The sequence below is a fragment of the Pyrgilauda ruficollis genome, unplaced genomic scaffold (genome assembly GCF_017590135.1).
Source record: "Pyrgilauda ruficollis isolate IOZ18807 unplaced genomic scaffold, ASM1759013v1 scaffold78, whole genome shotgun sequence".
Classification (NCBI taxonomy): domain Eukaryota; kingdom Metazoa; phylum Chordata; class Aves; order Passeriformes; family Passeridae; genus Pyrgilauda; species Pyrgilauda ruficollis.
Window position 1 is genome coordinate 117,735 of NW_024529710.1, and position 65,951 is coordinate 183,685.

At 36.4% G+C, this 65,951-nt stretch overlaps 1 protein-coding gene across 2 annotated transcripts; it reads left to right on the plus strand.

The window, feature by feature from the left end:
- Nucleotides 1-11,848: 11,848 nt before the first annotated feature.
- SLC27A6 (solute carrier family 27 member 6) lies at nt 11,849-49,407 on the plus strand. 2 transcript variants are annotated; one of them, XM_041486729.1, is made up of 10 exons: nt 11,849-12,835; nt 20,647-20,853; nt 22,987-23,145; nt 24,171-24,295; nt 34,533-34,727; nt 41,282-41,372; nt 43,196-43,394; nt 43,977-44,074; nt 46,103-46,233; nt 48,307-49,407. In XM_041486729.1, the coding sequence occupies exons 1-10, from the start codon at nt 12,322-12,324 to the stop codon at nt 48,481-48,483; spliced, it is 1,896 nt and encodes a 631-aa protein (XP_041342663.1). In that variant the 5' UTR covers nt 11,849-12,321; the 3' UTR covers nt 48,484-49,407. The 2 variants fall into 2 exon arrangements, with proteins under 2 accessions (XP_041342663.1, XP_041342664.1); XM_041486730.1 differs by having other exon boundaries at nt 48,902-49,407.
- The last annotated feature ends 16,544 nt before the right edge of the window (nt 49,408-65,951 follow it).

The following is a 65,951-nucleotide window of genomic DNA, read 5'->3' on the forward strand; positions in this document are numbered from 1 at the left end:
TTCTAGCCACTGTATTGCTTGTTATGGAGTAACTTGAGAACATTTTACTGTACTTCAAAGAAAGCAGTCATCCAGCCATGGACAGCATTCACAGGAAACCACATTTCACATGGCAGAGGGGTTGGTTGCCTATGTTGTTCTCACAAGCCGTATGTGTTGGTGAAATAAATATCAGGTATATAATTTATTTACTGTTGAATTTCTTTTAAAGTGAAGACATACCACATGACTTCTTTTGGCCTCTCCCCACCCTATGCTTTGTATTTTTGTTCAAAAACAGGAGGAATTTTATCTCAGGACTAAAAATAATCTCCTCTGTATGCATCAATAAGGTTTAGGTGACCTGCCAAAACTCAAGATATGTAAGGTTATTGTGGTAAGAATATAAAGAGATTGCAGAGTTGGGCATTTTCCCCTACACTTTCATTTGCTTCACAGTTCAAAGCCTCCAGTCACCTCCCAGTGTTGATCTTTCTTTCATGTTTTTTCTTTCTCCTTCAGTACTTTCAGTAATGGTATCTGACTTTGGCATCTTGTCTGGTTTTTTTGCATTGTTTCTTTCCTGTATCAGCAAATATCCAGCTCAAAACAGTATCAGTAACATCTCTTCATTTGTTATTTCAAATTTGATGACCTTGCTTTTGTTTTGGAACAAGACATGCATTCAATTTTGAATTGAAACTAAATTTATTTTCATAAAGGAATTCTGTCATGGGTTGTACAAAAGCCTAAAACAAATTACAATAGTTGAAACTTAGTGTTTAAACTGGAGTGAAATCATCATTACAGAAATTAGTGCCAGATATTATAATAAGAATTTTTAGTACTGAAAAGCTTTTAAATATATAATTTAGTACCCCTTGTCACAGATGGGTGTGAAACAACAGTAACCTATCAAGCAAGAAGACTCTTAAAGAAATTGAGGGACTGAATATTTCATATGCAGACCACAATATTTCTAGAAATAGGAAAAATAATCCTACAAAAGGCAAAAAAATCCTTTGCACATTATCAATTTCAACAATGAATAGGGAGGACACTAATTTCTCTGTTCAAAGCCTGGACACCTTTTAGGTGCAAGGACTTTAATCTGCTAATAATGCTGAGTCTTTTTTTGAGATCTGAAGAAGGAGGGTTATACTTACATGCTTTCATCACGCCAGGAGCACAAAAAAAAACCACCTCTGGAAAGAAGTTCAGAAGTAATTTTGTTAATATCTGAATATATGAACTACAGGCAGTATTTACATAAGTGTCTATACATACCACAAGTGATTCAGTCTATCAGCTTAATACTGCCTTGTGTTCGGCTTATGCACCAGAAGGACAGAAAGAGATAGCCACAATCTGAATGCAAGCAAACTATTTGGCAAAGACACGCTTTGCCATTTTTTCTCAAGAAACTTCTAAAATTTATACTTCTAAGATTTAGAGCTTGTCCTTGCCACTGGTCACTTTTACCTACCTCTATGACCCCTCAGTGCTGGTCAGGTTCTGTGGTCTGTCCTGCTCAGCAGTTTAATATATTTCCTACCCTCAGTCTTTCTGCCCAAGCTGGTGTCATGCACAGAACAGTCCTGCAGCCTCCAGAGAATCCTCTGGAGTATTTGGGCTGATGTGCAGCACCACAAATTAATTATTCTACTTTTCCCTGTACATGATTTAACTTGCACATGAACCATCACTGCCTATGAATAAACCTGTTCTTTTTTGAGTTGAAAAGCAAGTTAAATATTCAAAATGTTCTCTGGGAGATAGAAACTCAAAGAGAGAATATTACATAAGAGAGGGAAGGCGTTAAAAGGAAAACCAGCCCTCCCACGTATTCCTCTAGAATATACTGAAGAAGTTTCTTAATATCCAGCCACAAATATCTGTAGTATTGACAGCTAAGCAGCACAGGCACCTGAAAACCTTGCATATCCAGAAACCTGAGGTGTTTTTAACCTATGGAGATATTAGGCAGTGCAGAAGCTCCAAGCCTCAAGGAGATAAACAAACTGCCAAAAAACAGGCTAATGTTAAAAAAGCCTGTTTCAGGCTGTTTTTGTTCAGGGACAACTGGAGGGTTGCATGACATTCTAATCCCCATTCTATCTGCTGCTTTCAAAACATTCTAATGGTTTTATGTGGCACTGCTAATTTTATCTGGCATTGCCATTGTTCCCTCAGGCCTAAAAACAATTGTTATTCTGTTTTCTTTGCTTGGACTAGATTAGCTATAAAATTTTCATGCATGTCAAAAAAGTTTGACTTCTTCCAAAGCTTTCTACGAGTAGGGTTTTAATTAAAAGAACAGTTACAGAAATCAAATGAGAATTTTATTGCTCTTGGCATATTTTACAGAATGTGCTATCTTAAGTCAAAAGAAACACAAATACAGGTGGTTTTAAAAGCTATAAAGCAAAATTGTATCTTAGAAGTAGCAAAATATATTTATATTGAGAAGAAAAAAACCTTTCTTTCCTTTGCATCTTGTTTAAAAAAAATTATATGCTGTTTTGAAGAGTACCAATAAGGCACATTTTACCATGTGCATCGTGATAATTAAACTTTGACAGTCAAAGGAAGCTGCTGGGGAAATATTCACGTCCTTCACATGGCAGAGAGGAGTAGGGGTGAGCAAATTCCAGTCCAAGTATTCTGACCTGTTGGTACTTAAATATACTGACATTGTACAGATTTAAAAGTTTTAAGATGAGGGATGTTCCTTTAATTGCAGATGGGCCAATCCCAAACAGACATAAAGAAACAATTTTCAAAGTAAAGTGTTTGATATTTCTTTGCTTTACTAAAGCCTCTATTCAAGAATCATATTTATACTATCCTTACACGTCCTACAGATACATAAAAATTTTGAAACTCCTTAAAGAGAAAGGTTAATGTGAGTTTTAAACTGATCCATGTTTCTTAACAGAAAGACTTAACACTTCAAGGATTAAAAAAATGGGGATGTCTTAAATACTGAAATGTGTTTAATGCTGCATAATGCTTGCTTTAGTGTTTAACATCTGTTTTGCTGTTTTTCCTTGAGTTTCATTTTTGCTTGGAGTATTTACTTGAATTTTATCAAATTCAGTGTAATTCACCAAAGAATTCTTTCAAAAGCCTTAAAAGAATATATTTAAATTAAGCCATGTTGGCATTCTGTATTGTAAATAACTACATTTACAGTTATTTTTAAACTAGATCACCCTAGAATGTGGAGTAATGAGTAAAGAAAAGTGTTTATAAAGTCATTCATAGCCTTCTAAATACCAGAAATCTGATAGCAACATGTCTCCTATTACTTTTTTACTACACAGGTATATTGTCAGATTCATTTATCCTCCATGTAGGAATTAAAAAATTTCCACAAAACACTTTCTGAAAGCAACATTGTCATCAAGTTTAGAAAGTCTTCCAAAATAACTTTTTTTTTTTCCTTTTTTTTTCTTGACCATTATAAAAATAACAATTGCCATATGATGTTTTGGGCCCATTTCATAACAGATACTGATTTTGTCTTCAATATTGTCTGCATCTTGGAGCTCACACATTTCTGTATGTGGTGACAGTTGTAGCTCTTGAAATAAAAGTGCTGAAGAGATGTAGATTATGTTCTAAAACAATCTCCAGTATAGGCTGCTTCTTTCTTTAAGGCACATAGTTTCCTACAGGCCTGACTTTAAATTATAAACAGAATTGCAAGGATTAGCAGTACAAAGCTTCCCACACTGACAAAAACTACTATTGTTTACTTGTACAAAACAGATTATATAAAACTCTTGCTCTGTGTAGAAGCTTATTTTCTATATAATTTTTACTTCCGTTTAGTGGGACAGCTGCATTGCCACATAGATATGAACAATACATATGCATTTCATTCAGATTACAGTAAAGGGAATCCTGCTCAAAAAACTTCAGTGCTTGTACCTCTGGACGTAAAGAAAAAGAAAGCCAAAACTGTAGCATGGATCTACTTAACTGAATAAGACAATCAGGAGAACAAGGAAATAATAATGAGAAAACCACCAATATCAATACCTATAAGACCAAGAGTCTCACCACATTGAGCCAAAAAATTTAAATATACAGTATTGACAAGAACACAATAAAAATTAACAGAGTTAGATAATCTTAACACAAGTACCACTTCCATTACAAACCCCCTAATTTTTTTATAGTTTGACTTGAAGCCTGAGATATTTTTCAGAAAGAAGAACAGTGGTATGGCAAAGAGGTTAAGGGCTTTCAGAGACAGAAATACTTACACAGCCTTTCAGTGGGGTTCATGAGAAACATGGTAGGGATGATGATAAGTGCCTTATTCTGCTTCTGAGTTTTAGAGACAGTAAATTAACATTTGGAGTCTGCCTGTTGGGAGGAGGAAAGGAAAATAATTTTATTTAGCAATAAGTCTGCATTATCTTCTGCCAGACCTGTCAAATGGCTCTTCTACACCCTCAGCAGTATTTAGCAATTTCAACTGACAATACCTTAAAAATATGCTCAGTGTAGAAAAACTGTTTAAAAGTAACTGAACTGTTCATTGTGGAACCCTTAAAAGAGAAGCATATTGAATGGCTGGTCCTTTACCAATATTATATTTAAACATACCTCACACATAATTTTTCTGGTTTTGAAACCTCAAGGAGATGATTCTGGATTATTTACTAAAAATTACCTTGGAAATCTTCTTCAAAATACTTCACCAACCACTAGTTTATGAATATGGTATTTGCAAAGCACACAAATGAAATAATTTTGTTATTAAATAAACACAAACAAAGATGGAGTAAAAAATTGTGAGTACACTCAAAACTCCTTTAGAAAAGGATTTTTAGCAACTTCCAGACACAATCTTTTTCACATTGCAAGGCAAGAGCCCAAAATTAATAATAAGGCACTAAAACCCTTCAGGAAAACTGATGCAAAGAAATACTTTACTTTGAATTATATAGGCATAGTAAAGACTTCTGAACTTTAATTTCAGGCAAAAAAAATAATCAGTATGAAAGCTGGAATAACTGTCAGGTCCTATGGTATCACTACAGCATGCTGCTTCTTTCCTTACTGCCACTGCCCTTCCTTGAGTTCTCACAATGCAAAGAGCCTATACCCAACTCTTGGAAAGCAATGTAATGGTGAGGGACAGGGCACAGGAAAGGGAACAGGACGTGCAGCACATTGCTGGCCTCTCTGGCCTTCCTACTTTGCCTTTCCCCTTGTTTAATCTGTGTTGGAAGATGTCTGAAAAAGAAAAAAAAAAAAAGGAAAAAAAAAGAAAAAAGAAAAAAGAAAAAAGAAAAAAGAAAAAAGAAAAAAGAAAAAAGAAAAAAGAAAAAAGAAAAAAGAAAAAGGTTACCACCCCCCTCCAGCTCTTGCTGTTTTATCATGTGAGAAGTCTTCACTGAGCTACTTACAGGAAAGAATGCATGACAGAAGAGACTTATTGCCACACTGAGCCTGTGCTGTCTAGGCAGAATGCTGTAGTCACTGCCATCACAGAAGTGAAACCCTTCTGCAGTCTGTGTTTTTTCTTGCTCCAGCTAGGCAATTGTCTGCTTTGATTATTACACAAGCTAGTCAGGCAAAAACTTTCCTGCCTTGGCATAATGTTGCAATTGCAAAAGCAACTTGTAAGGTGATTTCCCCGACCTGTTAGTTTTCAGTTATCATGGTTTGCAGACAGATGGAAATGTAGGAAAACATATCAACAACAAATTATTCCAGTGAGACAATTTTGGCTGGTCATTTTTATACATCATTCCACAATCAGCTGACCTTGAGAAATCTTGCAGAATTTGTTTTGCTTTCAGTGGAAAGTAGAGCTCACTACCTTTGTTAACACAGTGGTACCTGAGCAAAAAGTATTCTAGAGGAGAGAAGACAAAATGGGATTATCTTGACATTTACTGGTATCTCACTGACCACTAACACTCATGGAGCAAGTGGTCTGTTAACACCATTGAGACAAGACTACGAGGGTGCAAATGGCCAACAGGCCAATTGTTATTATGTGGTTAAGGGACCGGTGTACAACACGGGCTACTAACGTAGATTTCAGCCAGTCATTTATAAAAAATGGCCCCTGCACACAGACATATCCTTAAAAATTTCTTTTTCAACATGATTTCTTTTTCTTGGCATGAAATCATTTTGCAACAAGATCATTCATATAGATGTAAGAAGTTATTCAACTCCATCCAGATGAAGTTTTTGGCAAGAAAGTCCCTTCCAGAAATAAAAGCATAGCTATTTACTCATTTAATGCTGACTTTAAAAGTGCCTATACTTGCCTTGTGGTTACCGTGTTCTTTTTTCTTTTGTTACCAGACTAGTATTTGAAGATACCTACATACTTACCTCCTCATTTTTAAGATAACCACTTAATAACACAGACACACCCCAGGCAGTTAGAAACTAAGAAAATGGCCAATTTGTCTGAAATGTTCATGGCTTAAATCTTGCAAACACCAAAAAATTACACATACAAAAGATATTTTCTTTGCCCGTAGTAGAGACTGTATCACATAAATAAAAAGTAAATTGAATGATAGTAAAGTATGTGATTGAGTCACCTTATTTGTTCCTCATTAGCTTTCTTCCTACGTTTGTTCCCCATTAGCCTCATGACGTTTATCAGTCAAGGTGATTGAATATGACAGATTCCATCTGCAGTTCATATGACAAGTTACTTGAATGAACATAAAAGGGTTTTTTTTCAGAAACACTTCTCAGAAAACTGCTGAAGATATGAGGCTCCACCAGCTTCTTAGAACCTGCAAGAATCAAGTAACAAGCAGTGACATAAATTTGCCCTAATGGCTGTGAGCAGCAATCACTTGGGGTGTTCTCCCCTCCACCCAAATGCTCCAAAGGGTCCAAGTTCAGGGCTGGCAGCCACACCTGCCTGAACTGAGCTGTCCTGCCCTATGGATGGACACTGTCATATTCTTGTCTCTAGTGCTACCTCTGGCCTCATCCCCTGCCCTGGCCCTGATCCATTACCATGTCTGGGACTGCTGGCAGCTCCTGTATGGAAGTACCCCAGACCCCGGTGTGTTCAGGTGCGGCCAGACTGCCCCCTGGTCAGGGAGGATGCTTTCTGTCTTAGAGGTATCCTCAGCACCTGTTTTGCTCCTCAGGCTCTTGAGTAGCTCTGCTGTTGCTGCTTGGTGACTCTGACTATGTATAATGGAGCCACAGGAATAGGAAAAGGGGGTTGTCTCTCCATCATCTCTCAAAGTAATCTGCCTTGTGAAGGAGGAAAGGGGAATACCAGGAAAAAAAGGGAAGCATAAAAGCATGTCAAACATTGCTTCCAGCAAGCAAAATTCATATGTGCCAGAAAGAGTTATTAGCTGTGTTATTAGCACAACAGTGCACCAACTCAATCCAGCAAACAGTACAAGATCATTTTGATTTAAAATAACATTGAACAGCATCTACGTAGAAGATGCTTGAGGAATGAGTCTCTTGCACCACAAAATGACTGTGGTTTCAGCATTCAGTTATGCTGAAACACGTGCAGAGAAGTACAAGTACCTGTAACTCTTAAGTGCTTTAAATTCTTTTCTCCCTCTTCTGTTGTAAGCTGCTCCTTGGGCTTTCAAGAGAGTAATTTTCCCTCTTCATTTCCACACCACAGAAAAGGAACATGTGAAAAGAAAGCTAAGAAAATGAGTGGAAGTTTTTGCTACTGAATTTAAAGAAGTCAGTATTTTAGCATATAGCCCAGTTATACCAGATGGCAAAGTATTTCTGAAAATGTTGTTCCATATAGAAGACCTAAGTTCTTAAAACACAGAGACAGTATCAGAAATGGTAGTACAAGTACAGGGAAGTGCTTCTGGCAAGAAGAGGTCACAGGAATGAACTATTATACCAGCTAACATTGATAATATTATGGTCACGGTCATCAGATAAAATTTCAAATGCAATCAAAGCACAAAACAATGAAAGCACAAATAGGGGGCAGATGTTCTCTGGCATACTGTTTAACTGTGTTGCAAACAGAAGGCAGAGGCAAGTTGAAAACTATCTTATGTGCGCCTGAAGGCACAGAAAGCAGACACCCTGTTCTAATCCTTTGAAAGATGAGTACAGCAGCCCTTTCACCTAGAAATTCAGCATGATAATGAAAACACTGAATACTTCCAACTGGTAGTTACTGAAAACACCCTGATCTGAAAGGTGCTTATTTTAAAAAAAATATTTTAAATTAAAATTTGTCTCCCTAGCACATACCTACAAAGCAGAAGCAAACAATGGATATGGTAGGCATCTAGCTCATATGTGATTTCTTAGAGACAGTTACATATTTTTGAAATTTTACTCATGATTTGCATGCCTCATCTGCTCTATGCTGTTTTGACAAGGCCAACATGCCAGAAAATTTCCCTGACAATCACTGGAAGATTTCTTCTAGACTCTTATGCCATCCTATTCCATGACAGCTAAGATTAGTATAAAAGAATGCTTTTGTCCTTTGACATACAAGAAAAAGGAATTGGGATACTATGCTCTGCAGTGGTAGTCTAGAAAAAAATTTAAGAATAATAAAAAAATTAAGGTGCAGAACTTTCAAAAAATGTTCAAATCACCCATACCGTGAGTCAAGTTAAACTAGTGGTCAACAAAGTATCTATTTAAAGAATGTGCAAATGATAGCACTTCCTACTGAGGAGAAGTCTGTTTCCTTCTCTGTTTCATTTCATGTCCTGTCTGGAGTTTCCCCATGTTTTCAAATCTTGTTTACCTTATACCTGAGACAACACCAGAATATCCTTTATAAAGGATTTATACTCAGATTCTACTTTTCATCTGGCTCTTATTTAATCTTTCTGTATGAACGGTGACCTGTTCTTTAGAGCCATGTAAAGTATGCATCCCTTTGACACAGTGCTGTATTTTATACCCGATGGGAAGGAGCTGTGGAATGAGTAAAATCAAAACCACTGGTTTGAGACTATCAGACCACAATGTGAAATCCTTCTATATAATTATTTCGTATCAAGTGTATAGGCTCGTAGTTAGCTCAATTCACATCACTTCTGGATGGCAGTGGGGCTGAACCACAACTCTATCTTTTCAGGACCAAAAGACTCACTATTGTGAATTGTTAACTCATTCCATCAGCAGTCCATGAGGTTGTTCTAGGAGTGAGAAAATTTGAATATTTTGGTATGCTTCTTTGGAAGCTTGTGGCTAAATTTTACTGGGGTGCTAGTGTGTATGGCTCCTAGTAAAAACACATTTTCATGAATTCAGGCAAAACTACAAATTTACTTGTAGAACCTATTAAAAGCTAAATAAAATTAAAAATAAAATATGGGCGGTTTAAAATTATCTATTAAATTAGTAGTAAAGCTTTCTGTTAATAAAATTTCATCTACCAGAGGTGATATTTCTCTACATCTTTGAATGGTACAGAAGCATTTCTGTAATCTGTATTTTCTTGTAATATTAAGATTTTGGTACAGGGAAATATTTTATCTAACCATATTAAAAAAATACTTCCACATATGAATTCCACCAGTAGAAAATTAAACTCCTTTCTATTTCACTATTGGGTCATAACATACTTTCAGGCATCAAAATATTTCCTGTTGAAGCAAAATTGAGCAGAATAATTACAGCATGCTAAATAATTCAGGGCTCAGTGGTTTGTCTTTGGTACGAGTTTACGCATCCCACATAATGTCAAAAGTAAATTAGATTCCAGCTCATGACATTTAACAAGAACCTGATAAACAGATAATTTCTCATTATATTTTTTGGGTTTTATTTATTTTAAAACAAATATCACTACATTTAAAATATGAGAACTTTGTAGGGTTTTTTTTGAGTTAACCTTTGGAATAGTTTTAATTAAGGTTTCTTCACATTGTGGATGTACCACTTGCAAGTACGTGCTATGTTAGTAATTTTATTCTTATAATAAGATACATTTTTTCCCAGACAACTATTTTTTCCAATAACTTATTCAATGCATGTGGCAACTCATGTTCATATGTTACATTCAACAACCCATGCATGCAGATAATTGCATCTTCAGTGCTGATATGAAGTAGTTAACAAGAAAAAAAAAAATAATTTGAGTCATTAAAATTCTATGCTCTTTACTTAAAAACAAAACAAAACAAAACAAATGTGCATATATTTCCATTGGATTAAGAATCAAAACTATTGAAGGTGAATTTAACTAATTCCTAACCCACCTGGTGCTGGACCAGCTACCATTTCACATAGCATAGAATAGAAACTGCAGATCCTCGTGTCTTAATCTATAGTTGAGGGTCTTAAGATGTAAGGTTAGGCATGTGGCTTGACTAAATAACATGGTTTGGGGACATTGTAAGAAATTAATCCAATATCCCAAAGGAATTCTGGCACAGACAGGGTTTGAATCCAATTCCAGCACGGCTTCACCTGAGTTATGTGACCCTTCCATTGTCTATTGATACTTCTGGCATGTCTTACCCATTTTTATAACACACCAGAAAATTACTGGAAAATAACATGCGTTAGAGAATTTTCCTGTTTCCCTTCAGGAGGACATAAGAAGTTAGTTATTGCTCATGTTTGTAAGAAACTTGGATACGGAGTAAAGAGAATCGATATAATTTCTATGTAAAATTAACAGGAAAAGGGACAATTCAGAGACCACAAACCTACAATTTGGCTTTGAAACTGCGTATTTCAGAATACCAGTCTTTATGTTAAGATCTTGCTCATCATTTCAGTTCTTGGGGATTAGCAGCACTGATAACATCTAAGATACAAAATTCTTCCTCTCTGTTCACGTGACATGTGGTGACATACTAATCATTAGTCACTTTAGTAAATACAATGTTGCCTGGCTGATTTTTAGCTCACAGCACAGTATATTTAAAACAGCCCATTCTGTATGTATTTTACTTTTGTGCTCTGTCAATTACCTATTACTTTTCCTCTCACTCTCATCCGTACGCCAAGAGCTTTTCATGGACCTGAACTGCCGTGCCTCCTGCTTTCTTTCTGCCTTCTTCAAAGCAATCTTTGCAAACAAGAGTATCTGTCAACCTCTATCTGCCTTCAAATCAACACATAAGTATGCACCTTCCTTATGAGTCAAAGACTTTCCCTTTATTCATTATTTATGCACGTTTCTGTAGCAGTTAACAACAGCCAAACTCCAGTCAGTCAAATAACTACTGTGAGTTTTTGTATGTCAAGCACAGGTTAATGCAGCATTTAATCTGCCGATTAGTTGCTTTGAAGAAATTTAAAATACTGGCCCTTTAAGTTATCTCCACCTAAGAAAAGTAAGCTAGAACTCTGTATTCTCACAGAATGTCTTTCTGGAAGAAGTGATTCTAAAATCAGCTGAAAACCTAAGTATTTCTTTCTTCCTGTAAATTTACACCTAGCCAGGACAGAACATACACATCCACTGCACTTTCCAAGTAAGGAACACTATATTATCGATAAAAACCTGTCAGCCTACTGACAGTATCGCCTTTAGAGAGGCATGAAATCTACTCATAATCTAGTTTGCACTATTTAATGTGCTTGAATTTGTTTTCAATGCGTGTCCAGTCGGCGTTCGTACATTCTTAATCTAATCAGACCTCGATCTTAGTGGTAAAACAGAAAAAACCAGAGAGAGCTGGGAATACAGCTCAAGTCTTCAGGTGCCGGCTCTCCTCCGCTCCTTCGGGGCCGAGCCTGAGGGCGGGTTCCCGGCTCCGCGGGGCGGGGCGGGAGCGGCGGCGGGAGCCACCTGCCCCCAGCGCCTCCCTCCGCCCTCGCCGGGACCGCGCCCGGAGCTCGCTCAGCCGCCGCCTCGGCCCGGGGCGAGGCTTCCTGCGCTCGCCGCCGCCTTCCCCGGGAGCCAACCCCGGGCTGCGGCCGCCCGGCGGGGCTGAGCGGGAGATCGCGCCTTATGCAACCGGCTCAGGGAGCGGCCGCCGCCGCCTCGCCGGCAGCGACAGCAGCAGCAGCAGCAGCAGCCGCAGCCGCAGCCCGGTGCTGTGCGTGAGTCCCGGGGCCGAGGGGGAAGAAGGTGTCCGGGCTCAGCCGTGCGCGGGCAGCGCAGGCACTCCCGCCCCGCTCCCGCCGGGCCGTCCCGCAGGTGCGGCGAGGCCGAGGCGGGCGGGGGCTGCGGCCGTGCCGTGCCGTGCCGTGCCGTGCCGTGCCGTGCCGTCGGAGCTCCCTGTCTCCCTCGCTCCTGAGCGGTGTTGGCCCGGGCGTCCCCGCTGTGGAGGAGGTGAGGGCGGGAAGAGCCTCAGCCCGTGCCGGCCTTCGCCTCAGCGCCCTGCCCGGCCGTGTGCCCGGCGGCCCGGCTGCGGGGAGATGCGTGGCTGGGACGACATTTACCCGCTCCCAGTGCCGCCCTCCTGGGTACCGGGGGCTGCTGTCGGGATTCTTTCCTTGCACTTCATCCAGAAACTCCTCTTTCCCTATTTCTGGGCCGACTTGAGATACCTGCTCAAAGTGTTGACCTATGGGCTGAGAATGGAGGTGTACCGGCTGCAAGGGAGGGTTGTCACCGTCCTGGACAAGTTTGTGAAGCTGGCGGAGAAGCAGCCCCACAAACCATTCCTCATCTACGAAGGGACCGTTCACACCTACAGAGATGTGGACCGCAGGAGTAACAGGATAGCACAGGTGTTCCTGCAGCACGAGGCTCTGAAGAAGGGAGACACCGTGGCCTTGCTGATGGGGAACGAGCCAGACTTCATCCACGTGTGGTTTGGACTGGCCAAGCTGGGCTGTGTGGTGGCGTTCCTCAACTTCAATGTCCGCTTCAGGTCTCTCCTGCACTGTGTCAGTAGCTGTGAACCCAAGATACTGGTTGTGGGAGCAGGTAGGGTATACTCCTCATTCCTACATCCAAAGCTTATAATGTCACATCTCCCACATACCTGGCCCTCCCGATTGTTTGTTGGAAACCTGATTTAGAGATGTTCACGGAATGAAAGAAACACAGAGCTGGAGTGGGCCTCAAGATGTTATAAAACTTCAGCCTCTCAGGCAGAATCAGTTATATCCCTGTTTTGTAAACATCCGTTTAACCTTTTCTTGAAAAATGTGTATTGCAATAGAGTTTTCAGGATCTAGGTACAGCCTGTTCCAAGTGTTTAATTGTGTCAGTAAAAGTGTCTCTGAAAGCATTAAAATTACCTGTTAAGAATAATTTTCCATTACTTCTCAAGTAGTCAAATTTAATCTTACTTAAGTCACGTACTGTATTCTTTTGTACTATCTGCCCATCCTTCTACTGATCAAGCACACTGCAAAACTGGAAGGTGTAAACTTGGACTGTACAGCCTCTGCTGTTCAACTGTTTGCAGAGGTATGACAGTTTTCCAAGAATAGAGTTTCAGGTGTAGAGTACATAGGAGATTGATTCATAATAGCAAACTTGGTGTTGGATTGTAGGAGAAACTGCTGTGTCTGAATAGGTATGGTAGTGTGTGTGTTGCAACTTTATGGAGTATTACATTTTTATTAAGTGCTTCAAAAGAATTTAAAATCTTGTTGCAGGCATCCTGGGCATTGTATGTTCAAATTGAGTTTAATTAGATAGATATGTAAACTGAAGACAGATCCAAAACATTAACTTGCCAAAACTCATTTATGATGAAGTGAAAGTGAACCTGCAAGGCTCAAAGACTGCACACAAGCTTGACACTTGATTGGAAGAAAATATTTCTAAATATTGCATATTAATGTTGTCCCATCTCTTTAAAAGTATTGTTTCAAGTTTCCTTTGCCTCTTTCCTGTTGCACATCTTCTTGTTTTACTGCTGTTACACAAGTTGTGGGGTTTTACACTTATGACACCTAAATTACAGAATTTTCTTCCATCTGTTCTCTGCTGCTATGAAGTTGTGTTTTCAAAAATGCATTTAAGATTTTTCCCTTATATATTTTTAAATTATAAATCTTCTCATTCTGATTCTATATGGTTTCCTAGTTTAAGATGTTTGGTAATGAAAACAAGCCAATGAAACAAAAGCCAATTTAAGTATAATTCAAATACGTGATAACTAGGCTTCTGAACTGGCAGCTTTTCATTTTGCGTTCTTTCTTAATTTTAAAAAAAAATCTTGTTTAGCTTCTGCTTATCAATATGTACTTTTGAGTGTACGGATTGAGGAAGGGAATTAATGTTCAGGAACGTTCTGCTCATTGACTATGGAAAGGGAGAAAGTTTGGATCAAAGCTTGTATCTGAGAGAAGTTTTTATTTAAGTTAGAGGTAACTAATGGTTGAAAAAAGCATTTGCAGAGCAGCGCTAGGAACTGTGTCTCAATTTGCTACCAGCAGCTGATAATGAGAGCAACTATGTTGAACTAGGTTCTTCTGGGAGTCTGTCTCTGCTCACAGGGGAAGAGCTGTGTGCAGACAGCTGATACAGCAGAAATACCAACAAATTAGTCTCTCAGCTGGTATTTTATATTTTGGACTTCTTACTTTATTAATGGCTTTTAGTCTCTGCTCTAAGTCTGCCAGTCCCATGAGTCTTCTCAGTATTTTTCATCAGGACTTAGAGGCTCTTTTTTATTTTCACCTGTGAAAGAAGTTAAAGTTGCCGGGTTGTCAGCTATTGACCACATCACACACGAGCCTCTCCAGAGGAGTCCAGATTTGGCAACTGAAAGTTTACACACAGACCAGTGACTGTGAGGCCTAACTCATACCACTCCTGAAAGAAACACACTGAACCTAATTATTATATTTTATTATATTATATTATAATTATATTATATTATAATTTCCCCCTAATGTTTATAAAAATTGTAGAGCAATGTTTAACACTGGGGTTACACAGTCAGTCACATAATTCTTAGAGGTCTATTATCATTTCATTTCCAGTGTTATTGAGTATCAAGGGATTCTTCCTCATCAATAGACATGAATTGTTAATTTTCCTCTTGTGGCACCATTTTCACGAATTGTGGATAGTTTGAACATGGTATGGTTTTTTTTCAAAGTATTTACACTAAAATTAATCCACTTGTGGTCTAATATTTGTCATTGCCATAGACAGGCATTGTGTCTGGCAATTAAGACTGTTTTTTCAAAATCAGAGAATAGTATGTAAATAGCAGTATTTCTGGATAGAGAAATTCTTTAAAAAGTATGTAGGTTTTTCACCCTCCACAAAGAAATGCAGTTCTCTTCTATTCTATTTCTTGCAGTAGTTACAAACTATATCTTCAGTGTTTTGGATGACCTTGGGTCTTAATCATAGATTGCAGCACGGGAGAAATTATCCCCTTAACAATTTGACTGCCTGTGTTCAGCAGGACCAAATTTGCTCTTGAAATTCTTGTCTGTAATAGCACATTATAACAGGAACCTGTTATATTGTTCTATTGTTATATTTCACTGTATATCTAGTTAATATTAAGATTTCATTTATGCTGAAGGGAACCTTCATCTGCTGCCTGAAACAATTCTCACTGCTCAGAATGCTGATGTAGCCTCCTTTTGTGTGAGATGATTGCATCTTGAAGCTTTTCTGTACCTCATTTTCAAAAACGCTTTTATTTTTTACAACTGTGATGCCTCCATACAATTAGGCTTGATATTATTTATGGTTGCATTGTCTTCCATACCTTGTTCTGTTTTTCATGGAAAACGCCTGTTGTAAGATCATTCTCATATGCCTTTTTTTACTCCTGACTTTTGTTGTGTGCCTGCGTATTGGCAGGCATTGTGGTTTGGTAAGCCCATCCAATTAGTATTATCTTGTCTTTGCTTCAGCACTTGGAATCAGACTTTCTCCTGATCTGACAGTTCTCTCATACTTGGATTGTTTTTTCTAACTTTACTTTGGAGTGTTTCAGTAGTATTTAAGTTTTGTGAGTTTGATATTGTTTTAATGTATTCTATGAACTCAGCAACTGAATGTTTTATTCTTAAGCCCCAGATATGTTACAAAAACTTCAAGGTTTCTTCCTCTTGTTGGTTTCTTATATAAAATGGCTATCTCTAAAAGTGTGGGGTTTTATTCTATGACACCGATGTTCTTTTAATTAATTCAGTGCAATCAAGTAAGTTTTTTTGTCTTCTTATCCAGGCTCTGGCTAAAAGGCAATTATAGATTCTATTATTTGCCAATATTTAGTCTTTCTGTTCCTTTCCAGTAATTCCATTTGCCTTTGTGTCAGAGAGAGCTTTTTTTACTTTAACTACTCTCATTTGTCTGATGTGTTCCCAGAGTATTTAGCTCTTGCTTTAATTTGTTGCTTAACCTTTTCACAGTTCCATTCCCAGAAACATTTTCTCCCACCACTCCCATTTTAGGGAATGTTTCTTGAAAGAGGTTCAAAAGCTAGAGTTTCAAACTGCATTTTTAATAAAACAGTTGTTAACTAACTTTTAAGTCAACGAGGAACTTGTAAAAGAGAAAGAAAGAAACTGCATACTCTTCTCTTTCAAAAGCTGTTCATTCTTACTACGTTACCAGACTATGCCACCCTTAGTTGTTTAAAAGCTGCTGGTTAAACAGAGGAGGTAAGGCACTGCTTAAAATGAAGACACCTTTTAAGGCACTATGTCCTTTTTGGTGAGTGTTTCTATTGAAGACTTGCTTGAAGAAGGGATTACATTGAATCTGTTCTATCCTTGTATCTATAGCAGCATCTGTATCAGCAATACTACTAAACAACACATACAGTTTAGTGACCCACCAGAAATGTACAAATTGAATTTATTTGCCAGGGCATCTCTAGTCTGTTCCTGTTGGGAACAGCTCACCCCAGAGTAGGACATCCCAGACTGCCGTCATGACTTCCGATGCAAGGATTCAGCTGTTAAGGGATTGCTTTCTAAAGTCCATGAGATTGATTTACATCAGTCCTGATAACAAAGGCTCTTAAGGGAGTGTACATGCTGCATGGACACGTGTGGGCAGCCTGCTCTATGTGGCCGTGCTTGAGCAGGGAGATCGGACCAAGGTGACCTCCAGAGGCCCCTTCTATTCACAGCCATCTTGTGATTTTGCAGTTCTGTTACAGAGGTATGTCTCCCAGCTGTATTGCATTTTTCTGGCAGAAGTTTTTACTCTTGAGGCACTAACAGTGCTTTTTGCTGCTGCTGAGTGTATTCTGAGCTAGACAGAAGCATGTCTATATCCTGGAGAAAGAGAGTAAGCAAAGTAATTTTTGTATTTGTAAATTAAAGTCATTTGATGTTACATACAAGCAGAAGTCTCATCTGTCATGTTAGTCACTGAATGAAAAAAAAGAATGGATTCTATTGAAACAACCTTTTCTTCTCCTTTTGGAATAAAAAGCTATCTAGACCTAAACATTTAGTACAAGAGGACCGTAAAAATCCTGTGGAAGACACCTGTTCTGTTAGACACCATATCTCTGATTATTTGCTCTTACTCTAGTCTATGTTTTGTCCCAGATGGTCTTTGAGGGGAAAAAAGAGCTGACTGTGATTTGCAAGGTGGTTTTATATTTTGTTACCTTTACTGCCTTCAGTGGCACTTCAAGATACCAGCACTGATCCTGAGCCCCAGTTGACTTTTCTGCTGTTACTGCTTTGTGAGAAGCCATGCTGAGTCACTTGGGGGATCAAGTACAAGTAACAATTAGTTTCTGAGGCCAGACAGTGTGGGGAAGAGTCTGGACTTGATATAACTTCCTGAGCATATCAGCTAGGGTACACATCAAAGTTATGTAAGGACCATTTCATGGAGTTTTCTTTCTGAGTAACTTTCTGTTCAGTACAAACTGATCTCATAATCTAATGTATTCCTTTCATCAGCGTGGGACTGTGTCCTTGCCAACAGCCTGCATGATCTCTCTGCTAGAAAATAACATAAAAACCTTTGTGCAACTAGAAGCCTGGGACAGTAGTTCAGAACATATTTTCCTTGCTTTCTCAAAATATGTAACTGAGTTACGTATTCATGTGAATACAAAGTAACAGTTTCACAAACTTTTACTGAATAATGCTTTAAAAGTAAGAGGAGAAAAAAAGCAAACAAAAGCAGAAAAAACATCCATCCTGATCAATTCCAGATATTTGTTCCTGGTAGGAGCCAAATAATTAGCAAATGGCAAACATTTGTATACAAGCAATGTAAACAGCACAGATGGAACTTGCTAAATTTTGTGTGAGGAGACATTTCTTCCAAAACAAGTAACCCAAAATCTAAATATACTTCCATAGTGTAAAGAGTAAATAAGTATTATTTGAGTAAAACTCCAAGTTAAAATAGCAGAATTGCTTTACTGTATTTGCTTTTGTATATGAAGTGCACATACAAGGTACCTCTAGAAATATACAAATTGTAGCTCTTATTATTTGGAAATATGTTAGTACAACTGAGAGTCATCTCCAAACACCCCATGTGTGTTCCAGAAGTAACTTTCAGTTTCTGGCACTTTGAATACAGCTGTTTTAACTTACCTTTTTTTTTATTCAGGAAATAATTTATTGTTTCTGCTGCTCTGTGCTATCTACTGAGAAGCTTCTTTCACTATAACTTTTAATTACAAGCTGTTCATGTATTGTTCCAACTACTAGATTCCTGAGAAAATCCAGAAGAAAAATTATGCTGTGTAATAATTTAGTTGTTCAATAGTAGTAAAAAGCTCCGAGCCATTGGAGTATGTTAAGAGTGAGTGTTTGGAGAAAAAAATTAAGAGTGTATATGTTTAATATGATGATTTATCTTAATTATTTTGGGTAGATGTGTTTCAGTCTACTGAAAGGGAACTGTGTCCTCATGTCATTCTCGAATCTTAAATTCAAGAATGACATGAGGATAAATCATCATATTAAATTGCGTCTTCCTTTGATGCACAAAAAGGGGAAAAAATAAAAAGAAGAGGCAAATCCTCTTCTTTTGACAGACTTGCATTGTAGATAAAGCCAGTGCATTAATAAAGAATGATAGAGAACGCTATCTTCTCTTACTTTTGAAAACAGAAATAAAACTCCATCTACTTGCAACACCTCTGTTTCTTTTACTAGGTTCTCAGTCTAACTTGCACCTACACAAGCTATTTTTAGTATATTTTGAGAGACATATATGCGTAAAAGGAAGACAAAAATCAGTGTAAGAAGGTAATATGTACATAGTTATTCCATCACACTTGGTTTATTAATACGTGTTAGAAATAGTACAGTTGTATTTTTCTATTCATTGCTCCAAAAAATTCCATAATTCCGTAGTACCACAGATAGACAGAATTAATATGCCAATGAACCTTGGCATTCATGGCATAAGGTTTCCTGCAGTTCTACTACTGTTCCTGACATTATTGTTTGTTCAGATTTTTTCACTCTGATGCTGTCTATAGTGGGACTCTACTCCAGTGATTCAAACAGGATGCTATGCATCTTTCAGATTTTTAAAATTATTTGGGTGATTTCTTCCTGAAATCATTCTGCAGTACTAGGAAGTTAAAAAACAAAATTTTTAATGTTACACTACATCAGATCTATTTGCTAAATATACATAAAATATATAAAACTTGTACTCTGTAGGCTTTAGGTTTGTAAAACATGTTTAGTTGATGATAGTAGGCTGTATATCTGTAATAGCAATTGTATGTTATTGATTAAAATAACTACATCAGACTGTCATTATTAAAGCAGCTTTCTAAAAGATTAAAAATCTTCAGTTGTTTTGGCATAAAGTTTGTGCATATGGTATCCATATTTAATATTTGTGAAGTGAGTTTGGAGTTGATGTCAGGGTTTCAAATGCTGGCTCTGGCAATGCCTCATTGTGAGGCTCTGGGTGAGTCATTGTCAACTTCGTGTATTCAAGTTTATTCAACTTTGTTTATTCAAAGTTTATTCAACTTTATTTATTATAAGAACTGAGATAATAAAATAAATTTATACCCACGGGTATATTTGTAAGATTAATTACTTAGACTGAGATGTATCAAAGCCCTAAGGTGTAAACGAGTTCTATTGGAAACAGTATTGTTCCTGTTCTTGGTATGTTTCCTGGATTAGTACTTTAATGACTGTGCAGTCTTCTGAGAAAGTGACATTGTAAAAATGCTTCAAAATATAAATACCAAATAGATTATTTAAGGATTGGCTTCTCTACATATTTTCTTTTTTATTTACTGTGGGAATTTCTCTCATAGTTTCTTTCCTGATAAGCCAACAGACTAAAACTTAGTTAAACTGCTGTTTATTTTTAAATTAGTCACTTCTGTGCTTTTGAAAAAAAATTGATTCTCAATAGGAGACTGCTGTTGAGGGCATCCGAGGAAACCTGTACTGTAATTATCAGTTATATATATATCTGCCTCCATGGATTTCTCTAAGATTTATTTGAGGCCGAAACTTAACCACATTTCATTCTTGTCTTAACAATGACTAAGGGTTACCTAAAATCATGTGGACAACAGGAGCCTAGTAATCAAGGCTCACAAGTTTGCTTTGAGAGCTAGTTGACCATTCGACTATGGGATGGGACCAGCGGTATTTTTAGCACATTATATCTTGTTTTCAGTGGATTTTCTTTCTAGTTCATTGTTATTTTATTGAATCTGTATCCATGGAGGTGACTTGCATTTCTCTTTCTACTATAAAACATAAAAGTTTAAGGAAAAAAATACTTTATTCTCTAGTTTTGTGAAGGCATAATGGAATTAACATTATTTCATGTTAATTTTTCAGATTTGCTTGGGACATTGGAAGAAATTCTTCCTAAACTTCAAAAAGATGTTAGTGTTTGGATAATGGCCAAGGACTCCACGCTTCCAAATGTGCATACCCTTTTAGACAAAATAGAAGCTGCATCTGAAGACCCTGTTCCAGTTAATCGATGCTCTGCCAACAACCTCAAGTCAGCTGTTTTATATATATTTACTTCGGGAACAACAGGTACAGATCTTCTAAAGAGTCCATGTTTTCCTTCAGCTTTCATCTAGAAACTTGAGTTTTCTGAAACTGTAGTATCTCAATAGCAAAATGTCATGGTTCTCATCTAGAAGCATTACTATAGAAAACCGCCCATATTTCTTGTGTTTCTACTTGGTAGTTTATGGGTTTCCCTTCTTTATTTTTCCCCACCACATTGTACAAATACTATGAGAGGCTTTACCTCTTATTACTTCACATCTAAGGTGTTTATAAAATATTGCTTTTTTGGTTGGCTTACAATCATAATAGATAGTATTTTTGTGACCACGTAACACTGCCTAGCTAAAGTTATTAAGATTTTTATCTAGAACTTTAAAAAAGAATCTTGAAACACACAAATAGACATTTGTTTTTCTTTCATTAAGTCATGTTTTATGCAGGTCACTGTAGAGACAGAAAATAGGATTAAGTTACTAGCCTTTTAGTTTAGAAACAGATGTCTGAATTGTGCTCCAGCAGCTAAGAAGCTAAGACTTAAAAAAACCTGATCACCGACGTGAAAGGCAGCATTGTTTTTAAGCTGAGTGGATTGACATTCTCATTCAATTGAACACAACATTTTTAGCCACTTAAGATTGAAAATGCATATGTGGTTTGAGGCTTTGTTCCTTCACACAAATAATAATTTATTTGCTTCAGGTTCTCAGGAAAAATTAGGAAATAAGAACATCAGTATCCAATAAAAAAGTTAGGAAGTTATAAATATTGTCAAGAGATGAGGTTTTATGTGTAATACTACTAATAGAAATATGCTTAAGCTTGCTTGTTAAGAGTTGGGAGTTAAATTAGCTAAAAACAATTACAGAATTATCCAGGTGGGATGATTTTGTTCTTACAATTAGAGTATCTGTGTGAAGTGTCAAGTTTCAGTTATGTGGAATTTAAAGTATTTTTGAAACTTTGTATGAAATACATGAGGTTTATGTATGAAGTTTCTGAAGTTTTTGTATTAAATACATTGAGTTTCTGTTATGTACTATGTAACTAAAGTCATAATGTTTGTTTAGTCTGAAGAGTATGGAATAACTAATTTTGAGTTAACGAACATTTTCACATTCTTTGACTGATAATCTTAGTTAAAAGAAATGAGTATTTTGCACAGTCTGTAGTAATCTTTCTGTAAAGGCAGAAGTAAAAACTCAAGAAAACTTCTTGCTATAAACAATTTATGGCAACCTAGGCATATTCCCTTTTCATTTAAGTGTAGAAAAGTGGAATAGCCTGGAGGGTAGCTCAACTCTCCACAGATTATACTTCCAGCTCTAGCTAAGTCTTAAAATGAGCAATAGCATTGCAAAAATTGGTGAGAAAACTTTATGAATCGTTACATTTTTTGAAATATTGAACTGTTCTCACTGTTCATCATCAGCCTGACTCAGACTGAAATTTGTGAGTGTGTTTGAGAACACATATATTATACAAGATCATATCCCCTACTCAGATTAATAGGTACCAGAGTAGTAGCACAAGAAGCTCTTGCCTGTGAGTCTGCATGTTGCTGAAGAGAAATGCTGTGCTGAACTTGAAGAAACTCATCCAGATGAACCTAACTGATGTGGTCTTCTCACAGATTTTTTCTTTTTTGTTAATTTATCATAGACTTCGTAGAGTTCTAAAACAAATAGAAGGATGTATGATTCTTAGATAAGCACCTGCTGTGTGACCTACTCTGTGTAGATCCCATACCTTTCTTGTTTACCTTACAATCGCTATGACCCTTGCCTGAGCAAGATCTGGTGTGATGCATCTTTATATTAAAAGAAGTCCATATCTACAGTAAATTTTTTGTTCCTTCTTGCTTTATATAATTTGCTAGCAGCAAACCAATGAGTTTTTTTCAGGTTTACACTTATTTGAATGGATGTGACATCAAACTAAATAGCAAAGAGATGAGGTTACAAACTGGCTAATCTTTATCCGTACAGAAACGTGCAATATTGTATTAAATAGCCAATTGTCTATTTATGGCCATCTGAAAAGATGGTTGACAATTTGGTTACAGAAGTAAGAATTGACTCTTTTATGATTTTAGAGACTTCATACACAGATTCCCTTTAAGAAATGCTGTAATGCATTATTTTGATTTTATTGCAGGTCTTCCAAAGGCAGCAGTCATTAGTCATTTACAGATTCTTAAAGGAGCTGCTGGACTGTGGGCTTTTGGTGCTACTTCAGAAGACATCATTTATATTACTTTGCCTCTTTATCACAGTGCAGCTTCTCTTCTAGGCATTGGTGGATGCATTCAGCTGGGTAAGGATTGTTTGCTTTTGTTGTTAATAGAGAATCAATTATTATAAAAATGTCAAAAACACACTTAGGTTCACTGCCCCTAGGCAAGCTAATGCTTTGCTCAAATTCACTACATAGTCTTTTTTGGAATAGCTGGGTATTTTGGGCAGAGGGGATGCTTTGTACTAACAAGGGATCTCTACAAGCTCTTTTTGTGGAGAAGAATTAGTTATCATAATTTGCGTCACAAATTTTATGACTTCTTTATATTTAGGTCAAAATACATATGTAGTATTTTGGCAGTGTGTATGGTGCATTAGTGCATGTACCACTAAGCAATGTACAGTAGAATGGAATTAAAATGTATTTGGTGAACTTAAAATATTGACAAATACATTGACTACTACAGACTGTACAAGATTTTTCATGTATTTTGAAATCCCATATAACTTTTTATCCATTTGATTTGTGTACTGTTTTGACACTGGCAATAAATCAGATGTATTACTGAGACAATGTAGGTGTCCTCAATGACCCTTTTATAAAAGATTTATTTGGAACTCCATGGCAAACACTTTGTTTCCTTATGCATCAAGTTCAAGTCAGAGCAAGGGAAAGATCATTGTGTTATGGGTTAATTCTGTCTGAATCTGCATTAATGAATACTTTCTTGAGAAATAAGGCTTCAGTGATACCCACATGATTTACTAATCAGCCTGAATCTTCTGGGTATTTTCAGTTAAACGCTTGAACACAAGAGTTCAGGTTAAACTCTTAAAATATGTTACCAACAAACAGTGTTGTAAGAAGAGAAGCTGACTTCTTGTTTTTAAGCTCTGATCGATTGCATTGCTCTCAGCCAGGAGGCTGATTTCCTCTGCCTTCTTTGTCTACCAGGTTTGAAAACATGTCTTCAAATAAAACAGCTTAAATACTGCATAGCTCTCTGAGCGAGGCTGTCTTAGTTCCTCACATGATCTGTTTTATAGCTAAGCTGCCACACAGAGCAATTGCCTAATTTAATTTTCCCTACTGTTTCCATAAAGGTGCAACCTGTGTATTAAAAAAGAAGTTCTCAGCTAGTCAGTTTTGGAATGACTGCAGAAGGTACAATGTGACTGTCATCCAGTACATTGGAGAACTTTGCCGTTACCTTTGCAATCAGCCAGTGGTAAGTGGAATCAAAGTGGTGCCTATTTGTCTGTCAGTACATTTATTTTTCTTCATTTGGGCATGCTAAAAGGGAAATTAAACTGTACTGGGCATGTCCTTCTGCCCTTCCTCTTATGTGAGGTTCTGCAAATATTTAGTGATATGTATATGCTTAATAAAATTAACAGCTTGAATCATGAAGATGTACTAAAAGTATGATAAAGAATGATTTTGAGACTAAAAACTGATTCAGTATCATTTGGTGAAAAAGTACTATTTCACGGAATTTTGCAAGGTGAGTTCAGAAAACTAGGAGTACTTTTCAATGCCTTTTCTGAATTTTCAGAACTTTTTTCTTGGCATCTGTGTGTATCAGAGGTCTCGTGTTTTGTATACTATGTTTTAGTACTGTTTTGTTTTCTGAAATGTGCATATTCTGAGACTATTTAATTAATATTTTTAACTTGGAAGGGGCTTGGTCTAGGTTAGCAGCTTTTTGTTCAAAGTGAAACCTTTGCTTTTTTTTTCTGGTGATAGAACTATTCTAGACAGCAAATATTTAGGAGAACAGAAAGAATTTTGTGAAAATATACAGAAGTTGGATGCAGTGCAACTGTTATCTCTTTGAAAGTCTCCCTTTGCCACTATCATAATTTCATTTTGTTATTTAAAAAAAATAATCAATGTTTTATTTCCTTTTCAGCGAATTTTATTAAAATGACTCATCTTTTAGGAAAAGGTACCAGTAACTCAAAGTATTTAATTTGAAATTTATTAACATCATGCTTAAGCAGTATTCTAAAATAAGAGAATGCAAATCAGTCTTGTTTTCCAACAGAATAATAATTTGCATTAATATCGGAGTTGCTGACCAAAGAATGGAAAAGGTCATTGGATTGCTTTTCCCTGAGGAAAATTTTCAAAAGTATGGTTAACCAATGTAGTTGTGGGTCATGGATCCAACTGCTCTATCCATGTGTGCCCCAGTAAAGTAGAAGTTCTTGAATTAAAGGGAGCATACATGATGGCTTGGTGAAGACCACTGGTGCTGATGAGAAACCAGAATAGTGATACTTTCTCTGATTGTTTTTTTTTGGTCTTTTTTGAGGGGGAGTAATGTTTTGGGATTTTGTTTGGTTTTAATTTTTATTTGTTTGGGGGATTTTAACTTTCTAGTAAAATAAAAAATAGTTGATAACAAAAAATCAAGTTATAAATCATAAGAAAAGTCAAGACATTGGGGAGGCATACTTTTTATAAATTGTGATTTTTTAATTCTTCATTGTAGGGTAACTTGATTTCCACAAAGTCATTCCCTTCTCTCCAAAACTTCATAACTTCTGCTATGTTTGCAGTCTGAGATATTAATTATTAACTTTTTCTATTCTCCTACTGTACAGGGAGAGCATGGCTTCTTTTCCTACTCCTTTTTTATCTTGAAGCACAAATTATAGATTAATGTACCTAATTTCTGAAACAAACTAATTTATTTTTAAATCTTTACCAAGCCACCAGGAAGTAAAAGCAATTTCAAATTGTGCAAATAAAGTAATTTATACCATCCTTAACTATTTATATACTACATACAGTGGTTATACAATCAATAACTATTCATTAACTGTATAACTATTCTATTTGTTAATTTATGTGCATACTTTCTAGGAGCTGGCATATCTAAACTCTTTCTTCTGTGAGGCTACAGATGTTTGTTTTGTTTTGTTTTGTTTTTGCCTGCTTGCTAAGCCTCAAGAAAAATTCAAATTATAAAACAAATCAGTTTGACAGCTAGGTACTTGAAGAAAAATATTAAGTATCTGTCATGTTAAAACTGGAAGAGAAACATGTTCATACAAATAAGTGGAAGGTTTTAAAATACCTTATGCAATTTGCTCTTAGTTTTCAAGTAAGTAAAATAATTACCTGGGTTGGATTTCCTATTTAAGTTTCATTAATGTAGAAGTACTATGTATGCTAGCAGCATGAGAAAGATATGGTGCATTTTAAAGTTCTGTCAGGATATTATGTGGCCACTGTTCGTGAGATTAGAGTGCTACAAAGCCCTCCTAATCAACCCAGATTAATCCATAGCAATTACCTTATTTTCTTAATTTGTTTCTTCAACACTAAACTTCAGATAAATGGTATATTGTTTGCAGTTGGAGTCCATGCTGTGGCCTCGTATTTCATAAATTCCGATTTGAACTTTGGGCAAGTCTCTGTGGTAGCATATAGGCTCTTGGCTGAGCTTTCCCTACTGGTTTTGTCTTGTTTGGTCATTCTGCCTCCCACTCACATCTGCAAAAGCTCTTGAAGGCTCTTGCAGCAAATTTTTCTGAGGTTATTCTGTATCCAGTTTGGTTTAGTAATCTGTTGTCTGGAAAGAACATTTGTTAGGAAAGGAAGTTGTGTTTCTTCCTTAGGTACAAGTACAAAAAGATCCGGCTTTATGTGACATTCATAGATTTTGCTGGGTTTCCATGTGAGTAATCCTCACGCCTGCCCTCTTCCAAACACTTCTGCAGCATTTTGATTGTAGTGAAAATAGAATGACCTGCATTGATGACTAATAGCCATCAGTAGCAACAAAATGGATCTGTCTGTAAGATACTAGCATGACTAGTCCAGTGAAGAAGAATATACAGAAAATTGATAAATTGGTCTTGATGCCTGACATTGCTCAAAGTCTCTATTAACAATGATCTGAAAAACTATAAGAGTATGGCATAGCAGAGCTCCCTGTATTGCCTCTTAGCAAAATCCTTGGAAATACTTCTCTACTAATCTGTGGAAATATTTTCCTTAGACACTTGCAACTAATTTAAATTTTAGCATCTGAACTGTAAACGAAACCTTCCAAAGGCAGTTGCAGATTTATTTCAAACTTGACGTAATCATCTACTTAATAATGCATTGCATCCTAAAGCTTTTGGAAAGATGGGAATGGTAATGTGTCTTCTCTTTCCTGCTTTTCTGTAAAGAAGACTTGCATCCTGAAATGTGTTACAAACAGAGGGTAGGAATCAGTGTCCTTAACCATTATGTCATGTTTTCTACTTTTGTAAGCTGTGATGCAGTATGACAGTTTTTGTATGATTTATGATACCTTGCATGAAATAGGTAAGCTCTCTATTAAAACCAGTGTTCACTTCTGCTTCTATTCAAAGTCTGTGTCACAAATAATTGTATCATTGCTTACAATTTCCTATTTAATATGTGTCCTGTTTTATGTCCACTAGGTATTGAGACAGTGTTATCCTCTGGCACAAGTAATATTTCTTATTTCCTTGGAGTTACCTAAGTGTATAAGACCATGCTTATCAGCTTTGAGACTTTGTTTTGTTAAGCTGAGGCAAAACAGTCTCTCTACTAGATACTGTTTGGCCAAGGTTTCTTTGGATGGGATTAAGCTCTCTGAAATTACTTCAGAGAATATGCTTAGGGATTTATTGTGTTAAAACTCTTCTCTGTTAGAACAATAGTAGTTTAGAAGGTGAAAACAAAGAATTCAGTGCTACTGGGATAAGGAAAGAGAATGAATATTTATTTTCCTGCTGTCGACTAAAGTGTTGTGGGAGATGACGTAAGGATGGGGTTTATGTAGTTGGATAGCACTGTCTCTCACCGAGAAGCAGTTTTCCTTAAAGGAAGGGAATTTAATGGTCACATAAACAAGGAGAAATTAGTCACTAGGCACTTTTCTATAATGCAGGTTTTACTTGTAATCACCTTTTATTTCCCATTAAAGTTTAGCTCAATTTATGCTCGGTACTTGAAATTGTTCTTTCTGATATCCTTAAAATGTGGAGTGGAAATCTGTTAAGCCCCTTGCAGGCTTTTGGCATAAATATTTTATTGAATACCCTAAACCAGTAATGTGACACAGTTACAAACAACCACATCTGTACCTTCCATGGGAAGGCTTCTAAGAATCTCTACATGTCATTAAAATTTAATTTACAGGGGTGAATTTTGCAATTTGTATATTCTTGTAGTGATCTATCCTTTAAAAAAATCTGAAACCATTTTTGCGTGTCATAAGACATTATTCTTAATCCAAATACTGCTTACTGCAGTATCAGCAGTTCCTAAAATAAAATTGAGCATTGTTTTTACATACTGTTAGAGAAAATATAACTTTTAGGCTAAGAATGTGTCCAGCACGTCTTAAATTAAAGCTTAGAAAAGGTCATGAGATTTGGAAGCTTGTATTTTTTTCTCTCTAGACTGTATCATTTGACCTTATAAAGAAAAGACTGTATGTCACAACAAACATTTTGTTTTCAACTGCCATAACTACAACAACAGTATTATTTTTGAAAAGTGGCTTTAAAACACATTATAAACCCACCTATTTTTCTTACTGCCTTCTGATACTTACAGATACTGGCATACTCTCTTGGTACCAACAGATGATCCTGTGTCTGTCTTCTCATTCTCCTCACTAGTAATGGTAAAAGGTTTTCAGATGTTCTTTGTGGAAAATGTCTTCTGTGATGTCCTAGGAAGCATTAGTTTTTCATATACAAACAGCACGGAAGGCTAGTTACAGCATCAACTACTGATTCTAGCACGGTGGATCATTACCGAAGAGGTCATACAACTTGGCCAATTTCTCTCCTTCCAGCTCTCAGTTTTTCCTAGACTTGTCTTTTGGGTTAAACAAGTGGAGTCATGCAGAAAATGTGCTTTTATTAAAGCCTGGAAATCACAATCATGCTTTCACAAAGGGAAGCTTCACATTGCTCACAGAATACTGTATGTAACGTGCACCACAAGAAATAATCTGCATGTGCTTTAATTCTCTGAACTGACCTTTGAAAAGTTTTGTGTGATTTATGTTGACTAGTGCACTCCTGGGACAATCAGCAAAAATACAATTACCTCCTTCGTATTACTGGGTGGAATACAGACAAAAGTGATTTTTTTTTTCTGTTGGTAGATATTTGCTGAGGAGATGTGAGTACAACTAAACAAATTTCCTATTTGAAGAGCTAATTGAAGAAAGCTTCTTTTAGAATATAATTTTAATAGATTATCAGGAGATTGATTATTAAATATGGGGTGAGAATGAGCTATATTAAATAGCAAGCAACCAGTTTCTGTACTAGAAAGATGTATCCTTATCGTACTTTTCCTGTCCTTTCTCATGGTGCATCTCTTCACACTCTTCCTGTTCTCTTTTATTTGTAGTTTTAAATTTGGGTATGTGTTTTGCTAAAAAAATCTAGTTGCAGTTTATAATTAGGCATTACTAAAAAATGAACATGGATGTGCATCTTGAAAAATATATCTGTAATAGTAGGGTATCTCCCATCTTACAGTCTAATAAACTACCCGATGGCCCTTTTTCAGGGCTAATGTATCAATAGAGGAACGAGTGAACGTGTCGTTACATACACACCTTGTAAATACTTGAATGCAAATCCTGTGTCATCTCTCTTATAATATTTTATATTTAACAGATGTGTGCATTCTCAGGCCCTGAGATTGCTTTCAGTTTAATCAAGGCCATGATACAGAGAAAAATTCATGCCTCGTTTCCTTGCATTATCTTTGCTTCTCTCCATTTGGATATTCCTTATGCAGAAATAATTAAAAATAATAAAAGCAGGGCAATGAACAATTTCTGTGTTTGTTTAAAGTGGCTACTTTAAATGCAGCACATTTTTATGTAGCTGCAATCATTAATCCTTCCTGCACCAGTTAGTATACTGCTGATAGCACTCTAAGAGGCATTTAATCACGTAGATGTTTGTTGAGAGCACTTAAGGAGAAAAGACTGCTGGATGAAAAATCCCAGGTATGTGGTGTTTAATGCAGTGAGGCAGATCTTGACTTGTCAGTTACTTAATATATGTAAGAAACAAGCACGCGAGATGGATATATATTTTGTCAAACTGATTTATGATGTGTGCAGATGTTTGGTACACAGTTCAAAGATCTTGGCAGAATGAATGGAAAAAAATTCCAGGTGTATGGTAAGAACTGTTCTTGCTTATTAATGCATTGATGTCAATGAAAAAGTTGTAAAAGTGCTTCATCTTCACTGTTAGAAATAAGTGGATGAACACTGAACCCCCATTTTATTTAAGAATCACTCTGAATTAAGAACATAAAATCAAAGTGCAGGAAAATAAATAGACATTTTTGGAAGCTTTGGAAAGACGTTACTACATTCTGTTGGTCTAAAATCTCTCATCCTCACTATCTGTGGAGAGCTATTAGTAAATTCAGAAACACAAATCATAGTTGAATTGTCAGAGGACATGCAATTTGAACTTATTTGTGGTAGGTGACCCCAGGGTAAGGCACTGAGTCCTTTGTAAATGAGATTTTGTGAGGAAATACAGCTTTTAGCGTAGGAGGTGTTAATTTGGTACAGTGCTTTTGCAGTGGGCTGAGAATACGCATGCACACAATTGCTGCATGCCAACTGTTGCAGGGCAGCTGGCTGACATGCCACTGCTTGATCAGGTGTCAAGAACGGCACAGGGATAACAGAGCTTTTCTGCTGAAAGAGAGATGTATTAGGTGACTCCTTGGAATTCCTTCTACTCCTTTAACTTTTTTTATTGTACCAAAGGTAAGCTAGTTAATGAAATTCCATCTGAAAATGGCAGAAGTTCAAAGCCTATTTGGTCTAGTCAGTTTAAAGCATGAATTTCAGCATACTTATTTTATTTCTTTTTTCATTACGACACCCTTCAGTGTTCATCACTCAAGCGTGTTTTTGTAATTTGGCTGAATTATCATCTCTTTTCCTTCCCTTCTCTTACTTACAGCATTTGATTTACTCCATAACTATTGAGCCACTGTGCCCATGGATACCAACATTCCTGTCCTAAGAGTTGGACTTCGGCACTTATCTGTACAATAACATATGTGATGATGTTTGATGTTAAAAACAGATGACAGATGTTAGAATGGCTAACTCTGTTTTCTTTACTGTGGGTCACTTTACATTGAAAGTTAGTTGCATATAAAGCTAACATGAACTAATGTCATATGTTAGTTATAAAAAAGATAAAAATAGATATTTCTGTATTACTTTACTCATATGTAAAACTAATGTAAGTAAAACTCACTGCTTGAAGTTTCCCTAATTTTAGCAATTTTCTTCATAGTTATTAAAACTGCTGGGAGATGAAATTACATATAATTTTCATTATTACAGTTGAAAGACTGCTAAATTGATGACAGTTTTAATGTCTTCAAAAGAAAACCGTGCAGTACTCTTCAGGGAATCTTGTACTGACAGACAGGTACAACTATGGTGGGGCCGACTAAATCACAAATACGGCAGCTGCAGGAATGCAATCTAACAGTGGATCTACCTTAGTTGTGAAGAAGTGAATTACTCCTCTACCTTTTAGTAATCTGCTTTCTGTGATCAGTTCTTGGTAACATCATACACCTTCTTTGTATTTTTGCAAAAAGCCTGAGTGCTGTGACAGCATCCCTTCCTAAAGTGAAATTGTTTTACATTGTATTGTTGATGTTGATGATAGGTGTTAACATTGCAAGAAAAGTGGGATGATGTAATCCTCTCAGGACTACTCTGCATCTTTTTCACTAAAGAAACAACTTTGTGTTGTATTAATATAAACCAGCCAAAGTAATGTGAAGAACTGAAATTACTGCACTTTTAAATGATACGGTATTTATTCTTTTGGGAAGAACACCCAAACACTATAATCCATGTAGGTCATTGTCTTCTAGTTCATCCTGGAAGATGAACTAGGCTAGGAAAAAACCCTATCTTTTCAGCAAACAGCTATCAATGCTTTTATTTTTCTTAAAGTAAAAATAGTAGAAGCAAAGTCTTTTTATTAGCTTGGTCTCTAGAGGTTTTGAATGTTCCTAGCCTGATGAAAGATTCAATTACTGTGTATATATATATATATGCACATGTTCGTCTTTTCTGCTCATGGTGGAACAAAGAATTTCCTTGAAAGTATCTCTTGAGCTATTTTTTGTATCTCAGCAGAGGCAGTAGATTTGAATAATTCACTGGCATCAGCAAGAGATAACTGCAGTTTCTGCAGTGTCCATGGCTATGGACACATTTCAGTTTCACATTTCATTTCAGTTTAGCATTGAAATTGCAAGGAAAATAACTCGCTTTGAATTTTATAAAATGTGAACAATTTTGTGGAAGAAGAAAAAAAACATTAAAATGTTTCCCGATTAAGTTCAAAGTAACACGGAAACATTTTCGTGTAAAAAAAAAAAAAGAGAATGCTATTGTTCTTCATTGACAATATATATATGTAGTGAATTTTAATTTATAATATAACAGATGTTATTATTTCAAGTATGTAAAAACCTACACTGTTGCATTGTGATATTGTGTCTGAAGTTGAAAAAACAAACCACTGTAAAAATTACATCTGGGGCAATTTTTAGATACTTTGTTCCAGGCTATGTCCATGTCAGATTTGTAGTGTTGTGTAATACAACACTTGTTAATAATGATTTAGCATGAATTCAATAAAGTATGTGTTTATGTGTTTAGAAATTACTTTCACACCTAAAGATAGAAGGGGAAAAGCAGGAATTGGGTTCTTGTAGAAACAGAGTTGTTAGAGACCAGGGGAGGCTGGTGAGTGATGTAGTTTTGAGGTAGAATAGCGGGATAATGCCTCAGATTGTAATCTGCCGACACCTATCTGCATCTAGTGAAACAGGCACTTTCCTTGCTGAATCATTTCAGCAAGAGAACTTACTTTGCAGAAGGAAGACTCTAAAGATGAATGAATACATTTTTATCTTTCTGTGAGTTACTGGTTTTGAAGAGGGAAGAAAAAAACATAGCGGTCTTTGTGATTTAGAGGAGTTTAAAATTCCATTGTGTTTCCAATTTTTTGTTACAGTAGGAACAATTCACATCCTCATGAAAAGTCTAATTTGTCCAAGACATAAGCCTCAGAGGAGCACTGCTGTCTATGTACTCAGTTGATGTTTTACTGGTTTTGATATTCAAATTGTTCAAAAGATTCCTGTTTCACTCAGCTGACCAGATCTCTTCACAAAAATAATTTGCTGTGATTTTACGTAAGACTAAACATGTTCAGATAGATTTTTACTATAAAGCCATAAATAATTCATACTGGTTTGATTGGGGGGGGGGGGGGGGGGGTTTGGTGGGGGGGGGGGGAGGGGCATAAATAATAGAAAAGTAGAAAATAGGAACTCTTTCTATAGTATATGTGTGTGACTGTATACATATATGAATCTATGAAAAGAATGTGAACACATGCAGATGTGTGCATTTGTATATAGAGAGGTGTTTGCATACGTGTATAGGAGTGTAGGTAGATGAAGGTGTATAGAGACTGTTGCAGTGGCAGCGTGCTATGCAGTTCTGAAAGTATGTGGTAGCAAACTGTACCTATGTTTATTTTGAGCTCTCACTTCTAGAGCACTCTGTATTGCAACTTGAAATGATTGAAAAGGGAGTCATAGTTTAAACTAGGTGAAATTAAAAGAAAATAAACCCAAACAAATCCAAACAGTACAGATGTTTTGCCTTCTGGTACTTCAGCTTAAATATAATTGTGTTCTAAAGGTGGTCCATGCAATCTCAATGTTTGGGAATGTACAGATAAAATCAGAACCTCTTACTGAATTGGATACATACTACTGTGTTCATTATGGTAAGCATGGGACCTTACAACAGTAAAGACTCAAGATCACTAAGAAATAATGTATTCCAGTAACATTGAATAAAACCTTGCGAGTCTTAATATTGAAAAAAGTACAGAAGATGACTCATATGCAATGTGTGGGAAGGAACATATTTTACAAGTGTGTGAAATCTGATTGTTTCCTCATAATCAGTCTGAAGACAGAAGAAAGTAACTATTCATCTCTTCTGACTTTAATCCCATGATAGAAATAATTCCCATCTTTCTCTGTTCTTCCCAATTTTTTAATTCCTCTGGGGAGAAATAGAGTGAGACAAATACAACTTTTAAGATATGGACCTGTTTATATAAATCATTGTAGTAATTTTTTTCAGGAAATAATTTGTTTGTTCAACGAGATATTAGGTTTTAGATTGCAGCTTGCTGCTTTGCAGCTGTCCACCAGCTATGCCAGCTTTCTTTAACTTCTTGAGTGTTATTTTTTCTTTTTTTTTTTTTTTTTTTTTACTGGATGTATTCTGAAGAAGGTATGTTTTTCCTGCAATGTATGCACCAATCAAATGCAGTCATCAGTATACTATATTTTAATTTTTCCCCTTTTTTTCACAGAAGGAAGGTGAAAAAAATCACAAAGTCCGACTAGCAGTTGGAAATGGAGTAAGAAATGATGTTTGGAGGGAATTTTTGGACAGATTTGGTGCTGTTAAGATCTGTGAGTTCTATGGTGCTACTGAAGGAAACATTTGTTTCATGAACCACACAGGAAAAATGGGATCTGTTGGGCGCACTAATTTCTTCTATAAGGTGACTATTTATTTACATTCTACTTAGTAGTAGTGCTGAAAAATTGTGTTTCTTAATTGTAGTACAATCGTAAGTCCAAGACAAATTTTCTGACATGGTTATTGCAAGTTAGTTGACCCTCTGTAAAATATTGGCACCCAACCCAGCAGTTCACTCAGCAGAAAAACTGAGATTTTTTATAGAGTTCACAAGAATCAAAAAGGCTTTGGCTCTCTTCTGAAAGTTTTGAGTAGTCTGACAGTTGCCAAGTATAGTTTCAGGTCTCTACTACATTAGATGACATAAGAAAAAGTTGGATTTATTTTAATGCCTAAGAACTCCTTATTGCTGAAATAAGACTAAAAATTTCCTATTCTGATTTACTGTTCTACAAATTATGGTTAGAGATGTGTTTATATAGTATGTTGATATTACATACTGCTATGTAAATATTTGGCATAAATGGGAATTAATAATAATTAATATAGTGTAATAATTACATACAGTAGCATGTAAACAGATACAGACTTAATAGATATTCTATACCTCGGTGCAAATAAACATAATTAACTCAAACTACATCTAGCCTGTATCAATATTCAGAAATGTTAAAGATAACACAATACATATATAATCACTGTTGAGGTATTGTAACAGAGAATACTTGGCCAGATTATTAATTTTAAAATGCTATACCCCTTTATCTACAGTCTAGTGTAGGTGTTTGCTGTGTTCTAGGCTACTGAAACTAGAAAAAAACCCTGTTCTGTTATTTCATCAGCTTTGAAAATGGCAGTCATATATTTTGGGGAGGAGGATTACATGTTATTTATATCACACATTATGACTTTCCTCTGTCCTTCTGAGTAAATGAAGAATTTATTTCTGCTTGAAATTCACAGATGTACTTTTTCTTTTTGATCCTGTAAGGACAATCTTTTAAATGATTTGAAAGTCTCAAAGTAACTAACATGTGTCCCAAGCTTTAGCTAATCATATGAAAGATGTCTAGCCTTTTTGCAAAGAGCATGCGTATTTATCATTATGTTGCTGTTAATGCCAGTTTTTATTCTTCTTGAAATAAACAATATCTCATGCACTGCCTAGAATTTTAAATTGAGTGATACCTATCTATATACAAGTCCTGTTGACTTAAAGGACATTTGTGCTCCTTAGGAGAACTGATAGCAAAATGTCCCGACAAAACTTTTTAACGAGTAATGTAAAACCATTGTTTGGAAACACAACAGAGGTATCTTCTGATGCCATGTAAATAGGTTTCTAGGCAGCATATGTGTTTCAGGGTCCTCAACTTCAATACTCCATCACCCACAGTACAGTCACTACACAGACTGCTTTATACCCTGGGGCCAGAGGTTCTTCACTTCTTGTGCAGGAACTCAGACTGCAGTGAGGATTCTGGAACCACTCAGAAAACACTACAAGAGCTAGTGTTGCTCAGAAACCACAGAGAGCTCAGAATTTAAGCAGATGATTCCACTGATTCTCTGTCCTGCATGTGTGATGCTCCATCCAGTGACCATCCAATGCTGCTGGATATCTCCAGAAGGGTCCGGAACTGGTGCAGGAAATCAGAGATCTGGAATTTAGGGAGTAGTAGGTGAACCAGGAACCTTACAGCTGATGTTAAATTTTGTTTCAGATTTTTCTAAGCCTGATGCCTTATAATCTTACTAGATTTTTCTAAGCCTGATGCCTTATAATCTTACAAGATTTTGCATGTGTTCCAAACTTGAGTAAACTTGTTTTCAGTATTGCAGAACTTTTGATAGATTTTTGTTATAAGTCATTAACCTTTAGGAAATATCTCGTGAAGTGTACAGCAGATAAAGGTTAAACTTGAAACTACCTGCACATTTATTTGTCCGTATTTTTAATCAGCTAGTGTGGGGATTTTGCATGCGACACTAAATATATATTTTATTGCCATAGTTAAGTTCATTTTTATTTATTCCAGGCATTTGCTCTGGGGGGTGTTTTTAATACATTTTTCAGCTTGCAGGTAACTAAACAATGCCTTCTGAAGTGTGGCTGTTGTTTGTTTTACTTCAGTCTAAATGACATCCACTAGACAACTAGTGATATGTAAAGGAGAGCAGCATAATTTCTGATTTGTTGACTTGTGAAAGACCTGAGGCTGGAAAGAAAATCTGTCTCCTGCTGTAAAGCAGACAATGGCACAGACAAGGCCCAGCCACCCAATCCCTAACATTTGTTGTTTCTTCAAATAAATGCTACAACATCTTATGGAACATTCTCTTGACACACAGGACTACATGAGATAACCTTTAACATGCTTTCTAGGGATTTCCTGAACACCTGTTTCTAGAATAGAAAGAAACAGAACTGAGAAAGTGGGAAAAAGAGGTTTGTGTGTTCATATATGTGATATACTAAAGGAGAAGGAAGAGACTTGCTCTCTTCCTACAGCATAATTGCACAGCTTGCAACAAAGTGAATGCAGTACAAAGCCCTATAGATACAGGTATTAGGAGTATAGAGGGAAAAATAGCAGAAAGTTTCAAAGTATAACATTTTTAGTGGGGGGGAGGGTGGGGGAAAGTAAAAAAAATAGCAGTGCATTCTGTTTTAGGTAGTGACAATGACACAGTTTGTAAAGGTGAAATATAGATAAAAATTACAGCTTTAAGAGCCAACCTTAACTCTGAGTGAGCAAAGTAACTTTTCTACCAGTGACTGCTAAAGACTGGGGATAAAAGTTTGTGATAAATATTAAGATTCTACAGAATACATTTATTTTCATAAAAATATTGGAAGACATAAGGTAATAGAAAGAAGCAGATGAATGTTACAGCAGTTGACAGAAGTTACTGTATTTAACATGTTAACTAAAAGCAGTGCCCTTGTTTGCACTTCTTTCTTTTCACACTGTGTTCTTTATATAAGAGGGATCGGTTCATGTGCTTGAAACCCTCCCTGTAGAATACGAATAAATCTTTCAAAAAGGATGTTTACATAGAGTCAATGAACAGAAAAGTAGAAGCCTCTGAATAGCTTTTCAGCTGGTGAAACTTAAAACGTTTCACAAAAAATACAATGTCTTGATTAACACAGTAATATAATAAATTACTGTTTAGTCTTTACATCTGATATACATATGTGTCTAGGTAAAGTTAATAATCAATTACATTATATATTACATACATTATGCATGTATTTATATAGATGTGTTATGGAAAAAATCTTGAAAACCCTCAATGTCTATCAATATATAAATCTCTTTCTTATGCTGAAATACATTCTGAGTGATGACAGACAAGAAGGGAGCTTGGGATTAATGAGATCCAAGGAAGCTTATAAGAAGGGCTAAAAATAACCCAGGGTACATTCACCTGAAAAGCATTATGTAAAAAAAAAAAAAAAAAAAAAAATCCAAACTTTATTTGTAAATGTAATTTCTCATTATTTTAAGCAAAGATACTCAAACTATCACAGGAATCCAAATCTCTTATGCAAAATATTATAGATAAAAATCAGCTTTGAGCTGAGAAACATTTAGATTTTATAACAAATCTTATAATTTCAACATATAAAATGGCTTTCACACAGCCATTCAGAATTAGTATTATGCACTTCTTCATGCAGTTGTAGAACTTGTGGCAGAAGACAAATTATTTTGTTTAAAAATAAACAAAGTTCATTTTAAGCAAATTTTAAAATCCTGAGAAACTGGGTTCAAAGGAAGAATACTGATGTGTAAATCCAAGCAGCGGAAGCTCCTAAGTTCATTGGCCAGTGAAAATTAATGTTGTTTCTTCTCCTTTGACTAATTTTGAGCAAAAATAATCTAAAGTACTACAAGTGTTTTCTAAGGTATTATATTCTTACATGTCATGACTCAGTTAATATCAAACATAGCTTAAAAGATTTATTTCTTGGTTTTGTTTACTTTGGCTCACAAAGTTGTGTGGAGTACCTATGCATCTACTTTTTGCAACATAAATAAGGCATTTCAAGTATATTTTTTAAACTGTCTCCTAGATGTGATGACACTATGCTCCAAATTTTTTTTTCTTACATTTCAGTTTTTAAAGATGCTTGAAACTAAATCTAGTACATGTAGTGCTTTGTTTTTGAAACTGGTATTCTCCAAGAGAATTCAAAAACACTTCACCTCTAAAACCCATAATAAAAAGTTTGTGATCTCTATTTTCTGGTAAAGGTTCTCTGAGCATTCTCTGCAAGTGGAAATGTTAGGAATGTCAAAACTACTTTCAAAACAATATTTAAATTCACATATTTCCAACCTAAAAATAAAACAGGTGAGGGAAGCTGTTAATAGATAACATCTAGGCTGCATAGTAGTAGACAATGTTGCACATTAACACCCCTTTCAGTTTCAGCTCGCTAAATGATGCTTTTTGTTTGCTACGCTTATGTTGTGCTTCAGAGAGTAAGGCGCAGATTAAAATGATCAATGTTGGATGTTGTACGCTGTGAAAATAATATGGTAATGCTTCAACAGCTCAGGTCCTTGTCCCATTAGAATTTAAATAATTAGGCGAACCAAATGTTAGTCTGTGCACAGACTAAATACTTTGCTGTGGGGCTTTCATTTTCTAGTTTTTAATATGAAAAGCAAGCTGCTTAGAATCACAGAATGATTTAGCTTGGAAAAGACTTTTGTGCAGGCACAGCTGTTTGCACAGACTATGCATAGTTTCATTATGCATATTTAATACAAGATGCAGTTCTTTCTTTTAATTATGTATTTTCATGTTTATTATTTCAGAAACCTAACTGGAATACACTTCGTTAGTACTCTGAAGTTGTAGGCAAAAGAAGATGTATATAACATAGTACAGTTATATATAATAACATATATATATATAATAAGTTTTTAGATTATCTCAGATACTGAATTACAGTTTCTGTGTGTTTTTAACAACTTAAAATAATTCTTCATTCTTTCAGAGCTTAAAAACTGTATCTTGTCAAAATACTACTCTGCATGATGCACTATTTTAAGCTATTCTAATCAGACACAAAACCAGTAACATTTAATTTTATACCATTTCATTCTTATTATTTATATTACTCATTGCATTTTAAACCTATTAAAGTAATAAATATCAATGTAAAAAGAATGAAAGTGAAGAAGAGTAGCATTTAAATGTAGACAGGCAAAAAAAAAAAAAAAAAAAAAAGACCTACTACCACTCTGTTCCTCAAGAACAATCAATTATTTTCTAATTGAGGCAAACTTTCTGGCCCTCAAATTCTTAACTTTGTTAAATGATTTAATCTGAGGTTAGGAAGAATAATTACCCTTGACTTAATTAAAATAGTGTCCCATTCTTGAATCATTACTTTGTTTTGCAGACTATGACCTTTTTCCTTTGATCAACTGTCAAAAATATCTTTTTGTTTCAGACGTAGGGTAGAAGAAAACATAGTGCTGAACATTGAAAGGACTCAGTGAACCAGTTTGGTCCACATGAGACTGAAATTGTGAGATTCTAGTTACTCTTTATTCAGATTTCTTTGAGAAAAAATTATTTATTTACAACAACATTTCGAATTAGGATAAAGATTAGCAACTCTTTATCCAAGTTAGTGGCAGAAAAGGAAAGAGGTTTATGTTTTAAAATCCTACCCTTTACTTCAGTCACTTCCATATAACCCTCCTTAAGTTATATTGCATTTCTTTATTGTGAAGAGTGCAGGTCTATGTTAATTGTTCCCCTATTGCCAGGAATTCTCAGGAGAAGATAATTACTTTGGTTTCACTAGTTGTTAAAGATTGCTGATACATTTCCTTTTGGGAAGGCAACACAGAATCCCGAGCGGGAAAAGCTGTCTCTTTAGAATAATAGAGAGACAATTTGGACCACTGCAAACACAGTTGTCCAAATAGTATCAGGAAGTGTCTCTTAAAGGTCCAGTTTGGATTCATACCACAGCAGAAAAACAAAGCAAAATAATATTCACATGCTGTATATTCAAGGAAAAAAAAAAAGTTGCAGTTGCTAGTTTTGATAGGAGTTATCTTGTCCTTCAGTTTGCTTGGAGCCATGGCAGGATGTACCCTTCTGCTGGTGCTCACTTCCCATCAACATACAGGAGCCTGAGAAAGCAAGAGGGAAGAGCTGAGGCTAGTTAAGCAGCAGTAAAGCCCAACAGGAAGCAGGTTTTCCTTTGTGAGGCCTTTCACCTGCCAGCTGTTTTCAGTGCCAGAAGATTCCAAGAACATGTCATATCAGCCACCACCATGAAATGTCACTTAAATTCTAGAGACAGCGCTTCTGTTATGCTGACTCACATTGCTCTTTCACTGATGATGTAGATCCCACAACTTACCTATAAGAAAATTAACAAAAGGACAGCTCTGTGTCTTCATTTACAAAACTGTTTTGATGTTGCTTACCTCCAGGAAATGGAATAAATTTACATACAGAATATTTTCAGTTTTAAATGAAACTGCATTCTCCTTTCAGATGAGCAAGACCGGAGTACAGGTTTCCTTATGTGTATTTGCTGCCACCAGATGTCACTGTGTAGATGAGTAACTGATGACTTCTTCCCTTTTTTAGCTTTTTTTCCCATTTGATTTAATCAAGTATGATTTCCAAAAAGATGAACCAATTAGAAATAAGCATGGTTGGTGTGAAAAAGTTAAGAAAGGTAAGTATGTATTTTAATAGGATATTACAGCCTATTGATTTTAATAAAAATACTTCAGAGAATTGTTTTAAGGAGGCTTGCTATTGTGTCACTGCAGTTTACCAAATTAACTATTACTCTTTGCTCTGAAAAAAAAGCAATATGATTTTTGATCTCAGATAAAACAGCATTAAACGTACCAGTGCTGATACCAGAAGCACTCAGGAGATCCTTGGATGTATTCACAGAAGACTAGTGTTCAAAAGTGATGCTATGGCATTATCTTTGAATTTATACATAGTGACATCTGTGTTTTTTAAAGGAGGTTAACATAAGGAAATGGTTGCCTAAGAGATCTACAGGAAGGACTGGTGGATTAGACCAAATGCTTTTTGATGAGAGATTAAGTGTTTCCGACTAGGTGATGTGATTTAGCTTAATAATTAAAAAAACCAAAAAAACCCAAAAAAACAAAACAACCAAAACCCCCAAAACAACAAAAAACCAAAACTGCTTTATTATAGCTGTCCTAAAAATATTTACCAAAAATCATGATTACACAATTTTTCAAAGCGTTACCACATACTGGAACATACATTGAACTGTTGGAGGGTAACAACAGCTGAAACTGGAGGAAGAAAAACTCATATTAAAGGTCAGGCAGACAGCTTTAATAGGGAGCTGAAACAGATTTTTCAAAGGAGTTATGAGATTCTCTAACAGTTGGTAATCAAACATAGTCACTTTGAAGATGATATGTCACCAAAAGCTGAAATTTTATAGGCATTTATCTCTATGGATGCCAGACTGACCTGTAGAGGGAACACATACTTTGATTAGACACTTGGTCTAATTTTTTTCCAACTACACCATTCAATCTAATGAAAAGTATTATCTCTGTCCTACCCATGTCTTATTTCTTCAGAGCATTATGGCTGCAGTGATAATGCCAGTGACCTAAGTACTCCTACTTTAAACACTACCAGTTTATGGGAAAAAAGGCACAGCTTTTTTTTTTTAAGGAGGCAGTCTTAAATGAAAAACTATGCCTACTTTTGGAAGCATTTTGATATATTTTCATATTTATAATTCTTGTCTCTGCTGTAAAGTAATGGAACTCTTAAGCTGTATTGTTCAGAACCTGCTCCCAAAAAGGTTATTTCATACAATCATTCCATACTCTGCAAACTAACACCCGTGTACTCTACAAGCATAAGAGGCTAATCCCTTCCCCTACTCTCCTTACTTTTTTCGGAAAAAAAAAAAGATTAAACTTTTGTATTTTACACCAAAAAGTAAACTGATGATGCTGTATCACTTTAATGAATATCCTTAAGAAGTCACAGAATCACAGATTATCTGAGTTGGAAGGGACACACAAGGTTCCAGTCAAACTCTTGTAAGTGAATGGTCCCCACAGGTATTAAACCCACAAGATCAGTGTTATTAACACCAGGCTCCAACCAGCTGAGGTACTTTCAGTGTTCTCAGAACTTCTGAAAAGAGATTAAAGAGGAACATAGTGCCTGGGCTGAGCACCTACTTCTGATTAACACTAGTTTGTCATTAGGAAGCTGATAAAGCTGACACTCATTATGGAAATTCAGTAACATGTGGGGAGTCAATTCAATATTAACTTGAATGGTGCACTTTCAGAGGATTATAAACTACTTGTGAGTTTACAAATAGATAGATGACCCTTCTGGGAGAAAACTGGTGAGTCACCAGGAAGAAATACAAGTGACTGTGAATTTGCGTGGACAATATTGTAAGTAATGTTAATGTCAGGTACAGAAATGTCCAATGATATTTTGGGTTTATATTCTTTCAACGTCTCTGTATAGGTGAGGCTGGTCTTCTGATTTCCAAAGTCAATGCGAAGAACCCCTTCTTTGGTTATGCTGGCAATAAAAGACACACAGAAAAGAAATTACTCTGTGAGGTATTTAAGAAGGGAGATCTTTATTTTAATACTGGCGATCTAATGGTTCAAGACCATGACAATTTTCTGTATTTTTGGGACAGGATTGGAGATACCTTCAGGTACAGTTATTGGTTTTTTTTCATATTTCTTCATTAAAGATCTATAGAGTGGAATAATGTGGTTGGATTTGTTTTCAACTGGAACTGTTAAATTTATTGCTATTGTGATGTAGCTTATCGTGATTCTGAAGTGGATGATGAACACTTAATTTTGTCACAAGTGTTCTGTGAGTAATATTCCTGGAATTGGATGATTCATTTTCAGAACAGTTCATAGGAATTCCAGCTCTTTGATCATGCTTTTCAATAAGCATATAACTAGTGATGGATTTGCTATGAGCAAGGAAGTCAGACACTGATGTGGAGAAAAATGTATCAAATAGCACAGATTAGTCACTTTTGATACATTTATGTACATGTAAAAAATTTGAAAACAATTGTATTTATCTTCAGTGGCCCTTACAGTGTTATAACGCCCAGTAAGGGCAATGAGTTACAACATTGTCTTCTGGTGATCAAATTCTAATATGACAAGTGTGAAAAAATGAGAGGTACTGTCAGTCTGAAATGAATGGAGCTTCTACAAAAGATGTTTTAAAAGGACAGATATCATGGAATTAAATTATTTTTTCACTATTTTAGATGGAAAGGGGAGAATGTTGCCACTACAGAAGTTTCTGATGTCATTGCAATGTTGGACTTCATACAAGAAGCAAATGTGTATGGTGTGTCTGTGCCAGGTAAAAAATTCTCCCAGGTTCATTGAAAACCCTTATAACCCTTTCTATTTCGTGTTTTAAACCTATGAATCATATGTGATTGAGTCATCTCTTTAATATCCAGCTAAAATGTAGATGCAGGTAATGAAAATACCACCCAATTGTGAATGAGCCAGTGAATTATGCATTTTTTATCTGTATGCAATGAGGAGTATTTTTGAAAATCTACCATGCATACATTTGTGACAGCTACATAACATAAATTAGAATATAAAGATTTAGTAAATTCACTTCTGCGTAAAATCCAGACACGTGCCAAAATAAAATGTAAACAAGGTAATTCTAAAGTAACTCTGAAGAAAAATAGATGAAGACATTTTGCTGTCTTATTTCACTTTGCCTCATAAAGTAACTGTAAACAGTTAAATTATAAAACTAAGAAGAAAATGAAAAATAATATAAAAAGAAAATCAAATGTGTAAGGAAGAAAATTTACTAATTTCTTTTAATAGGTTTTTTTTGTTATTTTTAATGAGATTGGATGGGCTTGATTGTCATTCATGCTAAATCTTTTTAAAAAATACATATTTGGTCTCAGTGGGATAAAAATAAGTTTCTATATAGGAGACTGTTTGGTGCTCTGCTTTGCACCAAACTAAAAACTGGCTAAAACAGTGTTGCTAACTTAACAGTGCTTGGCAACCACTGACCAGAGCTTGCACAGTACAAGGCTTTCTCCGTGCATGAGAATGCTGGGGACAGCAAGAACTTGGGAGCAGATGTAGATGGTACAGTGGTCTGAAACTGACCAAAGCAATATTCTCTATCATATGATAGCCATGCTTAGTTATTAAAGCTGGAGGAAAAGAAGCGAATGAGAGGTTTGTGGGTGTGGTGCTTGTCTGCCTAAAAAAAACCACTGCATGCTCCAAGTGAGGCCCTGTTCTCCAGGAAGTAGCTGGACATCTGTCTGAGGATGGGGAATATCAAATGATGTCCCTGGTTTTGCTTTGCTTGTACATGTATCTTTTTGTTTCCCTATGAAACTGCAATTACCTTAACACTTGAGCCTTGCTTTCCTTCACTTCCCATCCCATGGCAGAAGGGATTGAGCACAAAGCTGGCTGGACATTTGGTTGCTGGCAAGGATAAACCCACCACAAAATGATAAAGGAGTTTAAAATGAGAAAAAGTGTCACTTTCTCTCATGTGAAGCATGAATACTCACTTGAACAGTATTTTAAAGCCAGAGAACATGAAACATCATAAAAGACTGAAAATCAGATTCAAAAGTATGAGAGATGCTAATTTCCTGTACAACACTTACCTGTTTACCTACTCAGTTTATCTGACTGTCTTGATTATTGCACTTAAGGATAAAAAAAATCAAATTCCTTACAGATTTTATAGCATTAGCAAAAAATTAAAACAAACCAAAACAATGATAAGGTTGGCAGAACATCTCTGCTGTTACTACTAGCTTAAAGTGTTTAGTTACCTACTCAGTTTAAGTGTTCAGTTAATTTTGATAGCTGAAGTTCATTGCTTTTACCTTTTGCCTATTTTGTTCCTTACCAAAGACCCACAGTGCTCTCCTTTTCCAGACTAAACAGTAAGAACTTTTAATTACTCTCTGTTAATTCAGATCCACAGTTTTGAGAAAAGATACTGGCAAGAGAAAGAGACTAAAACAGAAATGGAATATAATTGGCTACTCCAGGAAAGATGCTCTTCACTCTTGTTTTCGAGAGAGGAATGTTGATGATGTTTATCCACATTTATCAATTATATCAAGCACAGGACTCCATTTAGTCTTACCCGCCACACTCATTTACAGCATGAGTTGCTTAATTGATCACTTGAGTGATGTCCAAGTACATGTAATACCGCATAAAATATGAATGAGATCTTGCAGCTTTACTGAAACTCAGAATGTGATATATGACTCTAGGTTTGTTAATGCACTATGGTATTTTTTTGTATGGTTTATCATTACGATGTCAACTTTATTCATGTTACAAAATTGTCATCTCACTTCCTTTTGTGCAGACCATGAAGGAAAAGCAGGAATGGCTTCTCTTATTTTAAAGCACAATGCATCGTTAGATTTGGAGCAAATGTATAAGCAAGTGGTGACCTATCTACCGAGTTATGCTTGTCCCCTTTTCTTAAGAGTTCAGGTAAGCTGCATTATTGCACTGTGTATACAAGCATCTATATAATTTAAACTCAGAGATAGCTAAGTGAATAACAGAGTGCTTGTTCATGTATCACTAGACTAGTTCTAGACCAGGTCCTATTTGCTGTCTTTATTAATGGAGTCCTGAAAAGGGGATTACATAAAAAGTCAATGAATTTGGAGATTATGTTTAAATGAGAGAAACTGTACAAATGAGCAAGGACAGAGATCATACAGAAGGATTTGGGGAGATTAGAAGCATAATCATTGTGAAAGAAAAAGATTCAGATTTAAAAACATGAACAATTGCATCTGGAGAAAAGAATCTAAAATCCATTTTATTCAGTGAAAATGAGAGAGAAATAGAGCTAAAACAGGAGACAGTGGGCTGTGCACAATAAAATTAATGTTACTTTCTGTGTAACAATAACAAATATTAAAGCATTTGAAAATATACTATGTAAATTGAAAAGGTGAATAAAAAATATATATGTTATTGTTGCCATCACAGTAATCATCAAAATCATTCTTATTTGTGCACTACTTTGCTCCAATAACTGTCCAGTATGGGGAAACAGCCCCTCCCACAGAGTGTAAAAATGTAAATATAATAGAGTGGACTACATAGAGCTAGGAAAACATGTGAGAGTATCAAAAGCACACAATAGTGATTACCATGATAAATGAAGTCTGATGAGCACTTTCATTTCTGTTAAGTGTTTTGCAAACATCATTATAAGACAAACAGAAAAATGTTTCTAAAGATGTTTATGAAGGAGTCCCCTACATTCAAGGAACAGATGAAAAAAATAGTTATTGTTTAAAGAGAGAAGTTATGGAAGTCGGTATCTTAGACCACTCAGAGATTGAATATTGGTTCAGAATAAAGAGGGGAAACAAAAAATCTGTGAAAGACCTCGGAAGTGAAGTATGTTTGTATGCATGTATCTATCTCATAAGTCCAGGAAGATATCTTGCAGCAGCATTCTGATGTGCGTAAACTAGACTAGACTTGAGAATGTTGCAGTAGTCTGTTTATGAATTATGAGAACCTAGTCTAGATTTACTCCTGTACAGTTGTACCAAAAAACTTCACACTAGACAGAAGAAGTCTGATTCTTGGGTATTGCAGTGATATCAAGTATCTGGAATTTGAATTTAAATTAAAATTTAAATGCCTCCATTACAGACACATTGCTGTTGGCACAGCTGTCATTAACCAAGAAAGAAGGTAGAGGGTGGAACTTCAAGGGAAAAAAATTAAAAACATATTAAGCTTGATCTGACATATAATCATACTTTAGAAGATGTCAGAACATTTCCTAGACCAACCAGAGCAGGTAGATAAAATCTGTAGGTATGCCTGGAGTAGATAAAAGAGCTCTTTGACTTTTTTTTAACATAATACTTATTTTTTTTTTTTTTTATTCAGAGATTGTTTGCATATATAAAAAAAAATATAAAGACAGAAGATGATGGAGAGAGGTCAAAAAGTTGGGCTGAGCAGAAGTAGTTAGAATAGAGAAGACAGTCTTATTACAGATGCCTCACACCACTTTTCCAAGGGATACCATAGCACTTGAGCAGTCTGAAAACAAAATGTACGGTCAAGATTCATCTTCCTTTGGACCTAAATATGAGTATGGCTGATTTAGTACGTGATTCTTTCAACCCCTTTTGTGAGGTGACAACAGTCATAGTTACAGTAAATCTCCTGAGTTTTATCATTAAGGAATTCTTGGTAATAACAGGTTATACTCTCAGAAGCTTCGTGGTGTGCAGTTTCCTTTTATGATGTGCCCAGTGAAGAAGATCGATTGTCTTGGGCACGCTGGGGTGACATACACCACATGTGACACTAAAGAGACACTGCACAGGGATGCAGATAGAAAAGGGCTCTACCTTTTGTCAGCCACATGTCTGGTGAGGGTCTGCAGCAGCACACAAGCTCCAGTTTTTCAGCACAATGAGAATAAACTGACTTACATCAAGTAAGACTTTGAAAAACAAACATGAATGTGAGAAAAAGAAAAGTAGCTTGTTTTTGAATAATGTCTCTTTCTCTCTACTGCAGGAAAAAATGGAAATGACAGGAACATTCAAACAACAAAAATTTCAACTTGTGGATGAAGGTTTTAATCCATCTACAATTACTGATCCCCTTTATTTTTTAGACAATTCTAAGAAAGCATATGTCTTGTTAACCAAAGAATTACATGAGATGATTTTATCTGGGAAAATGAAGCTTTAATTAATTGACCATGTAATAGGCTATTAAGGGGGACAGTCTGTACCAGCTGTTGTATGAGAAAACAATGCAATTAATTACCAGTATTTATACACAGTTATCCAGAATAAGGTTTTTTATATTTGATATTTACATTCAGATATGTCTTTACTTACTTGATCATTATTTTTTACTAATCATTTTTTACCTCTTGAGACAAATTTCTAAGCAAATAACCTGTAAAACATAACTGAAATCTATTTTGTATTAACTTTGGAATATAAATGCTGAATCTGATACTTTTTCTTAGTACTAAATAAACATAAATGATACATGGTATGACACATGGTGGAAAAAGAATCAACACGTCAAGTTACTGTGCCACATGTTGTGTCTAAAGAGAGAATATATGCCAGTAACATCTTTTTTTTTTTTTCTGTAGTTTATGTACTTCTGAATATGTATTGTAAGAAGTAAAAGCTTGGCACTGGTTGGAGGAAACAATATTTTCTGCAGAGGACTTTTCTGATGGAATATAAGATAAAAGAAACCGAAGCAGAAGAAAGTCCTCCAAACAAACCCAAATACTAACATCATTGATGAATTTTTTTTCTGTCATAATCTGTGCTCTTTCATTTGTTAAACTGGCTCTTTGGAGTGTCAAATTCTGAAGACAGAGCAAACTTTTGTGAAATGTGTAGTAGCAGATCAACAATACGCAGAGAAAATCTGCATGCTTAATGGGGAAAATCATTTATATAGCATAAAAAGAATTATTGCAGCACTTTATGTCATGCATATTGAGTACCAAATAGCTTCCACATTCTTAGCAATGACTGCTAGAGATCATTATTTCATTAGTATAGAATATAGCTGAATTTTTAAAACACTAGATTTTTATGTTCTAATAATTGCTTTTTCTAAGTTTTAAAATAAAGTGTAAGATTATTTAAACCAAATACCATTCTGTCTCAGTTTAAGTCTGCTTGCACAAAGTCTGTTTTCCAGCCTCTTTTGATACTTTATTTGCACAATGCTTTCTTCTAATGCAGTGGATGCTCACTTTGATCAGCCAGAAGCAGTATCAGAGAATACTGAAAGGGTGACTCTCTCCAACACAGGGTATCATAAGTCTTTTTTCCACCCTAACAGTGGTATGAAACTAGGTTCTCATGAAAGAGGAAGATGTAACACTTTAAAAATAAACTTCTTGTGTCTTTCTACCTTTTTCATCTAATAAGACATTAGAACCTGTGTCAATTTTTGAACCTTGATTATTACTTTAACTGATTTTCTTTAAAAACCCAATCCAAGGATGCAGTGAAAAATATATAAGGATCATAACTTACTCATATTTTTGAACACAATATTCCTTATGGGGCTGCCAGTATAAATAACAAAGTTTACAATTTTGCAATTTACAAACCAGTGAGAGCTAACAAATACTTACACCAACATCATGCCTTATGGTAGATGTTAATGTAAAGTACATATTGGGAATGAAGAGAACTTCCATAAAGATGGAAAAGGGTGACTATGATCTAGCATTTCCTGAGTGGTCCCATTTTTTCTGTTTCTTTAAGCAGTGCCCAAATGGCTGTCTGTAGCTGAAAGCTAGGGCAGGGGATGTTTGCCACTTACTGAGACAGATAGAAGTGCCATTACCTAGTCAAGAACTGCAAATTTAAGAATGAGGTATTTATTATAAAATTAAACCAAACTTTGCATTTTAGGCTGAAATGTTGAGCAAAAGATTGGTTGTTGAAATCAAACTACTTTAACTCTTACACAGGCATATGTTGAATATACTTCAGGACCCCTTTTATTACAACAGTAAAAATTATATCCTTTCTATAGAAAATAATTATTTTCTGATTTTTTAAAAAAATATGGCACCCTGACATCCACAGTATCATGTTTAATCTCATAGAAGAATTTAGTGAGATCAGTTTTTTAGCTTTGGTAACATATTTAGCACTTCTGAAATTTATTTAGCTTTATAATGTATGATCCTATATATGACTAGTGAAAAGGTTCAACCACATAAATGTAACAAATGCAAGAAATGAGAGGGGAAAAAAGAAGAGAATACTTTTCCATTTAAAAAAAAGGGAGAAACAAAACCCAAAGTCTTGTTCATGAGTGTCAGCATTTGATCACTTCTTTTGTAGCATATCTAAGATGAAACAGATTGTTTCTGTGAACAGTAGTTGGGTCAGAGAAAGCACCAGAGGAAGAACAGTGCCTGTGTGCCACCTTTCATGCTCTGTCTACTACAGCATCAGCCAACTGGTGTTTCCAAACTCTTGGGTACATTTTCAGCAGCAGTGGGACTCTTCTAGCACAGCTGCCTTGGGAGCTTGAAGTGTTTGTTTCCCAGCTGTGAGCACTAGTGAAATACAGAGTTCCAGCTTCTCCCATGTTTTCCATAGTGTTAACTAAGATAGCCTGGGCAATCTGCCTGTTTTTAAAGGTGAGTAAAATAGTACTGTTTCATGCACTACCCCAAGAAATACAATGTCCATGACATCAAAAAAATAATACCTAGGCTGTGTATTTCCTAAAGGGAAAACAGTCTATTACTCTCAGTCCAGTAATTTTCCTTCTTTTAGTCAGTAAGTTGGGTTCCAGCAGATGCACTGAAGCATATTCCAGCAAAATGTCACATTTCTTATGAATACCCAAGTTCTCGAACTAGCACTGCATTTAGGCTGAATAATGATGGTGCATATGTCAGACACCACAAAGGGTCTTCCTTTCAGAATGAGAAAATATAGTGACCAACCTGTTAATTTCCTACCTTTACACAAATCAACATTTGGACTGGCTGAGGTCTGAGTGTTGGTGCAAGATGATGTCTCAGTATTAGTCTGGGAAAATTAATTTCATGTAGGAAAGCAGCAGATGAGGCGTGGCTGGGGTATGGATGGAGAGTTTCCCCAGTAACCTCATATATTAAAAATAGAAGGGAGAGAAAGGTTAAAATAAATGAAGGTAATTATTTTTGAGATTTAATGTATATATTTTTCCCTCTGCATTTAAAGGAAGGTCGATGCAAAAAATGCTTATTAATTAAAAAAAAAAAAAAAACAACAACAACAAAACAAGAGGTTGGAATTACCATTTAGAAAAGGAAAAATTCTGGGGAAGGGTAAACACATATCCACTCTCTTGTCTTGGTGAATCTGGTACAGTTAGTACAGTTATGATCTGTATTAATTTAGATAAATCTTTCTCAGGATCCCTAGAAAACTGTAAAAAAACACAAGCAGATCATGGCCTGAATTTTATTCTCCTCACCCAAGGATAAATAGAGATTTTAAAGATAATTCATATACCTGTAAGAACCACCATAAAGAATGTATTTCAATTGACATACAAATTTTCTGCAGATGACATACAGAAAACACATTCTACTGTTGATACTTTTTTTTTTTAAGGAAAAAAAAAAAGGAGGTAAAGGCAGGAGGAGCACTCTTTCTTGCATTTTTAAAATGTAAAAATACTGGATGGCTATGAGAGAAAAGACAAAAAAAATCACTCCTCTTATAAAAATATAAAGTTCATTTTCAGTAACCTGTCCCCAGCTAACAAAGCAAGTAGTAATTTGATGTCCATTATCACAGCAGAAATAATTACATGTACCAGTATGTATAAAACTTATTTAGTCAACTCATTTCAAGCAAGTAACATCTGTTTAAGATCTGTTATGGCAAAAATTAGATGCAAAGGTTCAGCAGACAGCCAAAGAAAAGTTGCATGTGAATAGCAACAATTTTAGAAATAATTTTAGTGTGATGTGTATTATTAGCAGTACTGTCAATAGCTGACAGCATAATTGCCAAAGCCCACTGGAACCCGGGCTAGCTGTGAACACTCTGGTAGCCACGACAGGAGCGGGGAAGAGCTGGGGACTGGGGTTTGCCCACAGCTGAACCTGAAGAGCTGCAAGCTCTGTTACAGCCACAGCAGGGACCAGATGAAAGAGGAGCCTCTTTTGCCTTACGGCTTCACCTGGAAAAACTTGGCCCGTGGAACCCCAAGACAAAAGAGCCCCTAGCACCCCTGTGCGAGGGGTTAAATACCGTTACAAACCAGAGGGTGGATACAGAAAATCACTCCATGGAGGGATTTCAAGGGTGCAGCAAGGCAATTACATCAACACTGCGGGACAAGGGCAGGCAAGGGGAAAGACCGCATGGGCCAAGGGGACATGGGGGATCAGGGGATTTCCAAATGGGTGTTGCAATCGGGGATTGGCCCAGGGGATGAGGGGCAGGGAACATTCAGGAAAGAGGGGCAGAGTTGCCTTGATAGGCAGGGAAGGGACTAGAACAAAGGGAGGGGAATAGCCTGAGGGACAGCTTTAAGGGAGGGTACAGCTTCAGGAAAAAACAAGTTGGGGAAAATGTGGGGGATAATAGAATGAACCATTTAACAACTTAATGAAATAAACACAAACTGTGGCACATAATGTGGCAATTAATTTGGCCATAAAGGTGACATCAGAAGATTATCTGATTGTGTCCTGATACTCAGGAATTAATACTTTACACATTATACCCTTTGACAAAGAGATTATGTGATTTGTGCTGTGATAATTTTAAATAAACTGGGTCATTAGCAGAGTAAAATGCAATTCCTATGCCACTAAAAAATCCACAAGTCTGAGAAAGTTTTACTGAAGTAGACTTCATTGAGTTTCTCCAAACACTTCAATAAGCACAGCCCAAATCAAATGGTGAGGAATTGCTTTTGCAATACAACAAAGCAGTCCTTGTTGCTGCCTTGCAGTAGGAGGTACACTGACCTATTCCCATTTGGAGCTGTTCTGGCACCATGAGTTTTGCATACTTCCTGTTATTCCATAGTCCTACATGACAAGTGGGAGGTTTTGCATTACATCAGCTGGACCACACAGGCATATTTATAAATAAAAAGGGGACTTACACTGGCAGAAAACCACTTGTTATTGTGTCTCCTTTTCTTCATGTAACTGATACTGCTACGCTGATGAAAATAATGTTTCCTACAAGCATGTATAGACAGTTTTGCCCATATAGGACAGTCCCATCTGGTAAGATGCTTTTTGTGGTGGTTCTGGGTTTAGAACTCAACTAAGTATCTCCATTCATTTAAAAACCAACAAATCAACCAACCAACCAAATAAAACCCCAAATCCACATTATAGCAAATAGAGTAAAGAGAATTTCATTATTTGAAATATGTCTTGCAAGAAGGGAGTGTAGAATGCCTTAATGGGAATTCTAATATGAAAAGAGTCTGCTCATTCAGTGCAAACTGCTAAGTGCAGATAAACAGAAATGTCAGTTCTCTTATGGTGCTTATGCTATGGAAGGGCACATATTTGGTTTTAAAATACTTTGTAAGCTTGTGGATTTGATCCAAAACTGTGCAACTTATTTCAGTATATAGTTATTTACCTGACAAAATTCACTATTAGTCTATTTTTGCCAGGCTTTCATGCATCATTGTTAACTATATGTGTGGGCAAAATATGTAGGAACGAGTGTCCCTATGGGATGGTAGATGACAGGAAAACTAACTGATGGTTTTGAGAGTAATGACAACAAGAGTGTTATCTGTGATTCAAAAAAACCCCATGTTATAGTGATTGCCACAATTTCCATTCATTTTTCTATTTATCCTGCCTTTCTTGATTATTCTTTTCTCTTTGTTAATAACAAAGCACACTTGCATTCCTAATTTTTTTAAATTGGTAATAGTAAGTGAGGAAGTGAACTCACTGATGCTGAAACTAATCATGTCACATTAGAATTCTGTTGAATCAACAATGTGTACTGTACTTACTTTAGTAATTTCAGCACAGTTTTATACTGTGTATGTGAAAGGTTACTCAGGGGGATTTAAAACAACATTGTACTTATTATGTTCTCAGTGTCTTTGAAAGCATAGAAATTAAATGTGCAGGCTTTACCAGGCAGCAACTTTTGAAAATCTGAAAATTACTTAAATTTTTCTTCAAACACAGGATATAATCACAGTAATTTTAAAATCTAGCTAACTATGAGGTACTTAGACACTTGCCTAGCTATCCAATAATTTCCAAACTTTTTTTTTCCCCAAAGTAATTTCTACTAGGCAGCTTACAGTATTTTTCTAAATACATGTGTCTTCTACTAAATGCTAATAATTTTCTCCACTGGGTGGGCTGCACTTCAATACTAATACACTTGATCAATAGTACTCCTTTAATTTACCTTTTTTACCAGACATGCTTTTTCACCACTTTTGCAGTTTTGGCAGAAATACCTCTGCTATACTAGTCTCGGGTCATAAGAAACTGTGAAGATAGGTTAATTTGTGCCAGACTGTATAATCCTTATCCTCATGTATAAGGATTCAATTTTTTGGCATGGAAAAGCACGAAGGTGGATCTCTGGGGAGGCATGCCTGAGCATTAGGTCACTCTGACAGCTTCTTGTCCTGAAGATATGTGGGAATAGAATGCTACCTCAGATCTTGCTCTAGTTACATTTCAATGATAAGACTTCTCAGTAACTTAAGAAAATTCATAGACAGAAAAATGGACATGAACATCAAAATTGTTTTCCTATATTTAACTTCTGTTATCCAGGAAGACTACCAGCTATCTGCTTTAGTGGGTGTATAAGGAGCAAATGATGTCATTCATTCAAATGTCAAAATTAAAAGGCATTTATTTATTTGTCAGCTTCTAAAACCAGCATGTAGTTTGCCTTTCACTTCACTAACATTACAATGAAATTCAATACTTCTAGAGTACAATTCTGTTGTGGAATTAAATGAATACCATGTGTGTGGCTGAAAAAGACATCTCTTAAATATCTCAATCAGCTGCATTTCATGGTGCAAACTTTGGAAAATTTTTCCTCAGTTTTTAAAAATAAAGGTTTTAAAGAAATCCCAAATTGACAGTAAGCACTGTATATCCCAAATGAGACACTGCAATTTAGGGATTTGGAGTGAATTAAACCAATCAGATGAGTGAGATACAGGGAGAAAAGATTAGGTTTCAAACACCTTACAATCATCTGGTAGAGACATGTAATTTTCCCTGGCTATGTAAATTTTCATAACAAAGTGGGATAAAGTCTTTGATTTTTTTTTTTTTTAAACAAGAAACAAAACACTAGATATGAAAATGTGGACTGTACTCGAGATTTGTGAGTAGATCCTTATTTCTGTAATAATCTAAATTAAAATCTTGCATGCAAAGAGACTAAGAGAGTATCATTTTGGAAAAGTTTGGATTAAAATTCCAAAGGTGTGGCACATTTTTAAGTCCTAATACTCAGAGTTCTTCCACTATAAATATGTGTGTGTATATATATATATATATATATATATATACACTTATATATATATATATATATATATACACTTATATATATGTATATCAGTCTGGAGAAGAACAGCCTCTGGGAAGATGTTTACAGAAGCTTTCCAGTTGCTGAAGCGGGCTACAAGAAAGTATGTAGAGGGACTTTTTACAAGGGCATGGAGTAATAGGACAGGGGAGAATGGCTTTAAACTGGAGTAGAAAGGATTTAAATTGGATATTAGGAAGAAATTTTTTATTGTGAAGGTGGTGAGACACTGGAACAGGTTGCCCAGAGAAACTGTGGCTGCCCCATGCCTGGAAGTGTTTATGGCCAAGTTGGATGAAGCTCTGAGCAGCCTGGTCTAGTGAAATATGTCCCTGCCCGTGGCAGGGGCTTGAACTAGGTGGTGTTCAAGGTTCCTTCAAATAGAAACCATTCAGTGATTCTGTGATACTAAACAAGAGAGATCTAAGTTCCTGCTTCATTTGCAGCTATCATGCTTCAGGAGCAGAGTTGCTCATTTCACAGCTGAGTAGCTGAAGGAAATGGGAGTTGCTGCAGGCATTGTTTCAGTGCCTAGCTCAAGAGCTCAAATGCTAAGTGAAATTCACAGGACACCATGACAGAGCCTTAAAAAATGTGAGGGAAGAGTTATATGCCTGCAAATAAGATCTGCAGAAGTCAGTTCAAAGAAATGTCTAAATTGACTAGTAGAGAACAGTGAGAAGAAGATTATGTCTTAAATCCATCTCCTGTCAGCACGTAGGTATCTAATTCTCATTTGCTGGGAGCACAGAGATAATTGAGCTCTCACCTAGAATTACACAAAACCATTCTTTTTGCAAATGCAAAAAAATTCTACAGATTACCATGAAAAATGCAGCCATATACATTCAGCTCAGTTTCTATCCATGCATTTAATTAGAATCATACATTAAAAAGAGAAAATGATTTATTGATAACACATGAAAACCCTGCAATCAGTTATATATCTCTGCAGCAGCAAAACCATATTCTGTCACAGGATGAGAACCTCTTTTGGAGTATAAAAAAATATAACTCCATTTCCATTTTGCTAGTCACAAAAATCCAATTTTTGTGAAGAGAAGCTTACATCTACCCAAATGCCTGTAATCTGCCATTAACAAAGAGGTTTCGTTGGGAAATTTGCAGATCAAAACAATAAGTATGATTCACCGTTGCATCAGTCTGGCTTTGACAGATCTCTGCTACAATGAGTAGTCCCTATGCAATTTTTCAGGTATATTTGGAACTAGCTTGAGGTAGTAAGTTTTCTCTAGAGGTACAGACTATTTTTAAAGACCCTCCTCTTTTGCTATATTAAAACTACATTTCTTTAGGAAAATGATGTATACAGAAAGCAAATTTTTGCGAAATATTTTTGAGATAATTCACTTTGTTAATCTAGTTCATAATATTAAACACTACCTAATTAAAATGTTGATCCTATAGTCTGTATTTTTCTTGAACCTCACTATGTGATGTTCAGTGCAAGTTCCTCCTAGAAAACTTTTGACCTAGTTAAGATAATCTCTGCTTTACTTTTGTACATAAAAAATAGTGTCAGAAAAATACATCCTAAAAAACAGTTTCCAGGACTAATTGAGGACAGTCAGGGAATTTCCAATAGCTTTTTATTTACACAACCAGTGGATGAAGTGCAATTACCCTCATGGGAGCTGCACTGTACATGTTTTGTTGGCAATTTCCACAGTCACGTTCAGAACCTGTATATTCAGGCATATTCAGAATTTGAGTGGAAATAATTCTTTCTGGAACCCATAAATCATAGTATTTTGCTTTCTGTCACCACCATTCTGTCTGTGTTTAAAAAATAAATATTCTGAGTATAGGAGCCAGCAGTACATTAAAACTGCACAGTGAAATCACCTGAAGCAATACACTAGATAGCATTGTTGCATTTAATAAAAGGCTTGTTGCATTCAATAATATATTAAAACAAAAATGTATTATTCATTTTGATGATAATCTGTTGTAAAAACAGTTTGACATATATGTTTCTTAATTTGCAAGAGAATTAGGTATTTGCTATCACATTAAGATTGGAGTTACTAAGAAGCAGTTATTTGAAAACACACTGTCATTTCCAAAACTACAGGTTTTAGAAACCTTACTACAAGTTTTTTGAACAAACAGGATTTGGGTTATAACTGCTGATTCACATATCTGGCAGGTGGTGGTCATTGCAGAGGCTGTCTGCAAATTCTCACAATACACCAAGCAACTCAGACAGCTCAAAACCATGGTGTTGCATTTGGCACTAGAGTTCTGCCTTCTTTTCCTTTTCTGAACCCCATACCACCCATATAATTGTTCCATTTTGATATAAACCCCCAAAAGGTTATCAAGAAAAATGGAAAGGATTTCAGCTATTGAAACTCTAAGTAACACTGAGGATGCCATTCAGTAGAACCCACTGAAACACACAGAGGAAATAATATTATCCCTGCATATTCCATTGCATCATTCTTTGTTAATAAGACCCTGTCCAAATTAACAATCTTTTTAGTATTAACTTTCAACAAATACTCATTTTAGAGCCCATCATTGAACAAGGAGTCACAGAAAACCAATTCCCAGTGGGAGAAATCTCTGCAAAGACAAAGAGCTTTAAGAAAAACAAAAAGCACCTTTTTTTTTTTTTTTAATTCTTGCTTCAGCTTTTATTTGGGTGCTACAGCAATAAAGCCTTACTCCAGAAATAGTGTTGCAACAAATAAAGGTCTCATACTCATTATGTATGTGTTTGCAAAATGGGTCAGCTGTCAGGCAGCTTCGCTCATATGAATATGATCTATTAATTGTGCAGGTGGCAGCAGACCTGGAGTGACGATGAGGCTATTCATCCTGATCTCTCAGAGATACTTACAATAGATACTAGCTAAAAATATCTGTGCTCTGGACCTCTTCTTTCTCCTATGTTCTGTTATTCCACTTTTTAAAAAATGTAACTTTTAAGGCAACAAGAGACAAAGGGTAATTTTTTGTTTAATGCAAAATCACTCACAGATTAAGGAGTCCTGGAATTAAACCTATGAATCTCCTGAGAAATGAAAACCACATTCTGCTAATGCAGAAGTTTGTTAGGCAGATGTTCCCAATGACAGTAATCAAGTTAGAAAGCTTTTCAAAGAGCTCTTGAGTTAGTAAATTACATCCTCAAGATAAAATATTTAGAACGGGGAAACTGAAGACTGGAGTGGCGGATTTAAAAATAGATAAAATGGAGATAAATGCCGACACTAAAAGAACAGACAAAATATTTCTTTTCTCCTTAAAAGTCTCTGACAGTTTCCTCTGTCTTACAATTGGAGTGGAACTACATTTTCCAATGTAGGTCAAAGCCTGCTGAAGAGAAAAGTATTCTAAAAGAAAATGCAAAGGCACAATGTGATAGAAGCACCCTGTTGATTTGGGTCGCTATTCACTCTGAGAAAGAAGCAGAGGGCAAGAATTCTGTTAGATAAAAATTCACATTACAGAGTTTAGCTGTAATTAATTGTGCTGATTTTGGCTGGGATATAATTCATTGTCCTCACAGTGTAAGTATGGGGCTGTGTTTTTTATTTGTGCTGAGCACAGGGTTGATAATATAGAGAGGTTTTTGTTATTGTTGGGCAGGGCTTACACAGAGCCAAGGCTTTTTTTTTTTGCTTTCCATACTACCACAATGGCAAGGAATTTGGCGGGGCATGGGAAGGTGGGAAGAGACAGAGCCACGACAGGTGACTCCAACTGACCCAAAGAGGCATTTCATATCATATCCCATGTATATACATCACACAACATCATGCTCAGTATGTAAAGTGTGGGGTAGAAGGAGGAAGTGAAGGTTTGGAGTGATGGCATTTGCTTTCCCAAGTAACCGTCACATGTAATGGGGCTGTGCTCTCTTGGAAACAGCTGAACACCTGCCTGAACATGGGAAGCTGGTCAAAATAAAGGGAAAGAAGCAAATGCATAGGCTGTAGAAACAAGGACAGGTAATCTGGGAAAAGTATAGGCATAAAGTTTGGTTGTATAGGATTGGGTAATGAAGGTGAGGAAGACCAAAGCAAAGCTGGAACTGAACATAGCAAGGAATACAAAGAAAAATAGGAGGGGCTTTTACGGGTATATTAATGAGAAAAGGAAGGTCAAAGTACCTTCACATCCCCTGATAAACAAACTGCTAGCAATGGATGAGGGGAAGGATAAGGTACTCAACAATTTTTTGCCTCCGTTTTCAATAGCAACCTCGGTTTTCACATCTCTTGAGTGGATGGACAGTAGGATGGGGACTGGTTGGTCAAAGTTACTCCCACAGTAAATAAATATCTGGCTCATGATCCCTTGAGGAATCTGAAAGTACATAAGTCTGTGGGACCCAATGAGGTGCATTCGAGAGTCCTGAGGGAATTGGCTGATACTGTTGTCAAGCCACTCTCCATGGTTTTTGTAAGGTCCTGGCAGTCAGCGAAAGTCCCCAGTGACTGGAAAAGGGAAAATATTGTACACGTCTTTTAAAGGGGTAGAAAGGAAAACCCTGGCAACCAGGGTTTTCCCAGCCTCACCACCTGCCTGGGAATAACATGGAGCAGATTTTCCTAGAAGCTGTGCTCCAGCACACGGAGAACAGGGAGATGATTCAAGACAGCCAGCACAGCTTCACCAAGGACAAGTCCTGCCTGACCAACCCAGTGGCCTGGAATGATGGAGTGATCATGTTAGTGGACTCGGGAAGAGCTGAGATGTCATTTATCTGAACTTCTGTAAAGCCTTTGACATGGTCCCCCACCACTTCCCTATCTCTAAATTGCAGAGAGATGGATTTGACTGGTGGACTGTTCAGTGGATAAGTAATTAGTTGGACGATCACATCCACAGGGTGATGGTCAACAGCAAAGAATCCTGACAGACAATCCCTCAGGGGTCTGTACAGAGACTAGTGCTATTTAATATCTTCATAAATGACACAGACAAAAGGATCGAGTGCACTCTAAGTAAACTGGCAGATGACACCAAGCTGAGTGATGCAGCTGAGACACCAGAAGGATGGAATGTCATCTAGAGGGACCTGGGCAAGACAGAATTCCCACAGGAATCTCATGATTTCTAGCAAGACCAAATGCAAAGTATTGCACCTGGTGTACGGCAACCTCTAGTATCAACACAGGTTGGGGGATGAGCAGATGGAGAGCAGCCCTCGGGAGAAGGACTTGGGGGTGCTGGTGGCTGAGAGGCTGGACATGACCAAGCCATGGGCACTCCCAGCCCAGAAAGCCAAACGTGTCCTGGGCTGCACCCAAAGCAGCGTGGGCAGCAGGGGAGGGAGGGATTCTGCCCCTCTGCTCTGCTGAGAGCCCACCTGGAACCCTGCATCCAGCTCTAGGGTGCCAGCATGGGGAAGGACAAAGAACTTCTGGTATGGGTCCAGAGTGGAGGCACCAAAGTAACTGGAAGGATGGAGCATTTCTCTTATGAGGAAAGGCTGAGAGAAGAGTGATTGTTCAGCCTGGAAAAGAGAAGGCTTCAGGGTGACCTAATTGTAACCTTCCAGGACATAAAGGGGGCCTACAAGAAGTCTGGAGAGAAATTTTTTACAAGGACATGTAGTGACAGAAAAAGGGAGAATGGCTTCAAACAGAGAGTATGTTTAGATTAGATATTATGTTGGGGTTGACTCGGCCCAAGATGAAGAAGATGAGCTGGGAATAAGGCCATTATCTGAAAACCCTTCAGACTCACAGCAAGTCAAAAGGCTAGTCTGAGAATTCCCCCAGTTGTTATATGCAGATTTGTGCTAGAAAGTTCTCTGTTCTCCCGCAGTTAACTTGATCCTGGTTACCTCATTACCATCAATTGGTGAATGTACCCCTGCATTGTTTTTCACATCCTTTTCTGTTGGACCTCGCCCTCAGATCCATCCTTGACTCTGCCCTAAACCCTAATCTGTATGGACCCCTGATTTACCCTGGACCCCAAGCTTCAGTTAATCTCTTCAGGTGTGCTCCCATGTAGCTTGTTTGCCTTCCAGTTTGTTATTTACCAGTTATTGAAGCATTTAGTTCCATTAGTCTGGAAATGTGTCTCTCTTCCCAAAGTTGCCTAATGGGATTTCTGACATAGTTACCACTGGTCTAAAGCTATCTGGGCCCAGACCAGATTGCAACAATACTAGGAAGAAATTCTTTGCTGTGAGGGTAGTGAGGCACTGGAACAGGTTGTCCAGGAAGTTGTGGGAGTCCCACCCACAAGGGGTTCAAGGCCAGGTTGGATGGGGCAACATGGTCTAGTGAAAGGTGTCCCTATCCAAAGCAGAGGGTATGGGGCTAGATGGCCTTTAAGGTCCATTCTATGATTCTGTGATTCTTTGATTCTAACCCTGACCTGCTGTCCTGACTTTCTTGGCTTGAGCTGGGATCTGCCTCCATAGCTAGAGACTGGGCTGTTCTTAAACGGTTTTGCTTTTCCATTCTGAGTGCTGCCAGACTGTGTCCTTGATGGTCAAAGCATTGCCTCAAACTGGCTTGCTCCCATCCCCAGTGCCTGAGCAATATTTTCCTGGTGGAACAGCCTATGTGTACAGAGCAAACTCTTCACATAGAGTCAGCTATTTCTAGAATCCCAAAACAGACAGTTCAGAAGTTTTTGCAGGCCATAAAAAGAGGTATATTATGAAAAATGCCATTAGTAACTATTCCTAGTGGCTTCTTTTAATTTAAATACTGTCATTGGCTGAATTTAATGTCTTCAAGGAGCTGACTAAGAACTAAGTAAAACCAGAAAGGAAAAGGCCAGTTATTTCAAACTTGTTTCTGCCCTCAGAGTGTGGCAACAGGGGCAATTTCAACTCATCTTTGATAGCTGAAGAAGAGCTCAAATGTTCCGATTATTAAAATGTATCAAATTACTTCCTTTCTCTAATCAGTAAACTACTGCTTGAATTATTACAAAAAGGTCATACAGTTTACAAAGTATGCAAAGTAGGTGTTAAATTAATAAAATAGTGATTGTTTGAGAAAATTAATAGCATTTGTGATTCCATGTATAACACTTACAAAGATAGTACAATTCAATAAATTGAACTACTCCCATTTGTGGAAGAAGTATCCCATTATACAAATGTTCTTGACCACAGTGTATACCTTCCAGTGTGGGAAAGGCTACAAATATATAAAACTACATCAGGTTTGTTCTATTAGATATTAGTTATATGAACACATACGTATACACGTATTACAGCTATTGTTCAAAAAAGCAAAAGCCATGACAGCTGGGTACAGAAATCAGCTGCCAAAGCACAAAGACAACAGCAGAGGTGGCAACAAAACTGGAAAGGAAGCTGACCTGGCAGCCACTCATTCATGAAGAAACACCAAATTTGCAGGAGAAAATCTTCAAAGTTTCACAAACTGGTTCCTTGGGGAACTTGTCTCATAGCTTTCTAGATCTTTGTCCAATCAACTAGAAAAACTGGAAAGGTCCATAACTGCTAAGATGCAGCTAGATGAAAAGATATTCCCTCATGGATTGTACACAAATTCTCCCAAGCAGCAATGCAAAAGATTTGTTGAGATTGTGGAAACTCTACAAATGCCCTAAATGGAACATTTCCAGTTTATAAACAAAATAATAATAAAAAGAAATCACAACAACAATAAAACAAAGTGACATCTGAGTATTTAACAGGATTACAAGTCTAGAAGAGTTATGTTGAACTGAAGGCAAACAACACAACCCAAAGAAGGACTTGCATAGAAAATTCTTTCAAGAGTGGCTTGTGACTAAAGCTTATTTGATCTAAACATGTACAAGGCATCAAAGACATAAAAATAAACTATGGATCAAGCAACAGGCACAGTACAGACAACACTCAAAATACTCTTCACTATGGAAACTGCTGTTCCATGTGACCAAACATTATTGATTCAAAGGAAAAATTAAACAGAAACTAAATAACCCCCAAAACCTAATGTATATAAAGAGTGGAAGAGTGACTGCAAGAGATACAGACCAATTATATCATAAAAGAAATGCTGGAAGTTTTCAGGCTTATCAACCTTCAGACAACAAAATGGATTCTAAGATCTCTGCCACTGTCATTAGCCAGCTTGACAGAAGATGAAAAAGGCCCTTTTCTCTTTAGTCTCTGCCTGGAAAAGCATGTTTTTACATTTACATCAACAATGTTGAAAATCCTTTGGTAATAAATCGCAAAAGTAAACTTAACTGAATTTTTTGACTGTAATTCCAAGTTATTCTGTGCCCTGAAAATATATAGTTGCAATACTTAATCTTGAAGAAATAATTGACAAATTTTTACAACTTTGTCTGCTGTGCTTTGTGATTTAAAGGAAAACATACTCATTAAGACTGTTCTTTAATCAAATTACCATACCATATTTAATGCTTGTAATGAAGACATGTAATTATTTATAACCATAAAAATGTGGGGCTACCATATCTGAAAATAGGTCTAAGAAATTTTATTGTAACATACCACTGTGCAAACAGTCATATGACTATCCAGAGAGTAAGCTCTTTATATATGGCTTTATACATGGCTGCCTCATAATACTGTAATTGTTCCCAACTTCAATTCTTTACATTCCTACAGAAAAAAAACAGCTGAGTTTTGTAATTAAGCTTCCATTGTGGCATCATCATTTTAATAAAATTTGCTTTAGCAAAAGAAAGAAAAAACCTGTTAAAATTCAGCAGACTGCTTTGGCACCGCTATTTTTTTTCCATGAGAACTTGAATTTTCACATTTTTAGTCCTAGTAACATAGAAGTAGGGTCTTGTCTATGTTTTGGCTCTGCCTCATGGCACTATATTACAGTTGGACTCGATGTTATCTTCAGACCTAAACAATTCTATGACTCTCTGATTCTGTGGTCACCATTTGTGTCACATTCTCCTATCCTGTTCCGAGTGCTGTTATACAGGAAATGATATCAAAAGATATCAAAATACAGCCTACATGACATGAAGTGGCTAACATTGAATTTCTAGTAAAAGCCATATTTTTCTTAATTGTGTACCAGAACTAACGACACATTACTTGCAATGTGAGATGCCACAGAGATGTGTTACAAATGCTGTTACACACTTGTGTTATTCAAACAGAGTTAACAGTACCATGTTTTACGCCAATGTAATGGGGATCATTGGGCACTTTTCCTGTGTACTCATACTCTTCTCTTTATATGAAGCAAAAAATGCTATGCTGGATTTATAGGTGGGCTAAGTCCTGTATTTGTAACTGCCACAGGAGCTGTATGATGAGACACAAAAAACATTACTGAATCCAACTTACATTCAGTTGGTGATGCTTAGAAAGTGTCCCTTCTCAAGTCTGGATCTCAGGGTGATACCTTGACAACTGAAGATGACCAAAGCTGGCATGGAAAAATACATAGTCTGAGCTGTGCTTGCACCAGAAGTGATTTCCTCTATGGGACAATACTTTCCAAGCACAGACAGCTACAAATAAAGAAGAAAGAAAGAAAAGAAAGAAAAAAAAGAAGAAAAGAAAAGAAAAGAAAAGAAAAGAAAAGAAAAGAAAAGAAAAGAAAAGAGGAAGAAAGGGAGAAAGAGAGAGGGAAGGAAGGAAGGAAGGAAGGAAGGAAGGAAGGAAGGAAGGAAGGAAGGAAGGAAGGAAGGAAGGAAGGAAGGAAGGAAGGAAGGAAGGAAGGAAAAGAAAGATTAAGCTACCTGTGAAAAGACTGACTGTGAAGTTATAGTGTAAGAGACAGAATTTGAAAAGTGAAAAGATCCAAGGCTGCACAATATGATACCAGCACAAATAAGACAGACCAAGGCCAAGATTAGCTGTCACTTAGTAAAGACAGACAGGTTGTGTGGTAAAGAAAGCAGCTATGGCATTGCCTTTATGTGTGTGCAGGGAGCCTAGTCGCTGTGCTCCTCTGCTTGCAAGACCTCCTGTGCAGGGAGGACCAGCCCCTGCTCTGGGTCCTTGACCTGAGGGGAAACAGGGGAAGCAATGGTCAGCTGCAGCAGAAAAGCACCTCATCATCCAGGTTTTGGATGGACAATTCCTTGTCATTGCACCCATTTAATCCTGTTAGCAAAACTTTTTCTGTTATTTAAGTGAGCTTG

What these genes read in the sequence shown, in the direction of transcription:
- SLC27A6 (XM_041486729.1), top strand. Translation starts at nt 12,322, where the DNA reads ATGCGTGGCTGGGACGACATTTACCCGCTCCCAGTGCCGCCCTCCTGG. An exon ending in GCACTAATTTCTTCTATAAG is followed by an intron (nt 34,728 to 41,281) that starts GTGACTATTTAT and finishes TCCCTTTTTTAG; the next exon opens with CTTTTTTTCCCATTTGATTT. An exon ending in GTATGGTGTGTCTGTGCCAG is followed by an intron (nt 44,075 to 46,102) that starts GTAAAAAATTCT and finishes CCTTTTGTGCAG; the next exon opens with ACCATGAAGGAAAAGCAGGA.